The following is a 60,115-nucleotide window of genomic DNA, read 5'->3' as shown; positions in this document are numbered from 1 at the left end:
TTTCATTCATACCCATGACTCTAGCTGACCAAATCACTCCATACACCATCACAACAGTGTTGTTATAATTTCCTCTTGATGCATTTGGTAATAGATTACTTCATAACACAAACATGCAGATTGTATTTAGAGCAAGCCTTATTAGGTTGGTTAAAATTCGTTACATTTTTTCTTGTGCACAAACAAGTGTACTCTAAAAGCACAACGAAGGTATACACAACCTTTTAAGGGTAGCATCTTTCACAACATGTAAACCATACAAATAACAACAAGTATGCCAGCTAGCAGACATATAGCCTTATAAAGGAGATGAGTCAGCTGTCTTTATTCACTACATGTCCATATGTGTGTCACTATGGTATAGGGTGTGTACGTATCACTGTGTAAGGTGTAAACAAGTGTGAAATGAGTTAGCATCTAAAATGGATAGTGTAGTAAGGATGGCCTAATACAACATGTGGTTGACGCACAAATACACAGGCTGACACACAGAGACAAGAAAACAAAGTTATTAGCTATCTCTCTCACACTGGTTTGCTACCCTAACACATCAGGCAACTGAAGACAAATCTTCTTGGGAAAAGGACTATAATATGATTCTACAGGAGGCTGTAACATGCCATATGGTAACAGCAAGTTGCACGCAAGTTCCACTTAGACTTCACCCACAAAGTGAATAACTGGACAGTTGCTATTCACTTCCCAGTTAACACAAGGTCCCCGCGCTATAATATGGATAGGCTGAGCAAATTTCAGTAACTTTTTTGATCACAGAAACAACAACTAAGTATGACACCAAGACAGACTGACAAACGGATTATGGTTGGTTGGTTGAGTTGCAGTTAACAATGCCAACGGGATAGATTTCAAAAACACAGACATAAAACGTAAGCACATGTACATCATCTTGTAGTTAATTTACAAGTCAGTTAGTCTCCAACATCACTATGCAGTGCTCAACATTAAAATGCATGAAGAATTACTTAAAAGTAGTGCTTTGGGGTGTTCACAATTTTGCACACAGTCCACCCATACACTTCACATAACGATTCAACTTCTTGAGGAATCATATCAGTTATTCACAGCTTGTACGTGTGCAAAATCACACACTTTACACTTTCATGTGCAATAATCAAACAGCAAGAATAACATCCACAATATGGCTACCGTAGCCTGCACACGGCACATTCGCAACAACCACACTAGCCGTATAGCTAAACTGGCACCACTTTAAAAAATGTTATACTTACTCTTTGCTGGCCTGTGACACCTTAAGTCTGTCCATTTCTGAGTGTTTCTTGAGATGCTCCACATTTAGTTGAAGGGCAGCAATCTGAGCACTCATTGTAGTTATATATGGTCACTACAGATAAACAGACACATACAGATATCACGGAATACCGTGCTATATGAGTAGGGGGTGCGATTGTCATTTTTTTAAAAGCGAAACTGGGAGCGTAGTTATTGGACCATAGACCAATCAATGGCTACTACTTACTTCGATACATTATAACAAGGTAATTATGGGGTACATGCACACATAACATACAAGATTGTCTACTTACAGTATCCGAATATCAGGACGATCAACGTGTATTGCAAGGAAACCACGTGAGTATAGCTAAAAATAGTAACATGGATTGATACTAAAAATAGCACATTCAATAGTTGTTTACTACCTAACATGGTAAAATATGTGGTTTTATTATTAGTAACAACTTGGTTGAGTTTATAAGAGGAATAAGTGAGAAAAATAAGAAACATTCTACATTTTTGTGCTGCGTTTTAGGGGTGGAAGCATAATGACCGAGTATAAACTCGTGGTAGTTGGAGGTAAGTCAGTGGAGAAATACGAATTTTTATTTGCGGTTTGGGTGTACCCTTTGGCGTGATCGAACCATTGAAGTGATGTCCCTTCTTATCCCTTGTAGCTGGCGGCGTGGGCAAAAGCGCACTTACAATCCAGCTGATTCAAAACCAGTACGTTGCATTGCACGCACCTAGAAGCTAGCCGTGATTTTATAATTGTTATTTTTTGTCTGCAGTTTTGTTGATGAATATGATCCAACAATAGGTGAGATATATGTGGGATAATTTGTGTTGTGTGTGCAGTTTGATAAAGTGCATTGCTCATTGTATTGTAGTTTGTTATTGTATAAATTACACATTAGTGCATGATTTTATTAATTAGCGAATGCATTTCTTATTTTCTGCAGAGGACTCTTACAGAAAGCAAGTTGTTATAGATGGTGAAACGTGTTTGTTGGTAAGGAAATAAATGTATGATTTTGTATCAGCTGTAATTCCTAATTGGATACTGTAATTTAATCATTTCCACTTTAACATGATGTAAACACTTCATGTTTCTTAACATAAGAAATATTTTTTGGCCTTTGTCTGCTATTGTAATAATTGTTCACAAAATTGTCGGATTGTTAGTGGTTATTATATTGACCAATGTAGACAATCATGAAATTTAAATTGGTAACTATGGTAATAACCAAGGTAAGGTGGTTGAAAAGCTTTTATTTGTAACCATAGCTACGGGTAACTCCTGGTGGAAAGATATAGCATTCTTGTATTCCCAATAGTTTTGGGAATATAATTGTAGGGTTTGGAATATGTTAATGGGACAATAGCTCGTTATTCAACTATTGGTTGTCACTGGTATAAACCTTTAACGAATATGTTCAGATTTTAGATCAACGTAAACCTGATACAGCTTAGGTAGTTACAGTTTTAATTGAACTCTGTAAATGATTACCTTTAAAGGACATGAATCAATTTAGTATGAAAAATTTAAGCCTCTGTTATAAGGTTTCTTACAGCTGGTTTCTCTTCTGATATTGTCTCTGGTTATTCATAACAACTACACTAGTAACTATAGTGTAATATCAGTAGGGAGTACCCCATGAATAAAGTTTTATACTCATGGAACAATGAAACAATACAAGGGTTTGACCATTTCCTTTTTGCTAATATGAACAGTTTTGTTTGGCCACTTTTAACAAGTCTGGATTATGCAAGATTTACTGGGAAGGGCTTATAAAGTGCAATGGTCTGTTGAGTAGTCGCTAGAACATAGCTGTGTATCGTACTGCTTTTCCCACCTCTCTGAGAAGGCTAGTGGTACACCTTTGCACAGCTACAATAATATTCATTTTCATGCGAGTCCTATTCAGGTACATCTGACAATGGACATGTAAATTAATCCTAGGGGTCATGTTGTTGAAATTACCTGTTAACGAAGCTGTTGTTTGTGGTGATAGGTTAGAAAATAATCCATCATTTCCTAGAATACACAATCTCCTTACAAGCTTATTGGATTGGCTAGACATTTAATGGAGACCGCCACATAACAGCCACCCATACCCTGTGTAGCAATAGCTTTTTATGTGTGAATATAAACGCATTGATTTGATGTCTGCCTTGTTCTTACTCCTTATTCATTTCATGGCTCAGCAGCTCATCACCTTACTTGTAAAATATTGCATCATATATAGTAGTGGTAATTAACTATTAACAAGTTTTGGACAAATTGTATAACTAGATTAAAATGGTGAAAATTCTATATTGGTGAGAGACATCATTATAGTTGGATGGTGTGGACTAAAACATGACTAAAACATGACTAAAACATGAATGGTATATCATGATTCTGAAAATTACATTATCCCTGATCTATTACATGTAATGACATGTGATGTGAGGTACTGAATGGAGGATTAATTGACATAATTAGTGATAAGAAATGATGTTAAACAGTTTAGCCTGCTAATGCTTCCTGTCTTGTATTAGTACATCAGGTGTTATTACTCTTGTGTCTTAGAGGATGAGATGTGCCATACCGTTAATTTGATGTTTGGCTAATAATTTTTGGTAAATTTACATAGTTCCCTGCTATTAAGTTTTGCAAAAATTTTGCTGTACTGATATTTACTTTTAAACTAATATGTTATTTTCTATGTTTGATATAGGACATACTGGATACTGCAGGCCAAGAAGAATACAGGTAAATGTTGTTTTTGATTGTGGGTGTGTGCGTACATGTGTGGTGTGGTGTGTACACAGTGTGCAATTGTATGGATGGTAGACTAGTAGCACGTTGTGAATTGTTGGAAGGATATTTGAGCCGTGTACAATGAAAATTTGAACTCTTGAGTTCCTGATCCATGAAACCATATCATTGCATCCCTCAGACTATTTTTGATGGGTTTAGTGTCTTTGTGTTAATTTTGAGCTTTTGAAGTAGTTAATAGTTGCTAAGAGCTGTTTCCAATAACATTCAGGCATTTGTATGGTTTCTGTATTATTTTTAGACTTGTTGGAAATAGTCGATTTTGGATCGGTTGACCAGGGAAACAAATGCGATAAAAGTCTTGTGCTTGAAAGTAGCCAATGAGATCAATATCCTTCAGTTTAAATTAATGCCGTCCGCCCAACATGAAATTTCATTGGCTATTTCTACTCACATGATATTTTGCATTTGGTTTACGTAAACAACCAACCTGAAAATAGACCGTATCATAAATGGCTGGATGGAATTTTAAAGACCTTGTCTTAATGATGAGCAGCTTCTATTGGGTGTCAGGAGTGATGTTTGACAAATTATTGATGCATACAAATATGCAAGTGTATTAGCTTGAAATCAACACACCTACATTGTTGTTGTAATCTAGTAAGATACATTGTGATATAGTGCTACAATTACATCAATAAGGTGGATGTGTCTGTTTTTGTGTATGTCCGTATTTACATCTATTATGTTATCTACAGTGCTATGAGGGATCAGTATATGAGAACAGGAGAAGGGTTTTTGATAGTCTACGCCATTGATAATAGCAAGAGTTTTGATGACGTAGAAGCATTTAGAGGACAGGTGTGTAAATCATGCAGTGTATATGTCTGTATGTTTGTGTGTCCAAACTAACTTTGCAAGTATATTTACACATTGTTAGTTGTAAGTAGATCATGTTGTACCTTGTGCATTACCTTTAAAGGGTCTAACGACATTACCTAACATGGTGTCTTTATCACAGCCTACCTGAAGACATAAAGGGCACTGGAGATTTGTAGTAGCCTCTTGATAAATTTCTTCCTCTGACTTGTTGATGGTAATTCATCAAAACCAGTTGGTCCTGACACTGTATGCCATAGTAGAATGTGGCATTAAATATTATTTGAAGTGGGCGAATCGTCGTTTAGTTCACCAGTACATTTCTGGTTGTCGTTCCTGTGTAGTGACACATGCCAAAACATGATAGTTTATGGTTTACGACACTAACAATGGGTTGATTATACAAATTAACATACATACACATACATGATATCACCAATGTACCTGTTGATCAAGACACGTGAAGGTGACTGTCATTTTGATTCCATATTACCTACACATGTATGAATTTTGTTTGATGTATAATATGTGTCTTCTCCTTCAGATCAGAAGAGTGAAGGATGCTGATGATATTCCTATGATATTGGTCGGTAATAAAGTGGATTTGCCAAGAAGAGAAGTTGATACTAAATATGCTCAAGGGTATGCTAAGGGACACCATATGCCCTTCATTGAGACATCTGCAAAAACCAGACTTGGAGTGGTAAGAATTGAAGATGTGTGTTTACATTTGTGCGTACACGCGTGTGCCTGTGTGTGGGTGGGTGTGCACAAGTTTGTGATGTGCATGAGTATTGTCTTCCATTTTTAACTGGTTTCGTTCTCTCTCTCTCGTAGGATGATGCTTTCTACACATTAGTACGGGAAATCAGACGCTGGGTAAGTTGGATGTACATTATTAAGATCATAATAACTTTATATGTCTCTTCTTGCCTTACAGAAAGAATTTAAAAATCAGGAGGACAATGAAAAGAAAAGAAAGAAGAAGAAATCTATCTGTTCAATCTTATAAAACTAGCAAAATGAACACAACTCAATTACACATTGTCGCAAACTTATTTTAGAATTCACACAAGCTCTCGTCTACTATTATTGTATAGTATATCTTTTTGATGTGTATGTGTTTCATTACTACTCAAAATGTTATTATATCTATCAAGAGTTATTCTTGCTATCATGGAGTGTGTGTACTTTGTGTTTGGTTTCAAATATCATGTTTATAAAATGGAATTACAAAAGTATGTTTCTAACGTGTAGGTAGTATTGAGTTTGGCCCCCATTATAATATGAATTCAACTCTAGCAGGTAGTATACAGGGACCCACACTTGGTTGTGGTGTTCACAATATAATAATTAAGAGTGGCTTGACCCTCAATTTCCTAATTGTATTCATGGTCCATTAACTTTACAGCCATATATGTAGAATATTTACCATTAGCAGGGTGAAGTCCACGTGTGTTATACCTCTAGGGGTTCTTCATGTAGATGTGTAATTAGAATACTAGCACACTGCCATCTACATAGGGAGTTTGCTAAGGAGGGGTGAAACCATCTGGTGGAATTACACAATTTGGCAAAAGCTAGTCACGTAAAACATTGGAACATATTTTATGCTCTATGTTAGTTCATCACAACTCCCCATCCAGCACCAATAAGAGTCACCGGACCGTGTTGATGGCTAAGATGTTTGGGCAATCCTGCAGGACTCACAGGTGAAGGTATGGGCACCCAAGCCACACCTGAACCTGCTCCTCCCCAGTTATAATCTATGCAAGTACACATGACATGTTGGCAAAGATTTTTTTTTTGGTGTTTTATATACATACAAAAGAACCATTATACGTCGCACAAAAAATTTACATATATTACACAAATTAAAGCAATTGATTTCTGCTTCAAGTGTCCCGTTATAAAAATTTGCTCTGTGTTTTTAAAAGGAATTGTTTTGCTAATGCAGTCATCTGTATTTGATCCTCCGTCAAGCCATACACAAACCTGGCCCAATCTGGAGCAAACTAAATAAAATGAAAAATCAGATTAAAGAAATAGGTATATACAACCTCTCTCTTACTCTGCTTTTCTTCACATAATGTCCACTCTTTGCTTTCTCAATAGCTTGAACTAGCACATATCTATGTAGGAACTCCTGAAGGGAAGGAAAGTGAGTAATGATGTATGTAGCATCACGTCTCACCTCTGATGAAATGTCCCGGCAATCTCTAAACACCTCCGATGGTTTTACTGGTTTAAGGGCCGACCCAGTGGGAGATGGCTGTACACAAAAACACAGTTAATTGAGTACAGATAATATTCTTAACAGGAATATATACATAGAGAGAGTGTTAATTATATTAGTTGACAATTTCTATAGGTACAAATTTCTTTCTTGACTTTTTTATTCAACCCGCTATGAAGAATTTTATACATCAGGGTATGTTACCTTTGATTTCCTTGTAGGCATCAAGCCCTCATCATATGGCTCCCAATCAGGATCATCAGAAGTATAAAACGATGGTCTCCTAAATGTCTCATTATTTTCCTGATCATACAACCGAGAATGGTACACGTGTGGTGGACTACCATACACCACCAGCTCTGGACTACCAGGCTCAATCTGTAAAAAAAATTGCATAAAACTTATTAGATACATTATAGGGACTTACTCTAGTAATATATCCACTATCTCTATAACTGTCATATGGAATATCTTGACTTTTTGTAAGAGGTGAAAATGTAGCAGCTGATTTAACGTCTCTGATTGGAGTTGAAGCAATGTATGGTGCCAAATAACTGATGCTGTGTTCAGAAGATTTTTGACGCCTGCGTTTCTTCTTACCACTGCCATGTTGGTGTCGTACTAATGGAGAATTCAATAACATTGATGGTGAAAAAGTCAACTGGCTGGTTGAAATTTCTTCTAATGCTCTCCTATCATCAGTTGATATTGATGGGGACGGTGTGTCAAATTCTGAACTCTGCATTAAATGTGTGTACACAGTGTTAACAAGTAATGTACAACTTGTTTACCTTTCTTTTTCTTAGAATACATGGTACATGTTTCCCTCGTAAATGACTACAAGTACTGTATGAAGTAATACAACTAATAGTGCATGTACATTACCTTTGGTTAATATCTACTTCTACTTCTTCTACAAAAGAGAAGGTAAGAAAACGTAACCACAGAAACGTGTTAAATAGAACTGACTTTTAAATGGTATGATACTAGTCAACTATTATGGACTATGTAGCAAAGGTCAATGTTACACTATCCTTGGGTGGTGCACACACACAACAGTGGCAACAAACACACTACAGTACACACAAACTTAGCACACAGTCTCACCAACAGAAGTTTGTGTAGTTGTAGCAGGTGCCACAGCTGGACCAGCTTGTAATGCTATTTCACTCAGCATTTCTAAATCAGGTGATTCCTTTAACAATGAGTCATCAAATATATTACTAGAAACTGGCGTCGTATAACTGGCAAAAGGTGACAAGCCAGCAGGAAAGCTGTAACTAGGGCTACTGATGTTCGGGGCATGTATTGGAGTGCTCTGCATGCTAGGAGCATTGCCTGTATGGTGTAGTGTAAATGTGTCATACAAAAATGACCTGATATAACTCACCATGTTTATGACAGGAATTTGCTGGGGAACGGATGGCCATTAATCCACCAATTCCTTGTCTAACAGTGTACAATTGATGATTTGGTGTCCTTGATATTTCAAATGGGTGTCCAACTTGGGTTGGTACGCTTGTCAGTTTCGTTTTGTCCTTTTCCAAACTCGCTGTGACTTGTTTCGCACCACTGACGGCCTTTGGAGTAACGTTTGTAGTTGGCGGATGAACCACAATTTCCATTACAGGCGTATTAACCACGCATGGCTGTTCAGGACTATGTGCTGGAGTCTTGAATTGATGTTGACCGCCAAACGGACGACTTGACAAAACAGTCACAAACTTTTCGGAATACTGCTGCCCGAATACAGTAGGCGAAGTGGATTTGTGAGTCATAATTCCCTTTAAATACACAATTCTGGTTTCTTAAAACAAACGTTGCTTGTAAAAAAAAGGAGGGTTGACGGTGAAACACAAAAAGAGGTGGTCACAAAAAATGCTCTCGCTCTTGTCCTATCTTCCCCCTGGCTTGATTTCTCCTGTACAGTTTTTCAACCACACTCACGCATCAACTTGTACATAGAAGTCCCAGGTTACTTCATGAGCAACGCTAATACAAGGATCGCCATGGTTTAGGATTTTCCATTTTCCCGCCAACGTTGCTTAGTAACTAATCGCACACACTATCCGTATATTACCGTATACTTAATTATTAGCATACAAATACAATAATCAATACAATTATAAAACCAGAGAACCCATACATTATGAAGTCTTTATAAATGGAATTAGTACATAATGTAGTTTCTTGAAGTTGGCACCAGCAGTGTGTAGTGAGTATATTGCAAGAAGAACTAGCAGTATAGCACAGAATACTAGAGAATACACCGGTGAGTACCACGAATTGAGCAGTGTCTGAAAAACAAAGAGATTCACTTTTGCGTAGTTATTTTGAACTTACCAGAGAAGATGCTAGCATGTGTGATGATAGTGCTATGACTAGCTTAATCCAATCTTTGTTCCTTACTGCATCAAAGAATAGCACACCCCAGCAAATATGTAGTAGGACAAATATCGATGCACCGAACGCTACAAGGAGAAACAAGATGGTAAAAATATTAATATTGTGTGACTTTCAAATACAATTAGCACCCAATTGTTCTTTTATATGTATGTACAGGTAAGTTGTTGTGAAGATCAAACAGCAAGGACCGCAACAAGAAACTACTAAACAATTACCCCAAGGGTATGTGTGTCACATGCACAATGAACCCATCCTTGACACTGTACATAGATAATGTTAGGAAACAAACTATTAAACTGTGTAAACTAGTTGGGTAATTGCTGACACAGTCACATACGTTCAGTATAAGTTGTGCTATTAGAGGTTCTATTCTGTGTATCTAGTGCTCACCGGACTGCAGTATGAAGTAGTTGGAGTCACCAAATATACCAACAGTGCCAGGACCAGCTGCACTCTTCAACACGTTACTGAACATGATAGCACCTGACGCCACTCCAAACCCCATCCCTGCCACTGTATAATATAATGTACATTAAAACAATATGTACGAAACAGAAAGGTCAAAGTCTATTTTTATGCATCCAATCACCGGACTGGTATACTGGAATTATTAGTTCTACAGTGATAACTACACTAGAGAATCTGACATTAATGTCACAAGATTGCAGACAGTAAAAACACACATCACAGAAGTCATGAGACTAATACCACACCAAGTGTTGTACCAGCCTTGAGACTGCAGCCATGAATGACATTACTTACAACTGAGAAAACAATACTCAACTTTTGGTCTACATCTCAAGCAGAAATAACTACTATGGTCTACAGTGGAACCTCTTTTACCAAATTAAGGAACACAATAGAAAAAACCTCCATAATAAGGACAAAAGATTTTGGTCCCAACAGCAATGCATTTTACCTCTGAGAGAGAAAACTCTTATATTACTGCAAAAACTGGACAAAAAATTCCAAAATGTCCATAATAGAGAGGTTCCACTGAATGTCAGCTGCACAACTAATTAAACATCATCTGAAAATAAAGTGGATCTATTGCTGGAATATAAAAAGTTGCTATGGATTCAAGTGTATATGATATCCTTTCAGTACTGTTTAATTAACACTGTGATCACTACTGGTGTTAAATTCTTTAGAGCTCCCCTCTCAGTGACAATTCTAATCCAGAGGGAGTTGGACACGCTTTAAGCGGCACTAAAATAAATCATACGAAAGTCTATTTTTATGGAGTGGAGTAAACAGTATTGTTGAAATAAAGCAGCAGTACATCGTCATTTCTGTTTATGATTACATACACGATCAGTCTGATGAAGTTATTCGTGCAAAAAGTGTGTTTAGTATTTTCACCCAAAACATAAGCTCTTTTGCAAAACAAGGCATATCTCCTTAGAGTGATCTGAATAGTAACTGGTCTACTTCACCATTTAATTGTTTGTATTGCGACTATTGAGGGTCATGTGAAATACCAAATGAAACTATGCAATTAAAGGCAATAATTTTAGGTGGTGTTTAAAATGTGTCCAACCTCCTCTGATTCTAGTCTACATAATATAAAATCTAATCCAACAATAACTCCACCTACATACATGCTCCATTATTATAGTCTGGCAGCAAACTGACCATAGTATATGGTACTTGTGCTACTACCACTATAGTGGTAGAGCCAATCGTAAATAACATGAACTGTGTAGTTTGTGCCATGAATAATACATTGACCAAATTTGGAAAGCAGCAGCAGCAGATACTCTCCGAGCAAGACCCTAGGTATACCCACCGTAAAGAATTGCGTCGACAGGTATGAAATTTCGTACTCAAGTCACATCAGCCTGAACAGGTAATTTATTATGTCACACGTAATTTGAAACCACATTTGCATTCCGGTTGCACAAGTACTGTATACTAGGGTCATTAGACCCTTACTCCATGCGAAGGGAAGGGTGTCACCCTCAGATCTTCTTGTTTTAAAAACCTTGGCTTTGCCTTGGCTTTAAAATCCATGAAGATCCTACTGCTTCATCTGAAGAAATTGAAGCTTGTACCTTATCACTACTCCCACAAGACAGATTTGGATTGCAGTAGGAAAGCATGAGATACAGTAGTACAGATAATGTCAACAAGGAAATTACTTGTGGTACTCAACAACTTCTGAAAACTCATCACCTACCCAAGCTGCATCTTTGAACTATTTATATACCTCTGCTATGATGCCATAGGTACTGGCAACACAGCAGCAAATTGAGACCAGGAATGATTTTGAATACGGACCACTACCCACATTACAGATAATGCAAAATAACCATTCTACCAAGAAGGCTTACCCATTTACACTGTACGCTTAACTTTGCATGGGCGGGATCAAAGGGAAAAGTGTACTTTAAATTCATAACGTACACTTTAGGCAAAGTTCCAGGGTTCAACCCAGAATATTAACCTAGAGGGGGCGAAGTAAGTCGCTTCGGATTCTAGGGGGGTCTGGGGGCATGCTCCCCCAGGAAAATTTAGAAAATTTAGGTGTAAATATACTCAATTTTGGTGAAATTTTACTGTGATGCCATTGAATATTGACCATTGGATTATACAACTTTGGGATCAATTAAACCTTTCCATTTCTCAAGGCTTTAGGTATAAACCTAGGGGGGGCAATAGCTAACCCAGAGGGGGCCTGTGCCCCCCCCCCCCCACCCCCCCCTAGATTAACCCCTGATTGTTTTATTGCCCACAAAGAGTACTTTAATCGTACAATAAAGCACTCTTTGTGGGCGATAAAGCACCGTTGCCCACATGCTCTAGTGCAGGCTAATAGCCTGCAGCGATCATGCCAGTATGACTAATCACCCAAGCCGGTACAGGCTGATAGCCCTTGCCGCACTGAGTAGTCAATCACTCCAGCCAATAAGAGTACTACCACTGGATTGCTTTTATATATAGACATATCTAAATACTTCGATGATGGGTGGGAGAAAGTAACATTGCTGTTACGTTTGTTAATGTAAACAGAAAAGTCCTGGAGATATCATGGAAATACTTCACTATTTGTCACAATAGAATTGATTGTGGGTTGTGACCAACACCTGCCAAAATACACAATGAACGTCTACCATGCCAAATATGGTGAACTATGCATGAGTTACTTTGTTAAACTAGTTTGTGTGCATTCAGGCTGCTAATAATTCTGCAACGCGTGCTGTATGGCTGCAATCACTAGAAAGTTCCATAAATCATTTAAAGCATTGCCTTGCTCGTGCTATATGAAAAATAAAGCACTTGGCCTTGTGCTTTATTACCATCTTGGCCACATGCCTTGTGCTTTATTTTTCATATAGTACTCGTGGCAATGCTTTAACATATATGTGGTTCAGTAATATAACTTACTGGGCCCCATTCAACTCTACAGGTCAGTATTCATCACTTGGGATATCCCAGGTGCGCATTGCTTACATCTGTAACTAACAAACAAGCACACAAAAAAATTCAGAATTTTCAACTAGAGTAGGGACCATAACACATCGATAAAGTACTGAAAAAGTTGGAGATAGCCCATGATATTAAATCACAGTAAAACAATAAGTGTTATATCCCTACTGTGCATTTCCATTATGGTATCTTGAGCACAGTAGGGACATAACACTTCTTTTGCTACTGTGATTTAATATCGTGCACTACTCCAGCTTGTTTCAGTACTTTTTATTGATGTGCTATACTCCCTACTCTAGTTGAAAATTCCAAATTTTTTTTGTGTGTACTTGTTGGTTAACTTTTTTTGTAAATAATTATTATGACTAGTACTGGTGAACCCACGCATAGTGATGCGCGCCCCAGTTATTGTCTGAAAAGTGAAGTATCCATTACACTTCGTTGTCGGCTATGTTCAACCTGTTACACACCAGTACGAATCAAAAACTGTTCGAAAAGCACCTCTGCAATCAAAATAGCCACTATGAAAAATACGGACGATTTCCATTATGAAGGGAAGCCATCACATGCTACTGCCAAATCGATACTTTTTGCTGTCAGCAAAGATGAATGGGACACAAAGGAGGACACTGGTAAGTCCATGAAGAATGCATTTGTACATACTGCGGTATGCCAAAAGGCACCTCTTGGGCCGAAGCGACATCAAACAGTGAAAAAATCAAGCCTGTAGCCTTAGCTGTTATCGAGTTACGCTTGTCTGAAGGCATTAGTCAGTCAATACTGCCTCATTGTCATCAGGGAGATTGAGGCTGGCTATTAGGTGATGTTATTTCATGGGCCACGTCTACTCATTTGTGGTCCCTACTATACAGTACTACCGTACTGCATGATACTATCATACTGTATGATGCAGCTTGTGCATTTGGCAACATGTCACTTCTTCAGAAGATTCATGCTTATTACTTTTAGGGGCCACTCTATTAAAGCTTGCAATGGATGAGAGCTGTACCAACACTTGGTCCCCCCACCATTGTTGCAGCTTCTGTCTCTGGGCTCTTGGCTGTATGCTCTGTTTCTAGCTGTCATCTCAGCACTAGGCTAGCCTTTCTCTCATCTCAACAATGTAAGTAGCAACAGGGATGGAGGCTGCCTGGTCTTCAGTACAACCCTTTATTAATACATCCAGGGGTCCTCTCAACAGAGACAACGGGCTAATTACACTAATGAGCTACAAAAATTAATAAAAGTATGTGCATACAAGTGTTAAATAATATAACTACTATTGTGTACAGTCTCCACTAATAGTGCTAAGTATGTACTTAACCTGTTGTACAGCATTGGTGAATGAGTTATTCACACAAATGCATTATTGCATGAGCACAAAAACTATTATCAGTTAAGTGAAATCCTTAAGACACATTATAGCTCTATGATATGATATTGTTCATACGTTATCTACCACTGACTGAATCACTTACATACCACAATATCACACTTCAAAAGAGAACAAAACGGTGTTATCATTAACAGTGCATATACCCATCAACAACTATTGCTCGTTACATAGAAAGTGTATACCGTATAGAGGGAAACTTTGGCGGGGGAAAATTTTGGTGGCGTATTTGGCGATTCGCTAGAAATTCGCCAAAATTTTAACCTGCCAATTACTCGTAGCGCCTGAGATTTGCATCGTTATAGCTATAGTTTATTTTGTCAAATGCAATTTAGCTTGCTATTCGCCAAAGTTTACCCCCGCCAAAGTTTCCCTCTATACGGTAGCTGCCTAGTACCAATCTGTTTACTTCGACTGTTCCGATAATCAAACTACATGGTTACATTTTCCTTCACAACAACTTGGTAGTATTAGTTCAGTGAAGTTATGTAATTTCAGTGACAGTGAGGATAGCACTGAACAGAAGAGCCACTCCAGCCATTAAATCACTGTTGTTTACCGGGACATACAGCATTACAAATAGATACACAGTAAAGGGTAGAATAGTGCTATTAGATACAACGTACTTAGTACGGTTGAATGTGTTATTCACAAATACATTGCACATGCACAAAAAGTGCATCAGTTTGATGAAATTATTCTCTAAGACCCATTAATACTGACTATGGCTCTGTGATATAATATTAAAAGAACGAAAACTATGTTATCACAAACAGCACATACCTCCATCAGCAATTACATATTATTTAGTTTAACACCATGACCTTTGACTGACTGGATTTCCATTCTGTAGTGTACCTTGATAGCTTTCCAAGGTCTACAAGAAAACTTGTAAAGTGGCCAGCACCTCATTCTTGTGGCTGCTCTATTAGAGTAGCTTGATTGTCAACTTTTGGGAACGTGACAATGACAGAAGTGGACGAATGCTGCCAGTGTAGGGCTCGCCAGTAAAAACAATTTTCGTAGCAGCTTTTTGGAAGTGTTTCTGGTTATACTGAAGGTACTACACCTAACCAATACTACCAAGGTGTCGTAAAGAGCTAGTTTCCGGTCAATGTTTTTTAGTGTGTAAGAAAGCCCAAACCTTCATAATCCCCAATATACAGTTTATTGTAAAATATTTACATATGACAACTCCTTGAATTTTAATCTGATTTCCAATCTGCTAAGAAAGATATCCAATCTGCTAAGAAAGATATCCAATCTGCTAAGAAAGGTTCGCATTTCCAACAGTTTCCCAAGATCTACAAGAGAGAGTTCAGCTAGGTGGTTTAGCTAAGCAGTAGAGGTGAGAATAAAATCATATCTAGCTTGTTGGTTGCAAGTTTCAGCGATAAACTCTTGAACTTTGTCAAGAAGCAAAATTTAGAAATGAATAGTCCAAATATTCTGCTACTGCTTGTGTGTTTTCAATGGTACATTTCTGGATTCTTCAGATCAAACGACTTTCATTTACCCTCACAGTAGTCAAAAGTACAAAGTTACACTCCCACAGAGAAGCCATATCTGTGACCTGACTTTCAAGGATACTCAAGGCTTTGCTATACTTGTAATGTCATGTACAAGTACTTATAGAACACTAAAGATAAGTTCAACCCTTTTTGCTTTCCTTGTAAATATCCAATGGGTTGTCTATAGTAGCAAACAGTATAGGTGCAACTTTTAAATAATCGCTTGCTTAAAATTTGATTGGCTGTTTCATATTGAGTGCTACAGAGAGCAAACTACATGTGAGCAAACCAACTCCTAAATAAAGGCGCACACATGCAATACACAAGCGAAAGAATCGTAATGTAACACTGTTGTATGAGAACGAACTGCACACATGCAATATAATAGTAAAATGTTATTGTGGCAATATTAATGCTAAAGCAAACTGTACTGGTCTGCACAAAAGCAATACGATAACAAAAGAACTTGCTGCTTTGTTGTTATATTGAACTGATGTATGCAGAATACGTGCAAGGTCATGATATTGTTTTGTAACCATCTTAAGAGCACTGTATGTATGCAATTACAAACTTCATACAAATAGCATTCAAATTTTTATATGAGGAAGGTAACCCACCCCAAGAGAACTTGTGCTGCAATTCATCCATGGATGACTAATAAGCTATTAAGCATGAAAACCTTGTGTTTGGTTCATGTATATATTTACTTCAACTATGTCACAGGTCTACACACAAATGGTAGTTACTTCAACATACGTACATACATACGTACTTGTTGAGAACTTGACTCTACGATTAAAGTTCTCCCTTTGCTTGGACTAACAATGTCTTTGTTTGACTTACACGCAACAAAAGGTTCTAGTATTCCAGTCCAGCAATTACATACATCACTAAATATTATCAAGGGGTGCAATAGGTACAGTAACACATGTACATAAGAAGATGTGTACATATAAGGACAAGGACATGAGGTACTTACCATATGCTAACTTGTGTTTACGTAGTTCACTAGTGTCCTCACTGATCAGAGCTAACATATCATCAGCCTTGCTGTATGTGGTGATACAATCAGTATGTATGAGTATCCCCTGTATATTTCATTATTGAAACACCTTCATAAATATATGCACATTTAATTTGTGCCTTCTTATAACACAGAACAATAACCATGTATGTGATGATTGATACCACAAAAATATTGCCTTGACAATGTTTGTCTTGGCACTGTTGCTTGGGTTACAGTCAAGTCCAAAAGTATCTTCAAAGAACCAAAAATAAAATGTTTCAATTTTTTTTCCAGATCAATAATGACTAATTTTGTGGGCTTCATTTTTTTTAAAAATGTTAGATGATACTTGGTCCTGACACAAGTCTTGTGGTATACTGAGGTACAGTACATTTATTGCTACAAAGATTTATTGCTAGCAACAGATCTATGCAGTCCTGTGTACAAAACTACCATGATCAGCTATTTCTATATATTATCATATGATGGTTGCAGCGGAGGTGGTGGTGCGCCTACCCTTTGCATGCAGGCATGCAGAGTAGCTATCATGGCATTTTTCAATTAGTAAGGCCTAAAAATGGCTTACACCTTAATCCTTTTTTTTTTGAATTCAATGATCCAAATTTTCAGGCAGGAAAAGCAAACCTTCACGATCCTTATTACTGTATTACTACATGATAAGTAAAGATCAGACTGATAAGAAAAGATCAGATTCAGGACAACACAAAGTAAGTAAAGGACTTTCAAGGGTTCGACAACAAAAAAATATAAATAAATGACATTATTTTGACACTTTGCTAAACTGTTCAGCTACAGCCTGCATAGAGTGGTATATCTCTTTCACCAGTAACAAACATCAGCTAAGGAGCTCACTAAACCATCCCACAACATCTACAACTCAGCAACCTTTTTATCCGAATTTCCAGACTCTAGAAATGACCATGCTGTCACAAATCTTAATATTTATGTGGCAGTGCAAACTCTTACCCTGTTAGTTTCATGTTTTGCGTCCATGCATGCTACTGATGCTACAGACAAGCCATCAACACAACATTTCTGATTTTAATATGGGTGCTAACATGCCTTCAGGATGTAACTAACATTACATGTCCCCCAAAGCTACCATAGTAATACTCACATTAACAACTTGTAGAAAGCATATCGGAATAATTCCTGGAACATCACAGCAAAGGGCACAGACCACGCCGGCTCATCTTTTAATGGCGGCACTATTACACGTATGATGGACGCAAAGAACAGACTTAAATTCCAGAAAAAAGCTCTATAAACAAAACAAAAATTGTGTTACTCCAAATATTGCACACCAAAACAACAGCCGACTCACCCAACTATCATAACGATAACTTCATGAGGATTACGTGCTACTGTGAAGAAAAACAGTGACAAAGAAGGTCCAAACGCGATAAACAGGTAGCCTAGCTCGTCTATAATCGACATTTTATAATGCGCTACAATTAGAATAATCACGTGATATTTATAACCGCTACATGAAATACTTTTAAATCGGAAATACAGTTCAAATCTATAACAGTTATCATGTATATTGGAGCACAGAATTGCATGTTTAATTTTATTCTTCATGTGAAAGCACTTTTGCTGAATCTTGCATTGTAGCTTCATGTGGCTGTAAAGTTTGACAAGAATTTGAAACATAGTTGATTGGTATATATTTCTTACCTGACTCTTGTCTGAGTAATTGGTTAGGAATTGCACAGATACTTTTAATGGATATCGGTTATTTCGCAAGTAAGGTTTCCGATGTGCAAAATCTACCAATGTACCAACATAACATGAATTATGAGTCTCACAAATTTACCTAATATTGTTTTCTTGGCTGCATACCTCTCTCGTATTTCCCTAATCTCTTGCCTAGCTCTCCTTATGGTTTCACAAATGTCTGCACTAACACACTGCTGGAATTATATATAAACAAGACAGTTAACACGTGTATGAACCACCGTACTTGTACCAGGGAGCTCTCACACCTCTTAGTCTCCAGTTTTGGTTTATCGTCTTTACCCTGAGAGAGTGGAAACTCAAACACCTTAAACTTGGATACATTCTCATCTGTCTGTCTGTTACTACCTAGAGTTTTCTTTCCAGTAGTGGACACTGTAGTTTGAAACTTTGCTAGCTTATTAACACCTTTGTCTCGAACCCTGTTGCCAAGGTGATAATTGTACTGCTTTCTTCTAATAATTTTTGACGTGTCAGGATCATCAGAGTTGTTCTCATGGCTGGTATTTGGTGGATTATAAGGTGCTAGTTCAAACTGTTGAGGAGATAAGGGATGCGCTTCTTCAAACCTGTCATCTTCCCCGTGCAGAATACGGTTAATAAATTCTTGACCAGGTGACTGAATTGGTTCACGCAATGGCGGCTGAAATGTCTTTTTCTGCGGCCTTGGTGGAAGAAACCCGCAGCTCAGTACTTCCTGGCTTGGCCTTGGACTTACAACGCTGCTCTGGTCTCCCTCTTCCAAGCTATCAAACAAATTTTCCGCCTGTTTCCTGAGTGGGGGACGAAACGTGCTCATTGCCATTGGTTGGTCGTCAGAGTACTTTGTTCTTGTAAATGCAACAAGATTTACTTCACCACATTTGCAGCTAGATTAATTTGCTGTTGCTGACAAACTGCGATTGTTGGCGGCAAATCTATGCTGGCGGTTGCTAAAGAAAACCTCGCGCATGCGTGTGGCGCGCTTTTAAAGGAAAAGCCTAAGATTTCCGGAGTTGGTCTTTGATCTTTGCGGTGGGAGGCTAACTCTGTAGTGCTGAGAATGGCCACCTCAACAGAAGACGCAGTGGACCCTACCAAAGTGGAAGAAGAATCTAAGGACACTCTGGAAGCTGATAAAACAGTCGCAGATGAGCAAAAGGACGACACGACCCCTGCTGCGACTAGCGATGCGGTTGCTGATGATGCAGTAAAGAGCAAAGACGAGGCATCTGCCCCGGAAGGACCCGAATCGGATCGCACACTTAGCCCAGCACCTACTTTAGGTACAATCTTGTCTATTACAATACGGCAGGCTGTGCTGTGTGTATGTGGTGTATGTCCCTGCCAGTGGCTGTCTAACCAAGTTAGCAAAGGAATGCAATCAGATCCGGTTTGTTGTCAAACAATTGTTATTTAATGACCTGGTTTTGTTAACAATGTGTAACAGCAGCTTCAATGGTGTGTTTAGCTCCTAGCAGAGTTAATTTTGTGTTTATTAATGGTGCATATTGAAATGTTTTGCATAAACTGAAAGCCATATATTTCTACACCACAACTTAATAGATGCAAAGTATTTTTTTTTTTTTGCTAATTGTATATTGTGTTGTAAAATTAAATGTAATTGGTGGAATTACAATTATTTATTGATCAGTGATACAAATAGCAACTGTGGTGTATCTGATTATAAGCAGAGATCGTATCCAAGTAGTGGTGATAATAGCAATAATAGTCTAGGTCTATAGCAGTCTGCTAAACATTGTGTACTGTGCATGCACAATTTTTGATTTGAGATTAATGTTTTAAAACTTGTTTCCTAGTTATCGACCATGTTAGAATGATGCAGGCTGGATCAGAAATGATGAAAGTGAAGGGAAACAAACAGTACCACCGAACCTTCTGGTTGGATGAAGCTTTGACAACCATCTCATGGAATTCAGCCAGCAAAAAGCCCTTCAAAGCGAGGAGTAAGATGTTATGCAGTAAATTTGTTATTCAAATGTTGATCACTTAAAAATGTTACCTTGTATGGCTTTGATATTCAACAGAGAAACCTTACACATTCCTTTTACAACACCTGTTTTAATTGCTTGGAATGTTATGTGTGCCAAGCCCACAGCTAATGTGCTATTTTTAGAACTTCCTACCTCAAGTTACTTATATGGTTCACAGGTAGCTACAACTAATCCTTGTATAGTTACTTTCTGCTCTAAGGGATTGGATATCTTTTCAAAGGCCATCAAACTAGTATGTGTAATTGTGTGGAAAAGTACTCACAGTCCTGGCACCTAGAAATGAAATACCTATTTTGACTAGGCATCCCAACTTTTTTATTATGCCTTTTGAGCTTCAAAAGTATCTCTTATGTCTGTGTTGAAGCCTGTAGCTTTCTTTGTGTTCAATTATAGCCTCATTGTCCTATTTAAGTGATGATTGGGAATATTGCATCATTTTATTACATGAAAAATAGTTTTACTTCATGTGTGCTGTTGTGGAGGCCATTCATTTATTAGAACTCACACATGGTTTATCTCAATTACTGATACTGTATGTTCAGTGTATAAGATACTTGTTCCAAGTTGTACACAGTTTAGCACTTGTTTGTGTATAGTTACACTACCAGTCAATTGTCATGTTATTTTATTCTGTAGTTCCCTTGTCCCTTGTGAAGGAGGTAAGGAGAGGTGCCAGTACAGATAGCTTCAAATCATCTGGGAAGACATTTGAAGATGAAAAATGCTTTTCAGTCATCTATGATGCTGATTTTAAGACACTGGACTTGTTGTGTCCAACAGCTGATGAAGCCGAGATCTGGATCAATGGAATTATGGCACTCAGACATCACACTGGTATACTACATCATACCTGTGTTCAGATATTAGCTTTCATATCTTTGTTTAGACTCAGCAGCAATGATGTCCTTGGCTAGAGACAAGTAAGCCTGTATATTATGGATCCACATGTGTGTCACATGAACCTGCAAGTGTCGCAGTGTGCCTTGAGGCACCTTATAGGCTCATCGTTATATGAACATGGGCTACATGCCATTATAAGCTCCTTCTTTTGTGCGTATACTCAATATGTATGTACTAGGGATAGATGATATTGACATTTCTGCTATACAATTATTGTCATGAGCCATTATCATGATTATTGTCCACTTAACCACTGTAACAAAAATATATAGGTAAAATTTTGAAATGAATTCAGCTAGATTATTAGATTGTGTGTAAATACTGTAATTTAGCATATTTTGTAATTCATGAAGTATATAATAATTCGGTAATTATGTTGCTATGCACTGCTAAGGAAGCATGACCCTATTAAACCACAAATTACACACAAATATTTTAATTCTCAACTGTTTTATAGCGTGTCTATCGTGTTTTCCCACACAAATTGTTAAGAGAAAGCATCAAGGATTCCCTTGTTCATTCGCGTGAGTACAGGACACACCACTTTCTCTTTGAAGGAATTTGTTATTTCTGGATTTCATGAAGCCTATTATGCTGGTTTTTTTTGGTTCTATTATACACATATAACCCATTAGGAAAGTTGTCCACAACATGTTCTTTAACCCGTTTAACTCGAATTTTCAAATAGTGGTCTTAGCATATAACTTAGCTTCTCACATAATTTATGCAGGCAGCTGCTTTTGACACAATGTTTGTGCATGTGGGCGAAATGATGTGCACACACATTTTTTCCAAAACAATTACAGCAACCAGACACACACCCTGCAGCCGGTCGAACCTGGTTAATTAGACGATGTAGATTATTGCCAGCAACATTAGTATAGGTAATCTCACATATTTGAGTGCAATTAGGGAATAATTGTAAAAGCAACAGTCAAAATTGTACAAGGCAAAGTTGAGTGCAATTTTGGCTGTTACGAGTACAATTATTCCCTAATCGAATAAAAATGTGTGTGATTACCTACTAATCACACATTTACCATGTACTCTTCATGCTTTGTGGTTCAAATTGTATCCAGTTTTGTGTGGCCATTAACTGGTGATTGCATCATTCTTTCAGTACTTAAAAGGCTTCTTAATCTGATTGGCTCATTGAGCTACCATAAGATGTTACACTTGAAAGGCTTCATATATCACTCAGATAAGCATTTTTATAACTAAACACTGAGCTTGAATTCTCCAACTTTATTTCTCCAAATGCAATTTAGCTTGCTGTTCGCCAAAGTTGTATATCACTTTCTTGTCATACTTAAAAGGCTTCTTTGATTCTGTTATTTCATTGGCTGTGTTTTACAGTGCAATTACAAAAGCAAACCATGTGATTTGGGATTAATTGCACTCCTACTATTGAAACAAATGTGATTATCACTATAACTGAATAATTGCATGCATGTACAAATTTGTATTATTACAGATATATCAAGTCTATGTTTGAAGCAGCTGATAGAAACAATGATGGAACTTTGGATTTCCATGAGATAGTCAAGTTGATGAAACAACTTAATGTTGGCCTTTCTAAAAGAGTACTGAAGAAGAAATTCAAGGTGTGCATGAATTGGATGGGTGCATACAGCACACATTAATTATATACTTATATTATTATTATTTCTTTGTAGGAGGTTGATGATGATTTGAATGGTAGTTTAGATTTTGATGAGTTTTCCAACCTGTTCAAGGATATGGCCACGCGCCAAGAACTATGGAACCTGTTCATCAAGTATGTATAACCTGTTCATCAAGCACAGTCATGCGATTATTTCTTTAACGTGGCCACCTTGTTCTAGTAGCCTAGGTTTCACTAAGAGATGTAATAATGACCTCATTAATAAAGGCTCACCTACTGGATTCCCTAGCTGTTTTGCATTCATACAATGCAAGATGGTTGTCAGTTAAACTTAGTAACATCATGTGAAAATAGGATACCAGGGTCTTAAGAACCCTAAAGAGCGATAGAGCAGTGTAGTACCACTCTATTTTGCTAAAAGAGTTTTTTTGATGTGCTAAAAGGAATATGTATAATTAACTAGTTCATAAGTAACGACCTCACTTTGAGCTTGTGGGCTCCTGATTGCAAAACTAACTTACAGCTCTACTTTATTTTCCTGGGAAGAACTTAGAATACGTGAGAATTTAAAAAGCATCTGCTCACTTTTCATTGGGTGCACATGGATCATAAGTACAAATACCATTAGACCTGCCAAACCCTGTATCATTTTAATATGGCATATTAAGCTAGAATGCAGAAATTAAAGCAATCGCATGTGTAGTTCATAGCACTGTTAAATACTTAATTAATAGTTATCAGGAACTCCTATTAATTTACATACATCCTTAATGACAGTAATTTGCCTTCTCTGGGGTCCCATCATTTAGAGAGTGAGAGATATCTGTGGTATATGCATGTGCGTACAACCTGCATGTAGCCTGTATAGTTTACAATGTGTAGGTTGTAGTGTGTGTTTGTATACTAGTCATATCATTGTAGGCATTCCAGTCGTGACTTCATGTCTGCGGCAGATATGCAGACCTTCTTGGAAGTGGAGCAGAGGGTATGTGCATGCATACTACACTATACACCATGTTACGCATCTGCATTTTGTATTCCTGCACTTTACGTGAGTCTCTTACACGGCTTATAGGATTCTAAAGTGTCGTTGGAGGATTGTGAAGAATTGATCACCTTGTATGAGTGCTCGGAGGAAGGAAAGGAACAAAAGAAATTAAGTTTTGATGGTGAGCCTGAGCCAGTTATTTTGTGCACGTGCACCTTACATATATTAACAGTGACTTGGGAACAAGAATAACTGCAGTACACTTCCTCATGATGTGTTATGTACATTGTCATGTTACACACAGACCATCTGTCTTGTAGTTCATTGCTGTAAACATAGTTGTCACTATGGATTTAATGGGTTCATTGTTGGTATCCAGGTAACTGAACAATTTGTTACCATGGAGTAAATGTAAACCATATTGTCTCATTGGTCTCCTTGTTAGTGGTATACCAGTGATATTCATTTGTATGTATATACATGTTGTCTGTGTTAGAAGCCTTTTTGAACATGGTTGTTTCCTAACTACATGTATAGTGCATGTGTTACCAAGTGATGGAGCTAGGGAATGACACACATTACTTGCTATGCAATATTTTTGTTAGCCTTAGCTACACACTGCACATAAGCCATACATGAAACTTCAATAGGACACTGAGTTGTGGGCACCTTGACAACCAAGTGCCACCCACGATACTCTATAGGGTCTACCTATAGGTCATGTCTCTATTGTCATCTTGATCATTCAACCTGATTATTAATACTGCTATGAGTTTACAGGGTCACTCTGTGTATATATGTGTACACCATGACACCCTATTAATAGAGCCACTTTAGGGACCAAAATGTGCCTTAATATTATGGTTGTTCTGACAGACGTATTAAACAAGGTGACTGCTGAGTATTTGAATGTTCAATGGAACAAAGGGATACCTTGATAATCAGGACACTTCTACAGTATTAATGTGCACACCCTGAGAATAGATACACATTTGAGAATTATGTTGTTTAGGGTTCACGGCATTCATGCTGGGCCAGGAGAATGACATTTTCAACTTCAATCACAAAGCAGTCTACCAGGACATGAACCAGCCATTATCCCACTACTATATATACTCCTCGCATAACACGTGAGTTTGTTAGCAATATACGTATGATATGTAGTTCTGACCAAGTAGTAGTCTTATACTGTGTCAATACCTTTTTGTTCTCTTGTATATGTTTTTATGTACGTTTATTTCATACATGTAACCACGTGTACTTCACATGCATTTAACATAACTTCTTAAGTTGGTTTAGAATTTTGAGGTAATATTACATGCTGCAGTATACCAAATTAGACAAAATGTGGCCTGATTTGGAATCAAAGATTTGACATTCTGCGCAACTGTATATATGTGTATTCATATGAAAGTGAATTTATTAGAATCACTCCAAACCTCTAATGATAGGTGGTGCAAGACATTTGTCTCAAAAGTTCACAGAAGTTTTTTCCCATATATGTAGTAGCAAGAGTCCATGGACTCTTGGTAGTAGTGAGTGCATAACAAATGGAGTTGTGTGTAAACAATACCTAACCACTCACACTTGTACCAATAAACTCCAATTATTACTAATCATATAGTAACCTTTCAAGTGGTTGAAACTTGTAGGAGTGCTATACTCACCTGTAGTGTCAATAGTTGTGTGGAAATAGTGCCTGGAAGCATTGCAACCTCCTTCACCCATGATAGCATTCGAGCAAAGTTTGACTCAAAATTCGTATCAATTGACATAGGTGTGCTTATTGGTGATAATTTCCAAGCGTGCAATAATTGCATGCTATTTGGAGTTACTGTATTTGATCGGTTAATAGCCGTGGCTTGTATAATAGCTGTTCCCAGACAGTAGCCGCTCCATAGCCTAGAATCATTGTCATAAGAGTTGCCGTCAGATAGGAGCCGTGGTTTATATCTGAATATACTGATGCAAGTGTTGATAAGACATGCCACGAAACAGAAACCAAGCAAAGGAGTTGTATTAAGCCACGAAGTAGTGTTTTTGAGTGAAGTTAAAATGAATGATAGTATTGAAGGATGATTAAACACATCACTCATGAATCTGTACAAACGTCATAGCTAGGCAGAAGGCTGCTGCCACACATGCCTGTAGTAGCTGTCTTCACATAGTAGCCGTCTTCACATAGTAGCCACAGGGTTTTCCTTGCTGAAAGTTATAGTAACCTCAACCGGTCAAATACGGTATACGAAGAAGGTGAAGCCTCACATACAGCTGTATCAATGGTGTTTGGCCTACCACAGCTTGTTGGTAGTACAGTGTACACTGGTATAAATATCCAACTGTGTGGTCACACTTTGACCTTTGAAAGCGACTTTGGGTGGACCATCGCATAACTTAAGCTATAGCTATTTGGAAATTATATTTCAGAAGGCTCAGTTGTTTGTACATAGCTTCCAAGTTATCCTTGGTGAATTCAAGCTCCTGTCCACAAGCTCTATATTTCAGTAGTGCCAGAAGCTAGTACCAATTTTCTAATGATTGAGTCATCAACTGCTGTAGAATCTCCTGAATGAACTCCAGTCTGCTGTCAAAAAGATATTGTTAGTGGTGATGTCAGCTCCAGTTGCAGTTGAGGTCTTCACTGCAAGTGTGCTCCAAGCAGTAGAGCTCTCTTCCCTGAAGGATAAGTTATTTGACCAGATGAGTAAGTGTATGGAGGTTGTCTCCATGGCCGTGATCCTCCCTCCTCCCTTTGCCCCTTGCTAATCCCAAGGAGGGGGCTGCTGAAAACTTGGGGATGGCTGCTTCACTTTCTGGAGGTGTTGCAGATAGTTGCTGTGAAGTTTGGTCCTAACTGCACTCGTATCTCTGTCCTGGGCTGCAGCAAATATCACAAAGTGCTTGTTATATTGTGGTTATCCTCATCAGGGAAGTTTTGTTGGAGGTGTTGGCATGGAGGGTGATGACTGTCTCAACAGCATCACCTATACCGTATCTGGTGATTTTGTCTTCAAGCTGCTACTGTCATTTTCCAATCTGAGAACAGTGTGCCCCCCTCTGCCAGTGCCTCCTGTGTAATGAGCAGACCCCCCCCCAGTCTGCTGTCTTACTTGTGAAAGGGCTTTGGAAAAACCTTCACTTGGTTGGAGCTTTCGCCTTCCTTATTTGGATGAGGTGTAGAAAGGCCTTCTCCCAGAATTCTGTTCTAAACAAGGCAAAAACTTCAGCCTGGTACTGTAGTTTTTAGATTTTGGTTAAAGGACATGAATTCTTTGTTGTGTCCTCTTCCACAACTTTCACTGTCTGAGAGTCAATAACTTGACTTGAAGCATTTCCCAATAGAGAAAGGACTGACTACCTTGACATTGTTGGCCTGTGTTGATGTGCTCTATAATTTTCACTACTACATCCAGGAATAAAGCTGACAGCTGCTGGCCAAGAGACTATATGACCCTGGAGTATTCTGCCTTCTACAACCTTGGAGTCCGGGTGAGGTGGAGATCAGGAGCAAAGAATCGTTTTCTCAGCTGCTGCTTCTGTGTATTAGTCAGTCCAATGAACGCCCCTTTCAAGAATTTCTCATGGGAGCCGACGCAGTGACGAGGCAAACTCTGTCGCAATCACTTGAAACATTAGCAGTAGCTTACACTGTAGATGCTTCGTTGATATGATCCAAGAGTGTCTTACTATACATACTCCATAAGGGTATTTACATTGGACTGTACCTAGTTCACTTGCTGTTTCTACTGTTGCAGAACCACTTCATAGACCTTCTGTAACATAGCTTAGGGTGAAATCACTTCAAAATGAAGAACAAACATAACAAAACATTAGTGTGGGCTAGAGCTGAGTTGTCTTATGTGGCACTATTTATAGTCAGAGGAGGTTGGACATGCTTTAAGCGCTACTTAACTATATTGCATTCTTTTGTTTGGTATTTCACGTGACCCTCAATAGTCGCAATACTAAACTAAAAAATGATGGGGTTCACTGGGGTTTGTTAGATATTCAGGTCGTCCTTCACGTAAGCTTCAAGGCAACGTACTTTGTTTTCTAAAAGCACTCTAGATTTGGGGTTTTCTGTACTGAAACAAAGACCCTTCACTCAGTTATACTGAGATCGCTGTATTACCCTCCTCAATAAAACAGATTTTGTGTAATTTATTTTATTGGCGCTTTAAACTCTAGCTTTTTAACCGGCTTAATCAGTGGGGTTGACTGGGATTTATCACGCTGTTAGATTTAGAAATACATAAGCTTTCAAATGCACTATAGTTGTCTTGAAATGAAGATTTTCCAATGAAAATGTACAGCTCACATGAACGTGTCCAACCTCCTCTGATTTATAGTGTAGTTTAGTGTGCATGTGTGTGGCTGCATATGGTACACGTGCTTCTAAAACTTTAGAGCCAATTAGCTGTGTTGTATTAAAAACAAATACCAATGACCAAGTGTATTAATTTGTTAAATGTTCGTTTGGTTGTCATAATGATTTTGTACTGTAAATACCGAAGTGTCCTTTAGATGGATCTGTACACGTGCATGTGAGATGATTGATGTTTTCCTAAACACCTCACAGGTATTTGTTGGGAGACCAGCTTCGCTCAGAGTCCAGTGTGGAGGCTTACATCCGTGCCCTACATGCAGGATGTCGCTGTGTAGAGTGTAAGTGTGTTCAGTAATACAATATGTTGTCAAATTTCTCTCTTTGATTTCAATTGGCAAAAATTATTCATTTAGACTTCCACAGTGAACAATTTGTATGCATGTGTAATGAATCTGTATGTAATTTATGTAGCGAAGTATACGTTTATGTCTATGAGGTTCTAATTTTGTGAATTACCATATAAAGAGCCAACCGCTAACACTAAGTTGCAGAATATGGTTCTTTTCATAGACCCATTGCTTGGCTAATATGATATCAAGAGCTATTTATTTTTATTATGAACTCTTGATGATATTAATTAAACATCATTATCACATTTGTACATATGAGTGCAAACTTCGTAGCTATAATATTATCACCTCTTATAGTGGATTGCTGGGATGGAGAAGATGATGAGCCCATCATCTATCACGGACACACTCTCACATCAAAGATCCTCTTCAAAGATGTGATAACTGCAATCAAGGAGCATGCCTTTAGTACCTCACAGTAAGTTTGTGGTATGTGTTTTTAAACATGTCTCTGCTCAACTCATCAACCTCTTGATAGTAATATAACATGTTACTCTTGTTAGGTTTCCAGTCATCCTGTCCATTGAGAACCACTGCAGTATCAAACAACAGAACATCATGGCTGAGTATATGGTCAACATACTGGGAGGTAAGGCATTAGTGTACTGCATCTTCATCTACTGTGGATTTTCTGTCCGTTTGAACATTGCGTGTCGCGTACCTTACCACTAAGCACGTACCATTTAATTTACACACATGATCGTCATATTCAAATTGATACTACGCGGTATCTGCTACATGTCAGAGGTAGTATGGTTTCTTGTGAACCTGGTAGACGTGCACTCTATTCTGCTGATTTGCGATGGCGCATTGTATGGCAGCGAATAGGGATGGACTGGATTTTTGCAGTATAGCTGAAAATTTGAATGTTTCTGTTGGAACAGTGTATGGAGTATACAAATTATTTGAAGACACAGGAAACATACACCCAAAGATCAGGGTACAGTGGTTCCTCTAAAGAAGCATGCTTATCCATCTGAATCATATTTGCCCAGGCCTGAAGCTGTTCTGGCTTATAACAGTTGCCGTGCTTTATCTATAGAGCTTGAAACACTTCCTCCACTTTCGTCACTTTCTCTTGACCAGTTCTTAACTTTTGGCTCTTGTCATTCTCATCAGTACGTTTGCGCTTTCTGACACTGGATGGTTGTACTATAAATGGATCGTAACACCATAGCAACACTTCCTTTTTCTTTTCGTACAAGTTCTTCATTTCTTCAATGTCTTCATCATCTGTAATGTACCTTTTCTTTGCCCTGGTCCCATGACCTGGTTCATAATATCCCAACTGGATTTCAGTGGTAGGAGCTTTAAGCAGTTGCAGTACTTGTTCAGTAAGTTGCTGAACTGAAGCAACAGCTTGAAGGCCACGAAGCTTTCTAACCATGCCCTCGCTTTTCTTTAATGGGTTTATCACATTAATAGAAAACAGCTGCAAAACTGAGCATGAGCAGTTATTAAACAAAATTCCTAATAACCTTATCAGTAGACGTCATCTCCTCTTCTGTTAGCACACAGTCATTTTCTGAACAAAAAAGGGCATGTAGTTTCACCTGTAACATTACATCCCCATCACCAGGCTTATTGATTTCATCCTCAACTTCACCAGCAAACACTGTAACTCCATTAAAAGGCCCACTGTGAAATTTGCAGTCGTAATACTGACTCCCAACTTGATTCATGTTGCCACATTTCTTGGCCACGTTGTAATCACATGAGGATTTGAGTGGAGTACGCAATGTACTCACACAATACGCAATGTTCAAACGGACAGAAAATCCACAGTAAAGCTCAAATAAGTATTGTGTCCCATATTGGGTGTGCCACCTTGATGCAAGGTTTTGTGGTTGCAATAAAGTCACATACAAGGTTACACTGACGAGTGTGACAAAGTGTTAACAAGTGAACAAATTGCATGCCCATACACTTCTATAGATGTACAAATATGGCATATTTAATTATGTACATTTCAGACTTGCTCCACATGGATCCTGTTGATGAAGGAAATGAGTACCTTCCTTCCCCAGAGGCCCTTCTCAGAAAAGTGTTGATAAAGGTGTGTAATAACTTGTGTAGTGTATGGTCAGTAAGATAGGTCACAAAAATATTGTCCCTTTGCTTTCATGGAAACAACCATGCACTAAACAGTGTATACAATCATAACAAGCAGGGCATTGTGTAGTAGACTGGATATTGTAGTAGTGTATGTTCTATTGGAGTATTTGAACAGGAGCAGTTACAATGCACTGTCGGGCGTAGTGAGCCTTGTCAAATTTTGTTTGTGCTGTTGAGAACTTGAAAGTGCTAAATATATTATATTTCCAATAGGGCAAGAAGCTGGCTAAGGATTTGGAGCAGGTTGAGGTTGATGATGATGATGATGGTGCAGATGTATCTGATGAAGATGAGGCAATGGATATTGATCCTCATGATATCGACCATGCTAAGGAGAGAGGTACAGTGACTATTCTACTAGAGTATTTTGTAAACTGGTGTACTCTCTATATACCTTTCCTATACAAAAATGTTACCCTATAACTGACCTCACGTTTGCTGTACGGCAGACAGCTTGGCAGTGTTAGTGAGACATAATCAAACCCAAACATGCCTTTAGAGTGACCCCAAAACACTTCCTACAAGTTCCTATGGAATTTCAAAATTTTATGTACTAAATTTTCTACTAACTGATTGACTAACTTATGCCTTCAGCCTATAGCAAAACTGGACTGGCTGCTTGATTTCTTCACTGTCCAATGTCAATGCTTCTCCTACCACAGCAGCTACAATGGATGCGTCATGGACTTACCTTTGTCCTCCCTTTGTGTTCCATTTCTTTCTTCACTGCTACATAGGTGTTGATCTGTGGGTAGCATGTACTTCCTTGTGTGGCCATCATGTTCATAACACAAATTGTCCCATAATATCCATAGTGACTTGATTGATTGCAGAAGCAATAGCTGAAAGAAGCAGATGGTCACTTGGCTTTCACTGCTTAATAGTCAGGACCTGCATTCACACTTGAAGTTTGTTTGATATAGAGTGAATGTCTGTCACCATTCTATCCTTTGATGTGGTATGTGTGGGTTTACCAGTCATAATTATGATGTAAACAAACTAGTACAAGGAATTTTTAAAATCCAAGTAGTGGGTCATAGAAATAAAAAGGTAGTGAAACAAGGGAGGCCATGTACACCTGAACTGAGAGGTACTACTGAGTTGGATTACATTCTGTGCATGTTTCATAACTGAGAAATCTAGTCACAGCCATAAAAGGAATAATTGTTAATTGAACATAACTATAATATCTATTTTGGAAGTTTATACAATGAGTTGCACCCAAGTGATGGCATATGGTTTGTATGACATGTGCTAATTGATATGTTAAGTAACAATTGTGTAATGCATTGCTTCATGAACACCTGAGCTATGTGTGCTGTAGCCTAAGCTTTACCATCAAAACTGGTCAAATACCTAAAGATCCATTACAAGTGCCCATATCCTGTATGCTATGTGTGTGCGTGCATACGTACGTACGTACGTACGTGTGTGATATAGACTTGTTTTTGTATATACACTATGTGTCACTTATATTAATGATGAAAGCTGATGTATGGTTTTATCACAGCTGATGCTGGTGAGGATGGAGTAGCAGCCCCAACTTTGTCACCGACACCTCCTGGAAGGTTCCGGCGTACCTTCTCCTTCCGTCGTCGTGAACGTCAAGACAGTCAGAGTAGTGGTGCCACTGCCAAAGAATCTACTCCTGCAAAGGTACTGTACATATACTACATTCTCACCATAAACTTCCCAGTGTGTATTTGTGACATGAAAACATGCATGTGTGAATGCATAATCTTAAGCCACCTCATTACTAAGACCACCTTATTATAGTGGCCATGTTAGGTACATTTCTGCAAGCTTCAAAGAGAGAATATTTTAAATAAACATACTGTATATGTTTATCGCTGTCACGAGAGATAACCTTATGATGTGCAATTATGCAACCAAATATGGTATCAGGTGTTATGGCTTATGTATCAGCTGGGAAAGCAGTACATTGTGTTGAAAAGACTCTCGGACCCTCATGACATGGATATGTGATTTATTTTGCATTGATCTGAGGTGTCAATGTAAATATTTGTTTGAGATCATGAATGATACCCCCTCTGTTAAAATTTAGTGGGATGTGGTAGTGACTTTTCTCTTGTATGCTAGCTATCAGGTGGTATGTTATGTACATATTGTCTTTACACAGAAAATCAAGTTAGGCCGTAAACTGTCCAAAACAGTGAACTATGTCCAGTCTGTTTCATTCAAAGGCTTCTCTGATGCCTTCAAGATTGGTAAGTGTGTTGTGTGAGCTCTAGTTTGTGATGTGTATTTAGTTCCATGACAATTCCTAAATAAGTTACCATAAAATTGGGATTAGTAGTAACTTACAGTACTTGGACAGTGCTTGGAATAACAAGCGATAGACAACAAGAATTGATTTGTACAGTGCCTATACAGAAAAAAGATTACAGATGCTTGTTTAATTGATCTATGTCTCGAGTGCAATGGACTACAGAGTTAGGATTTGTGTCATTCTCTTCACCATGAACTAGAGCATTCATCAAGCTAAATATACCCATGCTATTAAACAAGAAGGCTGTTCAAGCTTAGAAATGGTGACAGTAAAGTTATTTTTTACTGCAACATAAACAAACATACATAACTGATGTTTGTTTCATGGTACAGAAACAAAACAAGTTATTCTCCATGAAACATTGGTATATTAAGTATTTCAATTTGTATATTCCTTCATTGTTGACTAAAGCAATTTAAACATACTGTACGTAAAATTATTTATGTAGGACGTGTTTTTTTACCCAATGCATTTCCATGGCATTCATCTCAAAAATAGAATTACACGAACAAGTCCTCAGCAGGTCACAACTGAACGTTTTCCGACCATAACATAAGCCACTGTGTATTTGTGTGTGTATGTTAGTTTCAAAAATATTTTGTTCATTAAAAGTTGGTTGTAGTAAATGTTTGTAAGTGCCTTTCATATAAGTACACTAATTCATTTAACAGCTACACAAAATTATCATCTGTTATAAGTCACTTAATAATTTGTTCAGACAATATGTCTTTAGCATATGTTTGTGACTTATTCGCTAACTCGGGTGATTCTTCAAGTGTTGTGTGTGCATTGTTAGGGAGCTCACATAATCCATATAATTATTTCTTGGAACTAACAGAAAGTATGTATGCACACACATGTTGTAGTTTGAGTATTTGTTATGTATTTTGTATTTACAGGTAAATATTACCACATGTCCTCGTTTGGTGAGGTGACTGCTTTCAAGTTGAAGAACCAAAGTGCCACCGATTTCTGTCAGTACAACAAACGTCAGATCAGCAGGATTTATCCAGCTGGCAAAAGAATTGATTCCTCCAACTATGATCCAGTTGAGATGTGGAATATGGGCTGTCAAATTGGTGAGTACCATTGAGAATGACAACTTGTCTTCTTGAATACTTACAACTACTGTGTTTTGCCATATGTGTGGTTGAGTAGTAATGAACCCTTGGGTTATCCTAGCACCAAAAGTGACTATTCAATTGGAGTATTCCTTCACTAGTGTGTGTTTTGTTAGAGTAAATATGTGAAGAGCTCAGTATATAAATTCATGGACTTCAACTTTTTTAGTTTAATCCTAGCTAGGAGAATCCACTAAATATATTATTAGTTAAGGCAACTTCTTACTACACAGTGTGGTTTCTTTCTCTTGGTAAAAGACCTTTGGTTCTTCCCTTATCCTAACATGTATGTAGCATTGTTATTCTCTTTCTGCAGTTGCCCTAAACTTGCAGACACCTGGTTCAAAGATGGACTACAATGTTGGCAAGTTCCAACAAAATGGAGCTTGTGGCTATTTGCTGAAGCCAAATGTGATGAGAAGTGGTGAGTACATATTGTACATGACAGAATTGATTGAAACATGTGTAGGATATGTTGCTGTGTTATTTCAAGAAAGAGGGAGGGAGTCCCTCATGCATTTGTAACCTCCTTCACCATATGTATAAACTTATTTAACCATTTCTTTGTTAACCCTTGAGGTTGTAAAAGACTTTGAGGAATACAGAATGAGTGTAAATGGCTGGGGTCTTGCCTAGCACCACTAAAATCATATGTCAGCAGACAGTTTATTTACCGGGCTAGGGTACATGAGGAAATCTAAAAACCACAAAAGCAACAAATAAAAAACAATGAAAAATGGTGACTGGTTGTTGCCGATTAATTTTGGTTTGAATTATGTGGTCGATCCTCATTATGATAAATCAACTAACATTAATGGTTCAAACTAACTGGTAGTGAGTTATGAATCATTTTCTCAAATTGTGTAAAGGATGTGCTTTTGTTGAAATTTATTTTTATGAGTTTTGGCCACCATACTTTCATTGTAGGGTAATCTCTTAGGCACCTTTTTATCCTTAATTTATTACATCATGAGTAAACGAACATGAATAACATAGCCATATGAAAAACACTTAGGGATGGTCCACAATTTTCAGCCTTTTTGCGAGCGTACAAGCCGTATGCTAGGGGGTAAAATCGTGTGAATGCTTTTTAAAAATGCCGATCATGTGAGTTGGCAAGAAATCCAAATGCAGTCCATAAGGCTGTAGTAAACTGCTACTGCTACTTAATTAATCCGTCCATTTAAACGGTGGACTAAAGTGAGCTGATGCTGTTAATGCATGGGCCCAAGTCAACACCATGATTGGAAATGGTGTGCCTCAGCGAACTCTGGAGAACAATGTAGGGCTACCAATGAAGTGAGGCTTTATAAGCTTAAAGATACTAAAAGCCCACTGAATCATGCTTCAAACTACAGGTAAGACAGTTATCTGTGAATGCTATCCCACTAGGGACCTGTGAGAAAGCTAAAACAGGGAGTCATAAGCATGTTACTAAAATGTTGAAGAATGCAGAAAAAATCCCTGACCCAGTAGTGACTGATCCCCAGCAACATGCAGTCTAGGCATGCGCCAAAGGAGCCACAACAACCGGGTATCAACATGATAACACTGCAGGCTTATATACTTTTATAACAGCACTTACTTTCTTTCTCTTTAGTCTTAGTCTAGCAATTAACACTGATTAATGATAAGACATAGCTACACTGCTTGTTGCTTTTGTTTTCTACCTGCAGAAGGTGTTATTGTGGGTTTAGGAATACTATTGGGTATGGGAGGCTGGATTATGTGAGTACTAATTTATTGAATCTACATAGTTCTGGTAGTTGTGGGTTGCCCAGAGAGAAAACTGTCTCTGTAGAGGTACCCACATCGGTCCACCTCAGACTATGGTGAATACCCAACAAACTAGCACTGCTGTTGCTACTGTCAGTGGTAGAATGGTTTTGTATGAACACACTGAAGATAGCCAAGAACAAGTTGTTTCCGTGATGTGTATATGCACATTTGCAAATGTGCATCAGGTTAATACTAATGCCTGGTGTGTGTAGGAACATTTCCTTCAGAGTATCAGCTTCAAAAGCATCAAAATGATAAAGCCATAAGATGCCTAAAAGATAATGCAAACACCATAACATGTATTTTGCAAGTATTCGTGTATTTGTTCTGATATACAATACGGCCATACAGTATGTGTCAACATTTATACAGTACGCTTTGGGATGGGGGGGAGGGGGTTAGAAAAAAGAGTACTCTTTGTATGCTTGCAAAAGGGCTGAAAATTGTGGGCCACCCCTTAGAAAGTTGCAATGCTTTGTTTATAGCCAAATGAGGCCTATATACCGTACTTTGATGATTAAAATATCTATAAATATGTACGTATTACATTTATTTTTAAAAAAAGGATATTTTAAAATTTTAAACTGTAGGGTTTTATAGTCAAAAAAAAAACTGTGTAGCAGGTTAATTTCAAAGGTGAAATTTTCAAAGCCTAGCTGGATTAATTTCAAAGGTGAAATTTTCAAATGTTCAAGCACCGTGCATACCGCCAACAAAATTTTTGGTAGTGCATGTTTAACTGAGTGAATTGTTATCAAGATGGTGGCCATTTTTACCAGTGCAAATTAAATAGAGGTAAGGGGATATCATGTCTACAAAGAAATATGGATCGACCACTACACTAAGGGGAAATTCTGCCATGCAGACAAGTTACGAGAAGAGTGAGAATTGTTGCACGTAGCCATGCACGGCGGGTCAGTCACTTGGAAAATCCTCGATGATATTTGAAATTTGGCCTTCAAATTTCATATTTCAATCCAAATTTCAGCAAATTTCATACATGTATTTCAATCCAATTTCAATAGTGAAATTTCAGTTTTATACCTCCGTATTTTACTCAATAACCTATGAAATATCTCGTTTGTCATTTGATGACTACATTGTGTGAAAATATCCGGAATTATTAGGATTTCATATTTCACATTTTAACACTTCGATCAACAAAATTTCACCAAGTGATGCACCCCTCACTATCCACCTGTCAAGTAGCTTAAGGGTACAGTCTTACTAGCAATTGGCTTGATGATGCAAAGTCATGACATGCCATTCCAACCCTTCAACAAAAGCGCACTCCTGCAGCATAAGTTGACACACACTATAGCAGCAAACACAAACGTAAACGTTTGAACCGATTGTGCATGATTAGCAATTTTTTGAAGAGTTGTAGAGAACCACTGCTCTTCGAATAATTTGAAAAATTATACTCCTTTGAAAATAACCTGTTATATGGTACCTGGCTTACAGTAGTAGTTGTCTGGTTCTTGTGAATTTGCAGTTTAGTTTTCAGTTGTTTTTCTCTCACAGAGGTATCACTATTTGATTGTCACAGTCGTGAGCCAATACCAGGAGTTATTCCAAAGACATACACTGTTAAAGTAAGACTTCTTGTAACGTATTCAAAATTGTTGTGATCAAAAACTTTGTAAAGAGCATATGGAATTTGTTCGTATGTGTATGAATTCAAAATTTGTGGCCTAAAAGTATTTCGTGGATTGGACTCACATGTTGGTCACATGTTGGACTCACATGTTGGTCACATGGACTGGGCTCATTCACTGGGGTTGAATGACCCTTTAACAATAAACCAGGCCTTGTGTAGCCCTTTCTATGCTGGAGGCACCATTGTCAAGCTACACTGCTCTTCCTTGTAGATCATGAAGATTGTGTATATCTGGAAAACAACTCTTACCAGTAGTGGCAAAGGCTATTGCTGTATCAGATATTTAAAGTCCAAATTCTGTTAGCCAATATGATAGTTCTATTAGAGTTGTTGATTGTTCTATTTGGCCACTATATCAAGGTGCAATGTTGTTGAGATGATGAAATATTAAAACCACTTAGCACTGTTAAGTTACCATTGTTTAGTAGAGCTAGTCTGTTTCCAGGTGATCACGTAACGTAGGCTTAAAGTCCGTTTTCAATATATGCATTTGTTCCCTCTCTTAGGTTATCAGTGGACAGCACCTGCCCAAGCCTTTGAAGGGAAGTGCCACTGGAGAAATCATCGATCCCTATGTCAGATTAGAAGTGAAGGGGTTGCCATGTGATACCAAAGAGTTCAAGACTAAATACATCTCTGACAACGGTATACTTCTTATTATTGCAGAAAGCTGTTCTAGAAGTCATTGTCACAAAACTCAGTTACAGTTGTAGTGTAGTCAGTCTTACATGCATGCTATGTACAAGGAACACAGTTGATAGAATGTGATAATTATTTTGATGTGTGTTTTATTAGGGTTTAATCCAATGTGGAATGAGACGATCACTTTCACTGTACAATTTCCTGAATTGTGCCTTCTACGTTTTGTTGTGTACGACTCTGACACCATCAGCGATGATTTCATTGGTCAGTACACTCTACCCCTGGAGAGTGTGGAGAAAGGTGTGTAACCGGTGTTGCTGGTTAAACAGGTTTAGTATCTAGTTAAGGTGGTGTTCTTAGTATATTTAGTAATCATAGTCTGTCATTCACATAAACTGATACATACATATATAAGTTGTATGCATCACTGAGTGTACATACATAGTTTGTGCTTTTGTAGATTTTTAAGCGTTGAAAATTCTCTAATCCAGATCTGACAACACACATACTAGTTTTAATTGGTTGTCATTTTGTAGGATATCGTCATGTCCACTTGCATACTCCGACTTGGGAGAAGATTGAACATGCGTCCATCTTTGTGCACGTCACTATCCATGAGGCCCACCACTTTAACATCAAGGTGAGGTGTACAGGGTGTAACTGTACTGTTCTTTTACACTCATACATAGGCCCTCACGTGCACACACACACACACACACATGACACACACACACACACACACACACACATGACACACACACACACACACACATGACACACACACACACATATGACACACACACACACATGACACACACACACACATGACACACACACACATATGACACACACACACATGACACACCCACACACACACACACATGACACACACACACACACATGACACACACACACATATGACACACACACACACATGACACACACACACACACATGACACACACACACACATGACACACACACACACACACACACACACACACACACACACACACACACACACACACACACACACACACATGACACACACACACACATGACACACACACACACATGACACACACACGCACATGACACACACACACACATGACACACACACACACACACACACACACACACACACACACACACACACACACACACACACACACACATGACACACACACACACACACACACACACACACACACACATGACACACACACACACACACACACACACATGACACACACACACACATGACACACACACACACACACATGACACACACACACACACACACACACACATGACACACACACACACACATGACACACACACACATATGACACACACACACACATGACACACACACACACACATGACACACACATGACACACACACACACACACATGACACACACACACACATGACACACACACACACATGACACACACACACACATGACACACACACGCACATGACACACACACACACATGACACACACACACACACACACACACATGACACACACACACACACACACACACACACACATGACACACACACACACACACACACATGACACACACACACACATGACACACACACACACACACATGACACACACACACACACACACACACACACACACACACACACACACACATGACACACACACACGACACACGACACACGACACACACACACACACACACACACATATGACACACACACACACACACATATGACACACACACAACATAAAACAATACATGCTGGCTTACCACATGACGTGCACACTACTCACAAACACCCTTGTGTACATGGCACGTACTTACACACCACACACATATGCATAATCACATTTAAATGTAGTATTTAAACTAAATGGTTCTGTTCTTGTAGAAACTGATCAGTAGCAAAGCAACCATTGATAAAGCCCGTAGAACTAGAAAGGTTAGTAAATTGCAGGTTATTATTGTGTTACTCATAATGGAATTGTTTATATCATAATTGTAATGTATTACATAATGTTTCCAAATCATTTGCCAAGGTGCCCTAAGCCCTAACTTTTTTTGCAGCGTCAATGAACAAAACACTGTAGTCGCAATAGACAGTGGGAATATTACGGATCATAATAGGACAGCTGGTTAGACTTTTTGAAGTGGGCTAAAGGTTCTATGATAACATTTTGTTGATTAATTGATTTAAAACCATCACAAGTAGTAATAACACCATTCATTCTCTGAGTTTGGGCACACTTGAAACTCTTGTATGTACTATTAAAGTATTTTTGGCTTGAAGAAATATTTTAAAGGAGGCTCCCAGACTGTATTGATTTTATTGACATTGTCTTGTTCACAGTACCCAGAGCCACACTATGTCAGCATTCCTGACGTGGATAAGATTTTCCGTAGTAGTACCTATCTGATGAGGGAGTCATGTGACCTGCGGGAAGACTACCACTTCTTCTTGTTGAAGTTTAAGGTACTGTAATAGCCAAAGTGTGTTATATATGTGTGTATAAATGTTTTAGTACTTGAAGTTGTGTGGTGACACTCTAACAATCTCTGTCAGTTGTAGCCATTAAACTATTGTATGTATGTAACACACATCTGTTTGTGAAGTATTCTAATAGAGTAGTCACTTTTTAGGCCTTTAATCTGCTATTAAAATACTCTAATAGAACAGACATATTTTTTCCATGCCTTGTGACAATCACATGACCACGAGTGCAAGATAGATAAGTAAGTCATTATACTATAATTTGGAAATATTTAACGCTCAAGGTCTTTGCGTATCTTATACACTTTTGCAGTATAGGCAATCCATAGTTCTGTAGCCACTTAATCATACTGAACTAGCAAGGAAATTACAGTATGGTATTTTTTTTTGTGATAATTATAATCAATCAAGTGATTGTAGTTATTTATAGGTGATGAGGTATTACTGCTGATATGTGGTAAATGAGATTTATAAATAAGAAATGACAGACTGATAAGTTTACGCTTAAAATTAAAGTAACAGCAAAATTTATAGCTACTGTACAATTGTATAGTCCAGCAGTGTTCAGTCTTCGTCAGTTTCACTTTCAACATCAAACCAATCATCTTACTGTGCATTCTACTTTCTCTTCTTCAATATCAGCATCAAGTGATGCTGGGTTTCGTGGCCAATGGTTTGTCATGGCTGCTGATTCACTCTCCTAGTGGTGTAGCAATCAGACCATTTGCAACATAGAACAAAAACAACTTAGTAATGGTCCTAGGTCATTCAGTGTGTCATTTCCTAACTTATAATTCTCTGAGAAGTCTTCACAACTTTTAACAAGGAGAAATTTTGTTCAACCTGACCATTGGAAAATGGCAAGCTAAATGTAATGGCACGAAATTTGTCAATTTGCATATGTCAGGGCAAGTATGGAGCTTGTACCAAACCTTCTGATAGTCTAAACGACTGACATCTAAATAGCTTTGTCTATACTGCACAGCATCGTCAACCTCATCCTGTTGTAGCACCCTTAGCTTCTAGTGGAACCCTAAATGTGAGGCAAGGTAGTCCACAGATTCATTGACCACGTAAGGATTTGTCATTATCATCATCATCATCACCAGACAGATTGGAATCTTTACAATCCAAGTTAGTTATAGTGTTACTAACAATATGAATGTGCTTTGCCCATGATTGTGTCTCAAGAAAGACCACTAACACATGTGATATCAACTGCTCCCTCATCTTTTCATCAAGTATGGTGAGATCTTGCAAAGCATCTTGCTTCAACTTTACTTGGACAGCATCACTGAAATTCTAAAACTTGGCTCCTTGATGAGACTTCTTACTTCAATTTTCCGCAACTGGAGCTTAACAGTTGGCCACTCAAATGGTCTTTGTTTACTAAGGTTTTCAGTGCTGTGGTAGACTTCAGGGTATTCCTAATGCCGAGGACAATATCTAACTCACAGGCCTGCAATGTTACATGCTCAGGAATGAAGAAGACTTCAGGATATCAACATACAACACACACACTCAACAGTGCTACAATACTCTGTCCATGTCTTCAAATACGCCTTGATATGGGCCCTCTCATCTGCCTTATCAGAATGGTCCTAATGAAGTGGCTGATATATGCCCCATAACTGTCAACTATCTGCTGAAGTACCTTGCATTAGTGATTGATACACCTTGACCCTTGTGACCTAACTGGCTTGTTTCCACCTTTACCCAGTTCATACACTTCTCCCAAATCCTTCACAACCTCTTCTAGTTACCTTGTCTTCTCCAAGGACGGACTTCTCATAAAGGTAGAAAAGATGCAGCAGCACTTCATCAAGCTGCTGGTAACGGCATCCCTAGAAGCCAGCTCAAGATGGTGGGCATAACACCATGACCACACAAGCCACGGATGGGAACTCAGCATCATGCCTTTTATTCCATTATGCTCCGAAACATTCACAGAGGCTCCACCAGCACCTCCACTTACTAAGACTGACTCTCCTTCAGTGATTATGTTCTCATCTAGAATGTCTGTTATCTTTTGTGGTGCCAAGGACTAAGAAAGGCACTTCACAACTCCTGCATCTTCTTTTGCCGAATTAAAAAAACTAGTGCGTGATTTCATCTCTTCTGCATCATCATTTTTCATGCAGATAAGAATAACTAACTAGTTCCTATTCAATATCACCTTCATCTGTGCTCCCATCTATTTACAATCCATAAAAGTTGTTCTCACACAGCAACTTGAGAAACTACTGATATTGGGCTTGTGCAGTGTAGTGAGAAAATAGCTTTGCTGATGGAACAGTTCTGTAAGCATGACGATGTCTCAGCACATGACAATGTCTCAGCGGTAACAATTATTTTGTAAGGGAATGCAGGAAGATCTATATCCTTACACAACTTGAAGTAAGGTCTTAAATGAAATATGTTGTATTCAATGAGTGAATCTGTGATCTCTCCTGGTACTTCCTGGCAGAAAGAGTCTAGCCACATTCGCTTTGTACTAGTTTATCAATAACTGTCAAGAGATGTTTCTTTGACCAACAAGGTGAAGCTTTGAGTGGATCATTAATATAAACATTACTTGGGTCCACTTTTTGTTCTTGCTTGGTAGACATAGGGGGATTCCTTTGGACGCATACCACTTAAAATGAAGCCCTTACACATTTCATGCAACAAAAAAGTGTTGCCGCCACAATCTTCATAAGCCTCATCAAATGATAGAACCTTCCAGTGACCAAACCCATTGACAGCAAGCTCAGTGTCCCAAAATGTCATTGCTGACATATTCTCAATTACAATGGTATTGAATCTATCATTTCCCACAAAATTTCTTCACCATTTGTGCATGAAACTCACTACGACACAAAACTACCTGGAACTTTGGTAATTGATGCAAACCAATTCAGCAGCGTTTTTAACAATTTATGTCCATTGTTATCTTTAGCCACCAGAGTCGAGCAGTAGATCAGTATAGGTGTCCAGGCGTGAACCAGCTGAAAAATCTTGTAGCAGCTGCTATTGACATACTTTTGACATGTAGTTTCATTAGTTGTAGTGAGCCTTGTTCTACAAATTAATCTTGTCCCACCCCTTGTATTGAGGTAGCACTCCCTGGCCTTTATTTGGGACCTGGTATTTATTTGAGCCTTATGGATAAAATACTCTAAGTTGGCAGTGCCTTCGATATTTCCACCTTGGCAATCATCTTGACATTGGCAGGAATTCTTTCATACCAGGATATAAGCTTGTCCACGAAAGCATCTATAAAGCTCTGGACATCAACGAAAGGTATGTTACGCATAAAACAGAAGGTGGTTGGGTTAATTGTGACAGATGTTCTAATGCTCACTTTATAATCCAAGACTTCCCAGAATTAGCCAGACTTGTTATCAGATTAATTACTGGTGACTGTTGAAGGATGCCGATCAAGTATTCTATTTCATTGTTCCTATTATATAAATTCAGCCTTCTTGGACTAAACTCTGACGAATAACAGACAGAACTTTAGGTAGGGAATGATGAACCTAGGTACAAATCAGCTTGAAAAGAGGAATTTTGTGCGAAACCATCCAGTTCCTTAACAGACGAGAGCAACATTTTTGAGATAATTTCTTGAACACTTCGGTAAAGGCAGTCAAGCCACGATAATGTTTGTTGCTCGCTGTCATATATCTGCTGCCACTATTCATGGATATTTGCCACTTGTTTTTCTTTGTACTGGCTGTAGAACTGCTGGAACTCAATGCCTGCTCTAATGTCCACTCACTACAACGCTTTTGACCAGCCATCTCGTTGACCGACTGTCTGTAGTAAATAAGTTTGGTAATGTGGCACTTATGCCTTGTTTTTGTGCAGTGTCTGACCATTATATTTGTCACTGAAAAAAACACTAAAGACCAGTTGGATTAGTAACCCAGTTTCTGCTGTGATGTGTATCTTCTAGTCTTCTAGTGTGAAGGGTCATTCTGTATGCTTCAGTGTTGTGTTTATCTTATTGTTGTGTCTCTGTTAGGGATTGGTTGATGCGAAGGCAGAGGCATCTTTAAAAGAATGCGTCTGGCTAATGGCATTCAAAGCAAAGCACGCCAAGATTGAGATTGTACTGAAGAAGAAGGGACAGGTAAAGATGCACACATTTTCACAACAGGCACAATGTACATTGTTTTTCTTTTTAGATTTTTGAAGTTGATTCTAAAACAGCCCATGTGCCTAATTCTATTGCTGTGATGTTCAGTACATTCAATGAGGTAAGACTGCAGTGAACATTGATTGCATGATGCTATTATCTGTATATCAAATGCTGGTCAGTATTTACAAACTAATACATTTCTCCAATCGTTCATATCCTCATATCTTTTGCACATTACTGTAGTTGCTATATATAGGACAGTTTTATCTGAAGTGTTATTTTACAGAATTCTTACATAGCTCAAAACTTTTCAGTCTCGGATTTTTTTTCTTTTTCATGCATTCCCTTAGCAACGTTCCACTAGCTATAGTTTGATCATACTTTGTATCAGTACATTGAAACCACACTAATAAGGCATCTATTGAGATGGTTTTATTAATGAAGCTTGTCTTACTGTAACTACTATTTTTAATGTGATGAGGTCGTTACCTATTGTAGAAGTGCCAGCCATGTGAGATTTCACTGTAACTATGTAATCTGTAGTTATCTAATTAGAAAATTCATTTTGTCAATGTTCCAGAACTTGGTGGTCAATCATCCAGTCAAGTTATTATCATAGCAATATTGTTAGTATGTCAATAGGTAGGAAGCAAGGAGGAGGTGAGTTCTGAATGATCAGTAGTAGTGTAGAAAGAACCTGAAGGCTTACATAGGTGATTATCTTGTCAATAACAAAACTGTAATGTCTTAAACTGAACAATTCTAAACCTATGGTGATATGATAGTACACATGCTGATGATGGTACATCAATGGTCCATAGTTTTAAGTGAAATCCATATGTTAATTTACAGGTATTTTACTGTATTTATATGATATCCATCATATCCTGTATCATAATAAACAACTCATTGGTAGACTGCTATCTGGTCAGTGTAGAAAAGGGTTTCTTAATTTATCCACATACTTTATTTAAGCATGGCTTGCATATCCATTTACCTATTCTTTGCCATTCGTGAGCTACAGTAATGAAGAAACGTTACTTTTGTCAGGCTTAAAACATGTGTAGCGTACGTTATCATAAACCTTTTCGTACGGTGTCGCTCAAATACAATGTCATCTCACGAGAGCATGAGTGATTGAAAAAAGCCACTAATTAAAGGGCATGGCACCTGTTTCACTCACGAGTATTCATCCCACATGAAACGAGATGAATACTCACAAGCAAAACGAGTACCACGCATTGATTTTTTTAAATTGCTTGCACTCCCACGACACGACGTTGCATTTGAGCGGTACCCTACACTGTGCATATACGTAGGTAAATGATACTGTCTCTATGCACCTTATAATGCTTGCTTTGTTGATACATTTAAACAATTTTCCCATGTCATTTTGTTGTACACATGCAAGATATCCATGTTCTTATTAATAAAAGTGCAGAGAATGGTAACATGTATGTTACACATTGTGTTTGTTCTACAGCTCAACAATGCTACAGTCCCTATACTGGACAGAGCAGATGATATTCGTGATCAGGTAATTTAACTATTAGAGTATTAGTCTTCAGAAATTGTCTTCCATATATGCATATAGTTGACACATTTTTCCACATTATTGTATTTACTTTTGGATTATTTTGCACTACTCAGATACATTTGGTACTAAATCTTTTTTAAATGTGACCGTCTCAGCAAAAACCCGACTTGTTCACACAATTTTGGATTTTTTTTTAATTTTCTTAGCATTATCTGCAGTGTCCAAGGAATGGTTCAGCCTTCTGTACATGTGGTGAGTAGTTTTGGAATTATAGTGCTAGACAGCAGAAAGAGCAAGATAATCAATTTGTACAGCAAATAAACTACGGGCGCTTACATTTGCAGCCATAACTTCCTTTTGGATTAGTCTACAATGTTGCAATTTAGCTTAAGATGTTCACCATGGATTAGCACATCAGTCAAGGTATAGTGTTAGCCCTGTAGTTACTTGCGCATATCGATATGAAAGTGGTTTGGTATAAGAAATGATGATGATCTTGTTTACATTTTACCACATCGTAAACAAACACACGTGACACGCATACTGTTGTAGCTACAGAAATATAACAAAGATTTTCTAACTCTCCATGAGCAGGTGAATAAGATGGTATATAGTTTTAATTGATTTGGGTCTTCCTTCTTTGAGACTAGCACGATAAAAACTTGCATATTTTTTCTTTGTAGCATGCGTAATTTTACGAATTATTTTTAAATTTTGTTTTTCTCGATACGCATGCTTGTGTGAGCAAGTCAGGTTTTTGCTGAAATGGTCACAAATTGATAATTATGAACCCATACATACCTTGTACAGTCTGAAATTAGCTAGCTGGTGAAGGCTGATGACTACCATAGTTTTGATTGATGTAATTCTTTGCACTGACAGCATTACAAAAGCTTCCTCAACTCAAGTATTATAAAATGGCATCATTAATCTGCTCATGCAATATCTACCAAGAAGACAGTAGTTAGATCACATTAGACCATTTGTTTTGTGTCACAGTTTTATTACAGTACAACCATCACTAGTGTACCATTACCTTACAGTTGAAGCAAATATTCGAACAAGCTTTCAAGAAGAGGAAGGATATTCAAGAGGCTCTTACTCATTTCGGATTGAATGCCAAGAAAATCACAAAGGTATGTAGCATGGATAAAACTATTACGTAATTGTCAGTGAGGAAATGTGTTTGTAACTGCCACCAAACTGTTTATAATTTTGACCCAGATACTCAGAAGGTTGTAAGCATGTAGCAACAAGATAAAATTTAACATTTTTGTAATATTCTTTGAGAAACTACTGATTTGATAATAGGTTTCTTGTGCACTATCACAGCATGGTCCATCATTATGTGAGGCCCCATACCAAACCAAGCCTTACATGGCATTTTGAGCGAACAGATATTTCAGTGTGAGAGTGTTGTTCTCAAATATGATGTGTCAGCTCAAGGAATTATTGTGTTAGCAATGGGAAAAGCTTGTGTTCACTTGTCAATACAATTAGTGAGCAGTATTATAGAGGTATTCAGAAGAATCCAAAAACACATTACAGGATGCCATTATGTCTGAGTAAACGTCATGTAATAACTACATTGTTTTACAGAACATTGGATATCTAAACACCAGTGCGAATTGGCTAATGAATCAATATGTTGTTAAACAGCCAAAGTATTTTGAGGGGCAAAATTTTCATGGTTGAGCAATTTAATTTTGTTGCAGATTTACAAACAATTCCAAAATGTATTAGACTATATGGAGGTCAAGGACAAAATTTTTACTGTTAACCCCCAAAATCTCGAAATCAGCAATTTTTTCTCCCTCAGGCTATACAGTATGTACCCATATTGTCTATGGAATATTGTGGTTGAAGCTGTTTAACTGCAGCTGGTGCAATTCACATTTGGCCGAAAATGTCTTGGCGATTAAAACACGCTTAATTACTGACTTTTCTTCAAAATATAGTGCTGGGTAGTCATCTGACAAACATCCATCCTTCACTGTTGCTTTAAACAGTCCCTAACAGCCATTACTAAGGTCAAGCTTATACATTCATAGTCTCAAAACGCATCACAATCACCCATAATTGTTTAGATTATAAAAGCATACTGCCTGTTAGTATAAAGTGTACAGCCAGATATAATATGAGGTAATCTTGTGTAGGGGGTGGAAAGCTACAGTTGGACAATGCAACTGCTTCAGAGTGAGATGATCCTTATATCAAGCTTGAACAAGGAAGCACAGAAAAATCTTGATGAGGTACATACATGATTTGTTCTTACAATAATATCATCAGCTACTGTAGTTAGTTATTAAAGTTGTTCTTTCCATACAGATATTAGAAGCTGCAGATAGAGTACAGTTAGAAATTGTGGAAGAGAAGGTTCCTACGATTGAAGAGGCAAAATCTTTTGAAGCAATTGTTGATGTAGCTGCTGTCAAGTCAGATTCTGATGAAGACAAGCCAACAGACACTACAGCAGAGACCCCAGCCAGCGAGCCAACTGTTGAAGTGATCACTGCAGTTATATCAGAAAAGGTAGAAAACCAACCACCAGAAAGCGAGCCAACCGTTGAAGCGGTTACTGCAGTTATATCAGAAAAAGTAGAAAGCCAACCATCAGAAAGCGAGCCAACCGTTGAAGTGGTTACTGCAGTTATATCAGAAAAGGTAGAAAGCCAACCACCAGAAAGCGAGCCAACCGTTGAAGTGGTTACTGCAGTTATATCAGAAAAGGTAGAAAGCCAACCACCAGAAAGCGAGCCAACCATTGAAGTGGTTACTGCAGTTATATCAGAAAAGGTAGAAAGTCAACCACCACGAGAAACAGACCAAAAAGAAACTGAAGATGTTTCTGACCAAACCAAGGATGGCTCTGCTGTTGTGGAGGAGAGTACACAATCAGAAACTACTACAACTATAGAAGTCACTGTTGATACAAGCAAAGCCGATGAGGTGGAGAGTACAAAAACTGAAGAAACAGAACAAGCAAAGGAACCTGAAGATACTGCACAGACTTACAAGGCTGGGTCTGAATTAGGGGATGCTGTACAATCAGTGGCAAAGGAACAAACTGAATATACTGAAACACCAAAAGAGTCAGAAGATGAACCAACAGCAGGTGAAGTAAGCATTTCAATCACTATGGCTACTGATGACCAGCAAATTGAGGTTACTACAACTGCAGCAGAGAAAGAAAAGTCTCCTACTCCAGAGAAAGAAAGGTCTTCCTCCCCAGAAACAGATAAGTCTTCCTCTCCAGATAAAGAAAAATCTCCATCTCCAGATAAAGAGAAGTCTCCTTCTGCACCGTCAGCAGAAGATGCCGACAAGCGTCCAGAATCTTCTCAAAGCCAAGCTTCATCATCATCATCATCATCAAGCTCTTCATCTAGTCATCACACTGAGGGAGAAGATAAAGATGATAAAGAAACATATCCTCAACCACCGGCGGCAGCTGGTGAAGGTGATGATAGTGGAGAAAACAATTAGCAGCTCACGTTTGTAATAAGTACAACTTTAATTATAGATTTTTTTTCGTTTCAACAAGTTTCTATTGAACACAGTCATAGGTCTTTATTTTTGAATTTGGTATAATATAGCTGCTATGTATGTAGCTGTATAAATACAACATTCTTGCATGTAGCAAATCAACAGTTTTCATTGTTATTTTTGTTACATTCTGTGTCGTAATTTAGTTGTGTGGCATGGATAAGTTATGATATATTTTTGTTTTCCGAGTCGTCAGTGGTGTGATTTTCCAAAGTAAAATGGAACTTGTTAGGTACGTACAATTACAGTTGATACTGTAACACACTAGAACTGGAATGGACAATAATGTTTGATTGTGATTGTAGTATATATAATTGGTGCAAAGGCTTTGTGTCAAAATCTAGAAAAAGTTGCAGTATAGATTGGCATTAGTTATTTTAGCATTTTTCATGTTTATAGCATAAATGTTAGGTTGTTTTCAAGCCTTCAAAAATTCCTGCAGCTTCTGGGGGTTGCACCCCCAGACTCCCCTGAAATTCTACTTTATATTACAGCAATAGTCATACTGTTCTCTACTTGGTCCCACCTGAAGGTCATGTCTAGAATCGCCACTGATTTCTACACAGCATGAAAATGTCCTACACATAGTGCCATGTGTAGGCATCATTCTTACAAAATAAATATTTCTTACAAAGATTCTTAACATCATGCTTCCTATGCAAGGGTAAATTTTGTAGAGGTGTGCAATGACAAATTTAGACATACCTCAGTATTTCTTTTAAACTTATCTCGGTTATCTAACATCTCGATTATTGAAACAATTATTTGTTGTGGTTAACTGTCAATATTAACCAGTAAAGTGAGCAAATTGCAATTTGAAGAGTACAAAAAAGTAAAAATGCTAGTTTTAACAATGTTTCCAAGTGGTAGGAGAGTTGGAGCCCCCAGGAGGTGTCTACACCATTAGATATTCTTTGGTATACAAAAAAATTTCGGAAGTTTACTATTATCTAGATGAATAAACCTGTCATCCTTATCTCGATAAGTCTTACGATATCTCAATAATCAGATATATCTAGATAATCGCACACCTCTAAAATTTTGCTACATCACTGCTGAGGTTTGAGAAAAACTTGCCACAACTTACAATTTTGGCTTCTTATTGAATATTGAACATGTTGCCTGTAGCTGCTATGGTGTTTTCAGTAACACTTGACTGCAGTGTCCATGTCAGTGGCTGGATTTGCGAAAAGGTAATGTGATATTCACATGATGCCTTTCACACAAAGCTACCTATTAAAGCTATTATATAATATTCAATTTCAGCATAAGTAGTTATAATTTTTATGTTGACAGGATTATCCTAGCACATCCTATATATTGATTGGTGTTTGGACCATTAATGCTGTGTTTTATAACTGTTTGATACAGTATCAATAAAAGTTTACTTGACTGCTTTATTAGAGTAGTATTAGAATCTTGACTGCTCTATTAGAGTTATAACAAAACGTGCATAGTTTTTATAATGATTATTAGGGCTGGGCGGTATTGGAGTTTCGCTTCACAATATATCGTGCAGAAATATATCACGATATTACTATCTAATCCAAAACAGCCAAGCTGTAAAAAATGTGTGCGGCCCTCAGAAAGGCTATGGTGAAAAAAGATGTGAAATCCAAGGTGGCGGCCAAGAAATGGCTGTGATGGTAGGTTAATGGTAAAAATTTTAATAACGACAATTCAGGTGAATTTTTGTGCCGCTTCACAAAATTTACCTAAATTGTCATTATTAAAATTTTTACCATTAACCTACCATCACAGCCATTTCTTGGCCGCCACCTTGGATTTCACATCTTTTTTCACCATAGCCTTTCTGAGGGCCGCACACTTTTTTTACAGCTTGGCTGTTTTGGATTAGATTTCATTTCTTTTTGTATTTGTATACCCCAAAGCCGGCCTATGGCCAGCTTTGGGACTTTTTAAACCTATGTTTTTTTCTTTACTACAGGAAGAAGAAAAGATGAAGTAGATGTACTTTAAATATTTTATCAGTAAATGTACAAATTATATATACTGTATAATACATATGTGACCGGATTTGTGAAAAGGGGTCTTCCACACACATCCAATTTGCCAACTTTGACAATTGATAACGTCAGATTGGAATGAGCTATTGCCTTGAATTTTGGACAGTGGTGAGCACCACTATAGCTGAATACGTGGTGAAATTTTCAGGTTGGTATGTTACTTGAACACTGAGTTATGGTCTCCAATGGTTACGGAATTGGATGTGTGTGGAAGACCCCTTTTCGCAAATCCGGTCGCATAATATTATATTGATTACAGAAATCTCCATGGTGGTTTCTTTGTAACTGAACACTCTACAAGGTGACTTCTTCTAATTGCTCTCTCTACAGGGTGAATTGTTTGTAGCTGAACGATCTACAACGTAACTTCTTCTAGCTGATCTCTCTACAGGGTGATGTGTTTGTAGCTGAATTCTGTATAGGTGATTTGTTTGCAGCTGAGCTCTTTACAGAATGGTTTCTTTGTAGCTGAACTCTCTAAAAGGTAACTTCTTCTAACTGATCTTTCTACAGGGCAATTTGTTTCTGGCAGAATTTTCTACAGGGTGATTTCTTTGCAGCTAAACTCTCTACATGGTGGTTTCTTTGTAGCTGAACTCTCTACAAGGTAATTTCTTCTAGCTGATCTCTCTACAGGGAGATTTGTTTGTAGCTGAACTATCTACAAGGTAACTTCTTATAGCTGATCTCTCTACAGGGTGATTTGTTCGTAGTTGAATTCTGTACAGGTGATTTGTTTGCAGCTGAGCTCGTCTGTGACTAGCCGCCCATGTTACTCCTACCCACCTGATTCTGGTGCCTACAAAATAGACCAAATACATACATCACAAGTTGTACCTTTTATTGTATGTTTTTTATTGCTTTAAGGTATTGTATTATGGTAAATAACACGAACCTAGTGTGGGGGAAACACCTAAATCATGTATGCATCACATGGCTGTCATGTGCTAGACACACAAAAGTCATGTACGGGGTACACAAAAATATGTGGTCCCACCACACAAATTTTGTGTGCTAAGCACACAAGGAAATGTGTGAAATAAGTTGCAAGTGTTTCACACAAGATTTTGTGTGGTGGACACACGTTCTTTTTAACAGTGCTGTGTTGGGAACCCAGTGAATCATTTGCTTATTACTGTGCGTACTTTTTAACTACATTAACTCTAGATAATATCTAGCTAAGCAGCAAGTTCTATCCTGTTCTTTGTGTGGAGCCCGAAATTTTAAAAATAATTTTTGCATCTCACGAAATACTAAAATCGATAGTTCTGTGAAGACAACAACCGTGCCTCCGGTTTCATGGTGGATCTAGCAATGGGATACTACAATGAAGATCCCACAATGGTAGGGGGATCGATTTGTGAAAGTTGATTTTTCGGATTGCGGACCCTAGCAGTGATGTAGCAAAATTTTAGAGGTGTGCGATTATCTAGATATATCTGATTATTGAGATATCGTAAGACTTATCGAGATAAGGATGACAGGTTTATTCATCTAGATAATAGTAAACTTCCAAAATTTTTTTGTATACCAAAGAATATCTAATGGTGTAGACACCTCCTGGGGGCTCCAACTCTCCTACCACTTGGAAACATTGTTAAAACTAGCATTTTTACTTTTTTTGTATTCTTCAAACTGCAATTTGCTCTCTTTACTGGTTAATATTGACAGTTAATAACAACAAATAATTGTTTCAATTATCGAGATGTTAGATAACCGAGATAAGTTTAAAAGAAATACCGAGGTATGTCTAAATTTGTCATTGCACAACTCTACAAAATTTACCCTCACATAGGAAGCATGATGTTAAGAATCTTTGTAAGAAATATTTATTTTGTAAGAATGATGCCTACACATGGCACTATGTGTAGGACATTTTCATGCTGTGTAGAAATCAGTGGCGATTCTAGACATGACCTTCAGGTGGGACCAAGTAGGGAACAGCATGACTATTGCTGTAATATAAAGTAGAATTTCAGGGGAGTCTGGGGGTGCAACCCCCAGAAGCTGTAGGAATTTTTGAAGGCTTGAAAACAGCCTAAAATGTATGCTATAAACATGAAAAATGCTAAAATAACTAATGCCAATCTATACTGCAACTTTTTCTAGATTTTGACACAAACAAAGCCTTTGCACCAATTATATATACTACAATCACAATCAAAAATCATTGTCCATTCCAGTTCTAGTGTGTTACAGTATCAACTGTAATTGTACGTACCTAACAAGTTCCATTTTACTTTGGAAAATCACACCACTGACGACTCGGAAAACAAAAATATATCATAACTTATCCATGCCACACAACTAAATTACGACACAGAATGTAACAAAAATAACAATGAAAACTGTTGATTTGCTACATGCAAGAATGTTGTATTTATACAGCTACATACATAGCAGCTATATTATACCAAATTCAAAAATAAAGACCTATGACTGTGTTCAATAGAAACTTGTTGAAACAAAAAAATCTATACTTAAAGTTGTACTCATTACAAACGTGAGCTGCTAATTGTTTTCTCCACTATCATCACCTTCACCAGCTGCCACCGGTGGTTGAGGAGATGTGTCTTCATCATCTTTATCTTCTCCCTCAGTGTGATGACTAGATGAAGAGCTTGATGATGATGATGATGAAGCTTGGCTTTGAGAAGATTCTGGACGCTTGTCGGCATCTTCTGCTGACGGTGCAGAAAGAGACTTCTCTTTATCTGGAGATGGAGATTTTTCTTTATCTGGAGAGGAAGACTTATCTGTTTCTGGGGAGGAAGACCTTTCTTTCTCTGGAGTAGGAGACTTTTCCTTTTCTGGAGTAGGAGACTTTTCTTTCTCTGCTGCAGTTGTAGTAACCTCAATTTGCTGGTCATCAGTAGCCATAGTGATTGAAATGCTTACTTCACCTGCTGTTGGTTCATCTTCTTACTCTTTTGGTGTTTCAGTATATTCAGTTTGTTCCTTTGCCACTGATTGTACAGCATCCCCTAATTCAGACCCAGCCTTGTAAGTCTGTGTAGTATCTTCAGGTTCCTTTGCTTGTTCTGTTTCTTCAGTTTTTGTACTCTCCACCTCATCGGCTTTGCTTGTATCAACAGTGACTTCTATAGTTGTAGTAGTTTCTGATTGTGTACTCTCTTCAACAGCAGCAGTGCCGTCTCTGGTTTGGTCAGAAACATCTTCAATTTCCTTTTGATCTGTTTCTGGTGGTGGTTGATTTTCTACCTTTTCTGATATAACTGCAGTAACCACTTCAACAGTTGGCTTGCTGGCTGGGGTCTCTGCTGTAGTGTCATGAATGGAAAAGAATAGGCACATGGATATGCAAGCCATGCTTTAAATAAAGTGCATGGATAAGTTAAGAAACCCTTTTCTACACTGACCAGGTAGAAGTCTACCAATGAGTTGTATATTATGATACAGGATATCATATAAATACAATAAATTAATTTATGGATTTCAAGTGTAAACTTAAAACTATATACCATTGATGTACAGTACCATCATCAGCATGTGTACTATCTTATCACCATAGGTTTAGAATTGTTCAGTTTAAGACATTGCAGTTTTGTTATTGACAAGATAATCACCTATGCAAACCTTCAGGTTCTTTCTACACTACTACTGGTCATTCAGAACTCACCTCCTCCTTGCTTCCTACCTATTGACATACTAACACTATTGCTATGATAATAACTTGACTGGATGATTGACCTGCAAGTTCTGGAACATTGACAAAATAAATTTTCTAATTACTAGATAACTACAGATTACATAGTTACAGTGAAATCTCACATGGCTGGCACTTCTAGAATAGGTAACCAACCTCATCACATTAAAAATATTATTGAAATGTAGTTACAGTAAGACATGCTTCATTAATAAAACCATCTCAATAGATGCCTTATTAGTGTGGTTTCAATGTACTGATACAAAGTATGATCAAACTATAGCTAGTGGAACGTTGTTAAGGGAATGCATAATTATAAAGAAAAAAAACTGATCTCAGTCAAGCAGCTTATGACAGTTTCTCTAGCAGCAGCTAAAAACTGACGACAGTTTATCCTGTTAAACTTCTCTAGTTAGACCTCCAACTTATCCAGCTAGACCTCTAAGGGCTGAAAAACTAAAACCGGGCACCAAACGCACAGATGACACAATTAGACAATTATGGCAGATACAACACAGTTCCACTACTTCAGTAATGCTAATTGTACAATAATAATAATATACAGTCATAGAAATTAGTGAGAATAAAACAAGAAAACAAAGAAATCAGAATATGTATACTTTGTGTTGAAACATTTATACCTTTTAACAAATTGTATGTTAGGACTCATAAACTTAATAATGAGTTTCTTATCCTCATTTATTTAAAATGTCAGTACGGGAGGACGGATTTTTAATATTATATATTTTTAGTATAATTATACTAACTAGATTTAACTAGCTAAAAACGACTCAGAATGCAACTGTCTTAGACTGCTCTAGAAAGGTACCAACTTTTAAAAGTGCTGGATGACTGCACTCAGCCACCAGTGATAGTAAAAAAATTGATTAGGTCAGAAAAACGGTGATGCAAGAGGGGATGAGAAACTAATAATTAAGTTTATGTGGCCTTATCATGATATCATGATAAATGTTTGCCAACTTGCTTTTTAAAGATTCATCCTGTACACTGTAGGTGTGTGTCACTTTGATAAAAGTTTACAGAATTTAGGTAGCTGTTGCCTATGCTAAGTATAAGTTAGTTACAGTTGTAAGTGACAATTTTGGAGTGGGAGATGCATAATATTTGGGACTCAGAACCTTCCTTAGCTGCTTTCCTTCCACTTTGTTTAATTTTTCTTAACTATTCCTTGATTGGAGGTTTACTTTAGTAGTTAATAAATAATTCCAACTTAGAAGATACAATTTTCTACATTATTCATAATTTATTTATCTAATTAAATCACCTTCAAGAATACCGTGTACGAAAGGAAAATGATATCCTAAATGTTCCACAGTAGGATAGAATTCACCATACAGTTGTACATATCACCAAACATTGAGTTGTTAGTTACAAATGCTTACAACTCTTGTAGTTGATTTGTTGCTACATTTCAGTGATTAGGTACCAAAATTATGATGTCAAAGTGTCATGAAACTAAACTCCAAATCTATATTAAATTTTAATCTTACTATTAATGTACTTTCAGAAAATTCAATACTTGTTAACCAATTCTTTCAGTGTGAGTAAGGTAATCCAGTGAGCATGCAGGGTATTGATAATTGTTAGCTAATTGGAATTGCATGCAACAAGGATTTGTTTTTGTATTGAAAATGATTATAGAGGTACGTAGGGTTCAGTTGACAAAGAGTTTCAACCTAATTGTAAATCTGAAACAGTTGTAGCTACAGTCTATGTGGCTACAATGAAATTCTCTATGTTGAGGAAATAATATGAAACTTGGAAAAGTAATTGGTTCATTGTATTATTGAATTCTGTACAAAATTATGGTTTTGAACATTATGTTACTGCGTAATATAAATTTTCAGTAGTGTGAGGTTTTGGGGCATTAAACTTTTATTTGTCAGTTTGATATCCTACTACATCATGTTTGAATGTGTATTAACATGTGTACAGTACTTACCGTATTTAGTCATTAAGGCATTCATTAAGGGGATACCATAATAAGGATCATATGATAACCACTGGTTATGATAGCATGTTTAATTTGGATTTTGGAATCTTCTTCCAAACAGTAGGAAGTATACATTATCAGTTTGAACAAGAAACTGTTTACGATCCGTGTATTTTGGGGCCAATTATAAGTCTAATCAAGACACACGGTAGTGTGTCGTGCGGCCCAAGAAGCCGGCGCGTAACACCCGTGAATATATTGACAGGAAGAAAGAAAACGCAATTTTCGCACCTCCGTAGCTCTGTGCTTCCTTGATGAAACAAGACGATTTTTGCTGTGGACATGCCCCCCAACTGCAGCACTCTACATTCCAAATTTGAGCGAAATCGCTTCGCGCGTTCCCGAGATATGCGACTTCAAAAATTGGCTGAGTTTCTTCGTTTTTTCTCTCTTCTTCTTGTTATTTTTCTTTTTCTTGTCGCACACTTACAAAATCTGCTATAAAACTCGAACGCGTTATCCGATTGCCTTGAAATTTGGCACACAGAAGGGGGGTATAAAGGCGCATCTCGGTACCAACTTTGGCTGGAATACCATAAACAGACAAAGAGCTATGAGCGATTATGCACGAAAAATAACACCAATATGTTGTCACGCCTACAGGGTAAACCGCGTATGGGAAGAAGCTGAAAATCGGTGGGTGAATAGGTTAACTATTGAACCTCAAACCTTTTGTGGTTTGAAAGAAATCGAGCTAAAAACCAGGAAGATACAGCGAAAAAATCAACAGTGTGTAACAATTACGCAATCGAGATTAGCTAATTTTTAATATTTTTATTTTTTTATTATTATTATTATTATGCTTGCCACGCCTACCAGGTAAACCGCTTGGGGTAATGCTTTCAAAATCGCTGTACAGATGGAGTTATCATCTTAGAAAGGCTCTTCAATGGTGTAGAAGAATCAGACTTAAAGCCACGGAGTTATAACACGAAATCCAACTTGGTGTAGCAAGTGCGAGATCGAGATACTCTAATAGAGCAGTCATCCTAATAGAGCAGTCACCCTGAACAGAATTCAAGAGATCAGTTAGAAATAAGTAACCTGTATAGAGATCAGCTACAAACAAATCACCCTGTAGAGAGTTCAGCTACAAACAATTCACCCTGTTAAAACATCAGTTAGAAGAAGATTTCTTGTAGAGAGCTCAGATACAAACAAATCACCCTGTTGAAAGATCAGCTAGAAGATGTCACCTTGTAGATACTTCAGTTACAAAGAAACCACCATGTAGAGAATTCAGCTACAAACTAGTGACCCTGTAGATACATCAGCTAGAAGAAGTTACCTTGTAGAGAGTTCAGCTACAAAGAAACCATTCTGTAAAGAGCTCAGCTGCAAACAAATCACCTATACAGAATTCAGCTACAAACAAATCACCCTGTAGAGAGATCAGCTAGAAGAAGTTACCTTGTAGATAGTTAAGCTACAAACAAATCATCCTGTAGAGAGATCAGCTAGAAGAAGTTACCTTGTAGATAGTTCAGCTACAAACAATTCACCCTGTACAGAGCTCAGTTAAAAGAGGTTTCCTTGTAAAAAGTTCAGCTACAAACAAATCACCCTGTAGAGAGATAAGTAAGAAGAAGTTACCTTGTAGATCGTTCTGCTACAAACAATTCACCCTGTAAAGAGATCAGCTAGAAGAAGTTACCTTGTAGAGAGTTCAGCTACAAAGAAACCATCATGTAGAGAATTCAGCCGCAAACAAATCATGTATAGAGAGTTCAGCTACAAACAAATCTCCCTGTAGAGAGATCAGCTAGAAGAAGTTTCCTTGTAGAGAGTTCTGCTACAAACAAATCACCCTGTAGAAAGATCAGCTAGAAGAAATCACCTCGTAGAGAGTTCAGCTTCAAAGAAACAATCATGTGAGAGTTCAGGTACAAACAAATTGTCCTGTAGAGAGATCAGCTAGAAGAAGTTACCTTGTAGAGAGTTCAGCTACAAAGAAACCATCATGTAGATAGTTCAGGTACAAACAAATCACCCTGTAGAAAGATCAGCTATAGAAGAAATCACCTTGTAGAGAGTTCAGCTACAAAGATCTATCGTGTAGAGAGTTTAACTACAAACAAATCACCCTGTAGAAAGATCAGCTATAGAAGAAATCACCTTGTAGAGAGTTCAGCTACAAAGAAACCATCATGTAGAGAGTTCAGCTACAAACAAATCGGCCTGTAGAGAGATCAGCTAGAAGAAATT

General features: G+C 37.8%; 5 protein-coding genes across 8 annotated transcripts; 2 read left to right on the top strand and 3 right to left on the bottom strand.

Moving 5' to 3' along the window:
- The first annotated feature begins 1,671 nt into the window (after positions 1 to 1,671).
- Positions 1,672 to 6,062, top strand: LOC136253255 (GTPase KRas-like). The gene is made up of 9 exons (XM_066045892.1): positions 1,672 to 1,833; positions 1,932 to 1,980; positions 2,046 to 2,074; positions 2,217 to 2,266; positions 3,978 to 4,012; positions 4,777 to 4,879; positions 5,442 to 5,600; positions 5,735 to 5,776; positions 5,838 to 6,062. Exons 1-9 carry the CDS (start codon positions 1,803 to 1,805, stop codon positions 5,907 to 5,909), a joined length of 570 nt encoding a protein of 189 aa, XP_065901964.1. The 5' UTR covers positions 1,672 to 1,802; the 3' UTR covers positions 5,910 to 6,062.
- Positions 6,063 to 6,688: 626 nt separating this feature from the next.
- LOC136253250 (uncharacterized) lies at positions 6,689 to 9,176 on the bottom strand. Its single transcript, XM_066045887.1, has 9 exons — positions 8,524 to 9,176; positions 8,241 to 8,471; positions 8,019 to 8,046; positions 7,925 to 7,970; positions 7,561 to 7,872; positions 7,338 to 7,511; positions 7,092 to 7,169; positions 6,969 to 7,043; positions 6,689 to 6,912 (listed from the first exon to the last, which is right to left on the bottom strand). The coding sequence occupies exons 1-9, from the start codon at positions 8,909 to 8,911 to the stop codon at positions 6,805 to 6,807; spliced, it is 1,440 nt and encodes a 479-aa protein (XP_065901959.1). The 5' UTR covers positions 8,912 to 9,176; the 3' UTR covers positions 6,689 to 6,804.
- A 25-nt stretch (positions 9,177 to 9,201) lies between these two features.
- LOC136253253 (gamma-secretase subunit Aph-1b-like) lies at positions 9,202 to 18,394 on the bottom strand. The gene is made up of 6 exons (XM_066045890.1): positions 18,224 to 18,394; positions 18,017 to 18,160; positions 16,852 to 16,922; positions 9,930 to 10,052; positions 9,477 to 9,604; positions 9,202 to 9,430 (listed from the first exon to the last, which is right to left on the bottom strand). The coding sequence occupies exons 1-6, from the start codon at positions 18,334 to 18,336 to the stop codon at positions 9,281 to 9,283; spliced, it is 729 nt and encodes a 242-aa protein (XP_065901962.1). The 5' UTR covers positions 18,337 to 18,394; the 3' UTR covers positions 9,202 to 9,280.
- On the bottom strand, positions 18,368 to 19,599 carry LOC136253251 (uncharacterized). 2 transcript variants are annotated; one of them, XM_066045889.1, is made up of 4 exons: positions 18,863 to 19,599; positions 18,716 to 18,809; positions 18,577 to 18,668; positions 18,368 to 18,523 (listed from the first exon to the last, which is right to left on the bottom strand). In XM_066045889.1, the coding sequence occupies exons 1-4, from the start codon at positions 19,439 to 19,441 to the stop codon at positions 18,470 to 18,472; spliced, it is 819 nt and encodes a 272-aa protein (XP_065901961.1). In that variant the 5' UTR covers positions 19,442 to 19,599; the 3' UTR covers positions 18,368 to 18,469. The 2 variants fall into 2 exon arrangements, with proteins under 2 accessions (XP_065901961.1, XP_065901960.1); XM_066045888.1 differs by having other exon boundaries at positions 18,716 to 18,812; positions 18,863 to 19,598.
- A 12-nt stretch (positions 19,600 to 19,611) lies between these two features.
- LOC136253249 (1-phosphatidylinositol 4,5-bisphosphate phosphodiesterase delta-4-like) lies at positions 19,612 to 50,390 on the top strand. Of its 3 annotated transcripts, XM_066045884.1 has the most exons (31): positions 19,612 to 19,901; positions 20,436 to 20,582; positions 21,267 to 21,464; positions 21,517 to 21,550; positions 23,005 to 23,134; positions 23,207 to 23,307; positions 24,076 to 24,139; positions 24,230 to 24,323; positions 25,155 to 25,272; positions 28,722 to 28,807; positions 29,177 to 29,297; positions 29,383 to 29,468; positions 30,853 to 30,935; positions 31,208 to 31,334; positions 32,505 to 32,650; positions 33,135 to 33,222; positions 34,081 to 34,125; positions 34,184 to 34,363; positions 34,722 to 34,829; positions 37,709 to 37,779; positions 38,351 to 38,489; positions 38,640 to 38,786; positions 39,023 to 39,126; positions 40,397 to 40,447; positions 40,856 to 40,978; positions 45,003 to 45,110; positions 45,166 to 45,237; positions 46,603 to 46,656; positions 47,700 to 47,792; positions 48,813 to 48,908; positions 48,985 to 50,390. In XM_066045884.1, the coding sequence occupies exons 1-31, from the start codon at positions 19,679 to 19,681 to the stop codon at positions 50,140 to 50,142; spliced, it is 4,395 nt and encodes a 1,464-aa protein (XP_065901956.1). In that variant the 5' UTR covers positions 19,612 to 19,678; the 3' UTR covers positions 50,143 to 50,390. The 3 variants fall into 3 exon arrangements, with proteins under 3 accessions (XP_065901956.1, XP_065901957.1, XP_065901958.1); XM_066045885.1 differs by lacking the exon at positions 34,081 to 34,125 and having other exon boundaries at positions 19,613 to 19,901; XM_066045886.1 differs by lacking the exons at positions 19,612 to 19,901; positions 20,436 to 20,582; positions 21,267 to 21,464; ... (1 more) ...; positions 23,005 to 23,134; positions 23,207 to 23,307 and adding an exon at positions 23,320 to 23,329.
- The last annotated feature ends 9,725 nt before the right edge of the window (positions 50,391 to 60,115 follow it).

Source organism: Dysidea avara, chromosome 4, assembly GCF_963678975.1.
Source record: "Dysidea avara chromosome 4, odDysAvar1.4, whole genome shotgun sequence".
NCBI lineage: Eukaryota > Metazoa > Porifera > Demospongiae > Dictyoceratida > Dysideidae > Dysidea > Dysidea avara.
This window is presented reverse-complemented; position numbering and strand designations above follow the sequence as displayed.

What these genes read in the sequence shown, in the direction of transcription:
- LOC136253255 (XM_066045892.1), top strand. Translation starts at nt 1,803, where the DNA reads ATGACCGAGTATAAACTCGTGGTAGTTGGAG. An exon ending in ATCCAGCTGATTCAAAACCA is followed by an intron (nt 1,981 to 2,045) that starts GTACGTTGCATT and finishes TTTTGTCTGCAG; the next exon opens with TTTTGTTGATGAATATGATC. An exon ending in TACGGGAAATCAGACGCTGG is followed by an intron (nt 5,777 to 5,837) that starts GTAAGTTGGATG and finishes CTTGCCTTACAG; the next exon opens with AAAGAATTTAAAAATCAGGA.
- LOC136253250 (XM_066045887.1), bottom strand. Translation starts at nt 8,911, where the DNA reads ATGACTCACAAATCCACTTCGCCTACTGTATTCGGGCAGCAGTATTCC. An exon ending in GTATTCTAAGAAAAAGAAAG is followed by an intron (nt 7,873 to 7,924) that starts GTAAACAAGTTG and finishes CATTTAATGCAG; the next exon opens with AGTTCAGAATTTGACACACC. An exon ending in ATTATGTGAAGAAAAGCAGA is followed by an intron (nt 6,913 to 6,968) that starts GTAAGAGAGAGG and finishes CATTTTATTTAG; the next exon opens with TTTGCTCCAGATTGGGCCAG.
- LOC136253253 (XM_066045890.1), bottom strand. Translation starts at nt 18,336, where the DNA reads ATGTCGATTATAGACGAGCTAGGCTACCTGTTTATCGCGTTTGGACCT. An exon ending in GCTTTCTACAAGTTGTTAAT is followed by an intron (nt 16,923 to 18,016) that starts GTGAGTATTACT and finishes CACCACATACAG; the next exon opens with CAAGGCTGATGATATGTTAG. An exon ending in CTACTTCATACTGCAGTCCG is followed by an intron (nt 9,605 to 9,929) that starts GTGAGCACTAGA and finishes TTCTCCTTGTAG; the next exon opens with CGTTCGGTGCATCGATATTT.
- LOC136253251 (XM_066045888.1), bottom strand. Translation starts at nt 19,441, where the DNA reads ATGGCAATGAGCACGTTTCGTCCCCCACTCAGGAAACAGGCGGAAAAT. An exon ending in GTGAGAGCTCCCTGGTACAA is followed by an intron (nt 18,813 to 18,862) that starts GTACGGTGGTTC and finishes ATATAATTCCAG; the next exon opens with CAGTGTGTTAGTGCAGACAT. An exon ending in AGCCAAGAAAACAATATTAG is followed by an intron (nt 18,669 to 18,715) that starts GTAAATTTGTGA and finishes GTACATTGGTAG; the next exon opens with ATTTTGCACATCGGAAACCT.
- LOC136253249 (XM_066045884.1), top strand. Translation starts at nt 19,679, where the DNA reads ATGGCCACCTCAACAGAAGACGCAGTGGACCCTACCAAAGTGGAAGAA. An exon ending in GCCAAATGTGATGAGAAGTG is followed by an intron (nt 34,830 to 37,708) that starts GTGAGTACATAT and finishes TTTCTCTCACAG; the next exon opens with AGGTATCACTATTTGATTGT. An exon ending in CCCACCACTTTAACATCAAG is followed by an intron (nt 39,127 to 40,396) that starts GTGAGGTGTACA and finishes CTGTTCTTGTAG; the next exon opens with AAACTGATCAGTAGCAAAGC.